The sequence below is a fragment of the Porites lutea genome, chromosome 10 (assembly GCF_958299795.1).
Source record: "Porites lutea chromosome 10, jaPorLute2.1, whole genome shotgun sequence".
NCBI classification, from domain to species: domain Eukaryota; kingdom Metazoa; phylum Cnidaria; class Anthozoa; order Scleractinia; family Poritidae; genus Porites; species Porites lutea.
Window position 1 is genome coordinate 23,562,592 of NC_133210.1, and position 61,727 is coordinate 23,624,318.

General features: G+C 39.6%; 3 protein-coding genes and 1 pseudogene across 3 annotated transcripts in view; 2 read left to right on the top strand and 2 right to left on the bottom strand.

Annotated features, from left to right (window-relative positions):
- The window catches only part of LOC140949670 (uncharacterized), a 17,237-nt gene extending 4,494 nt beyond the window's left edge, over nt 1-12,743 (bottom strand). Inside the window, exons 1-4 of the mRNA XM_073398815.1 lie at nt 12,647-12,743; nt 11,243-11,685; nt 10,882-11,050; nt 5,416-5,589 (exon numbers count right to left, since the gene is read on the bottom strand). Coding sequence (XP_073254916.1) covers nt 5,416-5,589; nt 10,882-11,050; nt 11,243-11,685; nt 12,647-12,743 — 883 coding nt within the window. The remainder of the gene's footprint in view (nt 1-5,415; nt 5,590-10,881; nt 11,051-11,242; nt 11,686-12,646) is intronic.
- LOC140949824 (uncharacterized) lies at nt 2,646-3,402 on the top strand (annotated as a pseudogene).
- Nucleotides 12,744-22,647: 9,904 nt separating the features above from the next.
- Nucleotides 22,648-24,070, bottom strand: LOC140950426 (uncharacterized). Its single transcript, XM_073399650.1, has one exon. It carries the CDS (start codon nt 24,017-24,019, stop codon nt 22,760-22,762), a length of 1,260 nt encoding a protein of 419 aa, XP_073255751.1. The 5' UTR covers nt 24,020-24,070; the 3' UTR covers nt 22,648-22,759.
- A 102-nt stretch (nt 24,071-24,172) lies between these two features.
- LOC140949826 (multidrug resistance-associated protein 1-like) lies at nt 24,173-56,845 on the top strand. The gene is made up of 28 exons (XM_073398962.1): nt 24,173-24,318; nt 24,972-25,125; nt 25,920-25,981; nt 26,477-26,611; nt 29,054-29,296; nt 31,572-31,770; nt 32,641-32,895; nt 33,814-33,879; nt 34,025-34,162; nt 35,089-35,229; nt 36,020-36,098; nt 36,725-36,797; nt 40,794-40,920; nt 41,249-41,425; nt 41,770-41,937; nt 42,817-42,900; nt 43,550-43,643; nt 44,533-44,672; nt 45,324-45,586; nt 47,454-47,703; nt 48,187-48,386; nt 50,156-50,282; nt 51,418-51,519; nt 52,151-52,297; nt 53,426-53,584; nt 54,446-54,612; nt 55,230-55,424; nt 55,786-56,845. The coding sequence occupies exons 2-28, from the start codon at nt 24,979-24,981 to the stop codon at nt 55,892-55,894; spliced, it is 4,047 nt and encodes a 1,348-aa protein (XP_073255063.1). The 5' UTR covers nt 24,173-24,318; nt 24,972-24,978; the 3' UTR covers nt 55,895-56,845.
- The last annotated feature ends 4,882 nt before the right edge of the window (nt 56,846-61,727 follow it).

The following is a 61,727-nucleotide window of genomic DNA, read 5'->3' on the forward strand; positions in this document are numbered from 1 at the left end:
TAGATTTTCTTTCTTAATGAAATGTTGGTCGTTTAAATCAAAGAGAGTCATCCAATCCCGAGACGAGGTCAAGGGTTCAGTGCATAAACCAATCTTCAAGAATTTTCCCTGAACGCTGTCATTATCAGCTGAGGTACTAATATCATCTGAAAAACGAATTTAGTTTTGTATCGCCATTTCTGACCGTCAGACAAAAAGAAGCAAAACTCTTTGTAAAGAGCGTTGATTAAAAGAGAAATTCTTACTATTTGCTACCGTACGCGTAATATATTTCTTGTTTTGTTGATAAATATCATCGGATTCAATGTTCGTAGATTTGTTTTAAGCTTCAGCAGCAGTTACAAATGATTTAATAACGGTAAACTTGTACAATTTTTAACTCGGAAAACACTGAAAACGTTTGGCAAGATTGCAATTGCGTGATTAGGGAGAGCGCAGCAAAACACACAATCATACCTATGGGTCACTCATTGGGAGCATAAATCCAGTCATTAAAAAAAAATTAAGAAAAAAACTAAACACCTACGACATAAAACTGCTAACACCTCGTCAAAATGGGTGGCCAGGGTTTCAAAATCCGGGAACATATTCACTTGTCCTTTGTTGCCTGCCATCTTTTCCATTTTTTGTCTGACATCTTGATCCTTCCACTTTTTCCCAAATATTCCAACGACAGTGATGCTTACACCTTTCTCCTGGGTAACAAAGAAAACCGTCAAGGTGTAGAATCTGATTACAAGTTTTTGGGAAGAGGAAACGGAAGAGGACAGGGAAAATTAAAAAGATTAGACAACAGCGGTTACGCCACTGCCTCAAATCAAAGTGTCAGGGGAATCTACATTGCAAAATCTTACGCTTTATGAAACTGGATCGAAAATTAGGTTTTCTGTATAGACGCTTTTTGGTGTGCGACTATTTTCCACCAAGAAGCCAGCCCAGGAAAGACGAGAGGCTGACCATATTGGTATCAAATGTACCGCCGTGTTACAAAACAAGTTGGCCGAACGTTGGGACTGCACGTATATATGGGATTCAGAAGGGAAAAGGAGCCGGCACTGGCGATATAATTTCCTTGTTTACCCTTGCAGACGTAACTGAGGGGTGATTGCAGAGATTTTTACAGCTGCATAGCTGGTTTCAGAAAAGCTACTTAAGAAGGAAAAGAAAAGCTCTTAGACTCCACAAGCACCTTTTCTTGCTTGAAGCAGAATAATGGCGAAAACATTTTGCAAAACAGCGAATCTCTCATAGCTAGGACACACAAAGGTAACGGTTGGGAAGATTTCTTGTAGTTTAGGCATTCGAATTTTTGAGTTGTCAAAGAGCCCTTTTTGACACAGACTCCTTTTGTTAATTTTTTTCTTTGTAAATAGGTCCTACTAAAAATTTTTCGAGGCTTTCACTTGCTTAATCCGAAATAATCTCACAAACATTTTCAAAACCGAGACTGGATTCATCGAAAGGCGCGGAAATCAAACTCCTCTCAACACTGGAACACCTATAGAAAACTGAGAAACAAGGTCAACTGCTTAGTTAAATCTGCCAAGACGAAGTATTACTGTGACTTGTTTCAGGATGCCAAAGGGAATGCGAAATAGGTTTGGAATGCGGTCAATGAAGTTTGTTCTCGCAACTCTACTTCAGGAAGTGTTCAGTGCATTATTTCTGATGGAATTCAGCACACTACACCTACATCTATTGCTTCAGCAATGAACAGATTTTTGGGTCTATTGGTAAGCGATTGGCTGATAAAATAACAACTACTTGGCCGAGCTGTATTTTGCCGAAGTCGCAGTTACAGTTGGCTGAATTAGAGGAATCGTTTGTGCTTCAGCAGCTCCTCGCTCTGAAGACAAACAAGGCGATCGGCTTGGACAAAATTAGTGCAAGATTGCTCAAAAACTCTGCTCATACGATTGCACTATCTGTTACTAAGTTACTGAATCTATCAATTAAAACTTGTAAATTTCCTGTATTGTGGAAATGTTCTAAAATTAGAGCCCTGTTTAAGTCAGGGGACCGGACAAATGCATCAAACTACCAACCTATCTCTATTCTGCCTACACTCAGCAAGATTCTCGAGAAAGCTGTACGTACACAGTTATACCAGTTCCTGGTTGCCAATAAACTCCTCTCAGGAAAACAGTTTGGATTCCGGAAGGCTGTCCACCATATCTGCTCTGACATCCTTTACCGACAAAGTCCATCTCAATATGGAACAGAGACTATGTGGAGCCGTGTTTTTGGACCTAACAAAATCTTTTGACACGGTGAATCATCAGATCTTATTGTCTAAGCTATCAGCGTATGGTTTGTCTGGAAATTCGCTTTAATGGTTTCGTTCATATTTCACTGACCGAAAACAGCGTACATCTTGTGGGAATGAGACGTCTAACGAGTAGCCAGTAACTCACGGGGTGCCTCAGGGTAGCATATTAGGCCCCTTGTTGTTTGTCATTTATGTCAATGATCTGCCAAGCATTCTGGAATGCTGCTGTGCGTCCCTCTATGCAGACGACACCGTGATTTACTGTTACGGCTCATCTTCCCAGGAGCTCAGTGAGAAGCTAAATCGCGACTTGTTGGCCGTAGCGAAATAGCGAAACGATCACAAGCTAACTTTGAATCTCGAGAAAACCAAATGTATGCTTGTAGGTAATTATAGGAAACTGGAAAGCAAAATGGCTCTAACAGTATCAGTCTTCGACCACAATGTAAATAATGTCAACAGCTTCAAATACCTTGGAATTTTTATATCATCTGATTTTACATGGACAAATCATGTTGAATACATTGCTGGCAAAATTAATCAAAGGCTTGGTCTCCTTAATCCCATTAAGCATTTATTACCATTTAGTGCGCGTCTTCTTTTTTACAATAGTCTTGTCATGCCTTTATTTGATTATGCAGACCTTGTTTGGGGAGACAAGCATAATGTATCCTTAATGACCAGTTTGCAAGTCTTGCTGAATAAGGCTGCTAAAATAATTTTAGACAGACCTCTCTATTCATCTGCTACGCATGCGCTTGCCACTCTTAAGTGGGTTCCATTAGGAAACGGCGTTTTCCGAGAAGAAGTATTTATGTGTATAAGTGTTTAAATGGACTCGTTGAGCATGACGTGAACTTCATAAGACAGCAAGAACAACATGATTATAATACCAGAACTAAGCTGAATCTCAGACTTCCAAGTGTCAAGAGGAATTGGGGCAAACAACGGACTGTATTTCATGCCATCAAGGATTTTAACTCGCTTAGCCAGGCAATCAGACAATCCGTGAATCTGAATATTTTTAAACGTAATCTTTTTAAATTTGTAATTTAAATGAATTGCATGCCATCAAGGATTTTGACTCCCTTAGCCAGGCAATCAGTCAATCCGTGATTCTGAATATTTTTAAACGTAATCTTTTTAAATTTGTAATTTAAATCAATTTCAGTTAATATCTTGTACATTTTACTAGTTTTTACATATTTTAGATTTTTAATGTCGTTGCGAATTGTGTGTATTTTGTATTTTTTTTAATTTTATGAGATCCTTTTTAAAAACCATATTTTATATGAAAAAGTCATCTCAATAAAGGTTATTATTATTAAACCGCGTGCAATATTGAACAAAACAAAGAAACAAGTTTCCCGTGACGTCATCCGTGTATCTGTACTCCTATAGATACTGGACAAGGACCAATCACAGCGCGCATAGCATTCACATCATTGTATAATTGCTTTTCGCACAATATTCTGAGGTTTCTCGCTCCACTGTACATCTCTCTTCTCTAAAACCCACCTGACAGTCACCCAACACAGACTCCACAAGTGACAGCAATCGCTTTTGAAGTATCTGCTAAAATATCTCTACATGTTCCGAACAATGAACTTGAGAAACAACGAGCCTTTACTAAAAGAGTGGGCTTTCGACAATGAAAATTAAAATGATCTGTTTCAGCCCCAAAGTGCCAATTCAGCCCCGCAGGCCAAAGTCTGAGGGAAGAAATACGAGCTCCCCTAAAAACGCCTGCATCGGAGGCTACTCCTGGAGCCATTTGAGCACAATGAAAGCCAAAATTAAAAAGCCCAATGAAAAGGATATTCCATTCAATTTCAGTTCTTGGGTCCAAATCAGCCCGGCTAGGTAATTAAACTGTATTGGCCCTGATTAAAGGCAGCCAAATCAGACTAAAAAAATAGTATTGTATTTTACTCACCGAAAAAGTCCCATTTTTAGGGCTAAAACAGATCTCTCTGATTTGCAGTGTAAAACTAATGACTAACAATAAAAAGGAAAACCAAGCTAACGCTACTTACTTCCAGTGTTCTGGTGCTCTTTGAAAAGCTTTTAAAGGGTAACTTTTTTTTGTCCTCTCTTGTTATAAATTGTAGGCCATCAGTAAAGACCAGAAGAACATTTACTGCATCTGGCCTGTCTCCACCATCGCTGGTGAACAGCTTTGTCGCTGCCTTGTGTAAAGCAATATCTGAACGAGTTCCCCACTGTTTCGGACCCGGAACTGAATTGACTTCTTTCTCTATCAGGTTTTTAAGAGCCTGTTGATCGTAGTATGGTTGCGTATCAAAGTCGCTTTGGATTTTTGCGTAACGATTGAACGTAATAAAACCATAATGGTTTCCTTCAGCAGAGACTGGATATTTGTCAATTAACTGGTTAATCAGGTTATTAAGGGTCCTTCTTTGTGTTGGCGTCATGCTTAAGGAAGTGTCAGCCAGGATAGCGATATCCATTTTCCTCGTAGGACAGTAATCTATGGTAAAAAGATAAATGAATAAATAAATAAATAAATAAATAAATAAATAAGTACAATGCAATACAATACAATAATAAATTTATTTAATAAAGACCTGGAGGTTTAAAAGCCCAAAATATTTCCAAGACGGGAAGGCAAATACCCTGCGAGCAGAAGCTAGATTTTAGAACGCCAGCTTACACGGAAAAAATTTAATAGCCTCTGCTTGTATAGCCCGCGAACAGCAGACGCATTTCCGGTCGTCGCTCCTCTCCCTCCGAAAAGGAGGGAGAGAAGCGACGACCGGAAATGCGTCTGCCGTTCGCAGGCTACTGCTTGTAGGGTAGAAGGTGAAATGTCCATTATCAAAGCCTTATTTTCTCTGTACATTAGCCAGTATACATCACAATCTCAGGACGAGTGGCTCGTCTTAGGCTAAGTTTTGTTCCTGCAAAGTTGGGAGAGCCTCTGACCACAACATTTTTAGAAGAATCTTGAAAGATTAATGGTGTAATTACCTAAACTGAATCCTTGGAAATTTACCTCTGTATAGTACAGGCTATCGGGGAGAAAATGCTAGTTAATGCAAAAGATTGTCCACACCAGCTACTATATACAATGATCTCAAAAGTGCGAATAGCGTAGCAATAATCAGCACGATCAAAGAACTTACGACATTCTTGTTCATTGCATGGAACTAGCTTCATAGCCGTTCCCAGGTCATCGCAGTTCTTTCCACCGTTAGATGGCGGGGGATTGGTACAGGTTCTTTGAAATGTCTTATAACCTGGCCCACATGCTTTACTGCATGCAGAAATGGTCCATTCGGTGTAGCCACCGTCCACAGCTGAAAAAGACATAAACGCTGGTTAGCTAGATTTTTGTTATTATGAAAGTTTGGTTCGTTTTGTCTTGCGTTTGAACAGTGCAACAAAAAATCGCTCTCAGCTGATTACTTTAGTATCACTTATAGATCCTTTGCTAAAGTGTTTACCCTTTTGATCATATTATGTAATGTTTATGAAATCCACAATTTATCCACCTTAAATAACACTAACCAGTCCAATGTCAGTTTGCAGACTAAGCTATGAATGAACACAGACAAGAGGAAACCCACAGTCAACTTGCCAGCTTGAGATTTTGTAACTCTTGCATTCTCATGTAGATAAATATTTACAGTTAAAATATACCTGAAGTTTTAAAAAGGGGATTAAAGCAGCTATCTTACAACCACTTTTGTAAACAAACAAACTTTACCTTCTCAATACCCAATAAAGTATTTTGATTTCGCTGCCCACTATTAATAATCTTTTCTATTATCTACCATTTTGCTATTGTTTTAATATACCAAATTGTGTGTAAGACTTATTTATTTTTTCACTTTTATTTTTATTATTTTTTTTTTTACCGGTGTTTATCTGAATGAAAGGGTTTTTTTTTTCGAACAATTTAACAAGATGTGAAAGGTTTGAACCCAGGAGTCATTTCAAAAGTAGGTTGGGTTTGATCGTCCGGGTGAACGTAGTCCTGAACAGTATTGTTGTTGTTGACAGTGACTGACGTTTCGACAGCCTGTGCGGTAATCATCTTCAGAGTCAAAGTGAGTTGTATCACGTTACGTGATGGTATTGTACTCTGGTTATCTATCTGATTGGTCAATTACGTCGCGATGTTATTGGTCGTCTGTCAGTTACGCCGTGATGTTATTGGCTTTGAAGACTCGTAAAGTAATTGGTGCGTTTCGATCCGTCTATTGTCAATAATAATAATATAATAATTAAAAATTTATAACGCGCCTTTTCCAGGCAAATATGATCAAAAGCGCGTGACAACACGTAAATGTTAAAAGAAAATAAAAACTAAAATGAGCAAAACAATTAAGGCTAAGAATAAACAACGCTAAAAATTAAATAAAGATAAAAAAAACACTAAATATATTACATAGTAGGTAAAAAAAATTACATATCAAAAGCTAGTCTAAAAAGATGCGTTTTTAGTAAAGATTTAAAACGTTCAAAATTGTCCTAAAGACGGATGTGAAGGGGCAGATTGTTCCATAAATTAGGGGCAGCAGATGAAAAAGCACGATCCCCTAAAGTCTTTTTCAGTTTTAAACTAGGATACTTTAAGATAAGACCGCTAGCTGAACGGAGATTATAGCGCGGCTGTTCTTTGATAGCAATCAAATCGATCAAGTAACCAGGTGCATGACCGTAGATAGCTTTAAAAGTAAAATGAAGTATTTTAAAATCAATACGAAATTTGACAGGAAGCCAATGTAACGCACATAGTACTGGTGTTATGTGACTGTAGCGAGGGACATTAGATATAAGTCGAGCAGCTGCATTCTGCAAGCGTTGCAGTTTAAGTAGATGAGCAGAGGGTAAACCAAATAGAAGGTTGTTGCAGTAATCTATACGACCAATGATAAAAGCATGGACCAAAGTTCGTGCAGACTCCTGGGACAGATATTTTCGGATACGCCGAAAATTGTACAAATGGAAGAACCCAGATTTACAAGTTTTTTGGATCTGTTCCTGGAGATTCAAGTTAGAATCGAACCATGTCCCTAAATTTCTTGCCACAGTGACAGAAACAACGTCAATGCTTCTACAGTAAGGCAATCAATATTTACTTTGGAAAGTTGTTGTTTTGTACCAATCAACATGAACTCAGTTTTGTCATCATTAAGTTTGAGCTTATCCGTAAGCATCCACGTACGAATGTCCGATATACAGCGTTCCATGGCAATGACCGCATCAGTCTGATTAGTAGCCGTGTCAGGACTACATGACAGGTAAAGCTGAGTGTCATCAGCATAGGCATGTGCTTCAGGTAGATGGCATTTGATGACTTCAAACATTTTGCTGGAATAAATGGTAAACAACAATGGTCCCAGACACGATCCTTGTGAAACGCCATAAGGAAGCTTAAAACTGTCAGATGTAAAGCCATTTAGCGAGACTCGTTGCGACCTGTTGTTAAGATAAGACGTAAACCAATTAAGGGCGGTGCCATTAATGCCAATACTTGACTTAAGACGAGCAAGCAGGATATTGTGGTCAACAGTGTCAAACGCTGCGCTCAAATCTAGGAGAACTAGAAGAGTTACATGCTTGCAATTCATATGAGAATGTCATTTTGTACTTTCAGTAGCACTGTTTCTGTGCTGTGACCCTTTCGGTAAGCAGATTGTGAGGTTGGATAAAGGGCGAATCTACTCATATGACTGTGAATTTGGTCGAAGACAGCGCGCTCTGTCAATTTTGATATAAAGTCCAAGTTACTGACAGGGCGAAGGTTATTCAACTGCGTCGGGTCTGAGCCAGGTTTCTTAAGGATCGGAGTAACAAGAGCTTCTTTCCATTCCTCAGAGAAATGACCGCATGATAGCGAAAGATTTATAATTCGTGAAATAACAGGCAACAGCACGTCAAGGCAGCCAACAACCAGAGAAAATTGCATCGGGTCCAACGGGCAGGACTTCTTAGCCCCGGGGAGGGTACTGCCATATATGGGCTATATAGGTATGTGCCGCTGTGAAGGGTATGGTTTTCAAGCAGTTTACTCTAAGATAGGGTATATAAATCAGAGCGTTTGGCTCTAGAATAGGGTATCATTTTTCAGGAAACTGATCAGTTGGTTAAAGATTTTATCTAGACTAGGTACACAGCTACTCTAGGATAGGGGGATTTGGGGAGTTTACTCTAGTATAGGGTAGCAAAATTCAGCTGAACTAGCTCTGGTAAAGGTTAAGGGTTCCAGGCTCCCAGCGGCACATCCCCACCCAGAAATTCCTAAAGTGCCCCCCCCGAGCGCAGAGACGTCGTTTTCCGAGAGTGGTTGAAAGGAATGAAAAGCATGCGCATCATCTACTTCCTGATCAGGAGGTATAGCGCATTGCGCGCTTGGATCGATGTCTACGGCATCAATATCAGAACGAATTGTATCTATCTTTCGAACGAAAAAACCGCCGATGTCATTGGCTAGTTTTGATTTGTCCTGATAATTAGGAAACGAAAACTCCTTTTTCTTAGCAAGGAGTTGTTTGGTAGCTCTGAATAATCCTTTATGGTCTGTGCTATTCTCATCAATAAAGTTAGTGTAAAATGCCTGCCTGGCCTGGTTCATGAGGTACGTCACGCGGTTTCTGTAAGACTTGAAAATATTCAAGTCAGACACAGATCTCGTTCTTCTCCAGGTTCTCTCAGCCTTACGTCTCAAGCGTTTAGAGGCCTTTATCTCGTCGTTGTACCAAGGCACTGCAGGTCTTACTTTCACAGTCTTAGTCTTAAGTGGGGCGTGACAATCAATGACTTTGGAAAGTGTAGTGTTGTATCTGCGTACTGTAGAATCCAGGTCACGTGGATCTTCTGAGTGAAGATGCGCTTGCAGATCCGGTGGATTACTGCATAACAAGGAGTCAGATAAGTCCCGCTTAAGAGATTCAAGATCGACGGATTTCAGCTTTCTGTAGACGACGTTCTTAGTAGTCATGCAAGGTCTGTCGGGCTGAAGTGTACAATAAACAGATGCGTGGTCAGAGATAAAGCGATCAACTACAGGGACCTTATTTAAGATGTCATTGCTAGAACGGGTGATAACGAGATCAAGTGTGACCCTGAATTTGCGTAGGCTCAGTGATGTGTTGCTGGAGGCCAACAGACTGTAAAAGATCTAGTAGTTTGACTTAGTCAGGATCATGGGGGACGTCGACGTGGATATTAAAGTCACCAGCAATCACAAGATGCTCTTTGGAGAGAAGTATAGATTCTAGGTAGGCAGAGAACTCCGTGAAGAAATCATTAGTTGAGACTCTGTGATCAGCTGAATAAGGTGGACGATAAAGAAGGACAAGCCGAAGATTGAGCGAAGGTGATGGAATTGTCCATTCGGAGTATTCAAAGGATTCTTTCCCGCCAGCATCAATCCTTCTGACAGATAGCGAATCACGGTATATCAAGGCCACTCCGCCACCGCGACGACCAGTACGTGGGCGATCAGAAATTTTGTATCCGACCGGGCACAATTCAGCTCGCACAGCAGCGTCGTCAGTAGTCAGCCAAGCCTCAGTGATCGCAACAAGGTCAGCCTTGCAGTCGCATATATAATCAAAAAGGTCAGCGGTCTTATTTTTCACAGAACGAGCATTTAGCAAGCACAGCGACAAGTGTTTGTCTGCAACAATCGGTGCCAAGGCAGATGAACGTCGAACACTAATTAAATTGCTAATATTCCGTTACGAAGATGACAGTTGAGTTTGATGGTTATGACTTCTGCGAGTTGAAACAATCACCGGGATTCCTTTGGGTCCAGGATTCAATTTAAATACCAAATCACCAATTAGCAATGGATGGAACGATGCCGATGTGTTGGAATAATATGCACAAGGACACCTGTAACGCCTGATCCTAGGCCGTCTTAAGAATATAGGATAATTAGCCGGTATATACACCAAACAAGCATTGCTATGATGAGAAGGTGCGATGGTGTTGTTCCAACACCAACAAGACAATGGGTAATCTACAGCAATTCCGTAAGCATTGTTCACAGGCTGGGCCAAGCAACGTAGATTTGTAGATTTGTCACAGTTAAACAGTCGTCTATCAGTTAGTCATATTGTCAGTTCTCCAGAGGATCTCTCGTAGTTAGTTTTGCTTGATCTCGTCAATAAGTCATTTGTACGGTGCTGGTAACTGTTGGCTACGATTCAGTGGATTCAACATTTCGCTTATTCAGATTACTGGAATGGATTGTTCGATCATTCAATTCATTAAAGCTTTGGACTCAATAAAATGCTACTACGGACTTCTAACTTACTGCCTGACGGCTTCCCGATCTGCCCTGAGTTGATTTTTCAGAGTCAAAATTGCCAAGTAGAGGGGGATGTTGGATTTGTTCTTGGCCCAAAAATTTAAAACCAAGTCAGTAAGTATATCCCCTTTTGATAAGTTCCTTCTCCATCGAATGGTGCCACGCGCCCTAGAAAAAAGCTATTAGTAGTGAAGTAATCAGCAGGAGAAATACTGCTCGACTGAGGATTTTAGTTGTAATTATCTTATAAATAATGCAAGTGATACAGAAAAAAAAGGATAATAATAACAATGATAATGATAATGATTATAATTAAAACACTTACGGCACAAAGTCGCTAACACTTCATCATAACTTTCCGTAAGGGTTTCAAAATCAGGGTACATAAGCACTTGTCCTTTGTTGCCAGCCATTTCTTTCATCTTAAGACGATATTCATGTTTCTTCCAATTTTCGCCCAGTATCCCAACGACAGTGATGCTTACTCCTTTGTCCTGGTATGAAGAAAACGCAGGGGATTAATTTTTTATTATAGCTAAAGAAAAAATTGCAAAGGAATGCAAAGGGTAATTATATTATGTATTTTAAAAACCTACGATTGTGGCATAATTTTTTATCCATGATATCAATAGATCATGCATGCCTAACTGTTAAAAGCTGAAAAATTAAGCTAACATTATACTTACTTCCAATGTTTTGGTGCTTTCTGAAAAGCTTTCTTCGGGTTGTCTATCGTTATCGAACTTAACTTGTAGTCCGTCAGTAAAGACGAGAAGAACATTTTTTCCATCTGGTCTGTCTCCACCATCGCTAGTGAACAGCTCTGTTGCTGCCTTGTGTAGAGCAATATCTGAGCGCGTTCCCCATTTATCCGGAAATAACTTGACTTTCGCGCTGATAAGGTTTTTAAGAGCGTCTTCGTTGTAGTACTCCTGCATGTTAAAAACGTTTTGGATTGTTGCGAAACGATTGAACGTCATAAAACTATAGTGGTTTCCTTCAGCAGAGACTGGATATTTGTCAATCAACTTGCCAACCAGGTTATTTAGGGTCTCTCGCTGCTTCCTCGTCATACTTCTCGAAGTGTCAGCTATTATAGCGATATCCAGTTTCTCAGGACAGTCTGAACCTACGCCGAGGAAAAAGAATGATCAATGAATTAATTATTTAACAAGAAGACGCCCGAAGGCGTTTACGCGGGATGTGTGGGTGTAAGAAAAAATTACGGGTATGTTGGATGGCAATGGAAAGTGGAGTAGTGTATGCAACAAATGTGTGCAGGAGAGACGGAGATGTTCTGTTAAGGACTAATGCACTAGAAGATGAGTTACACACAAGGGTTCCTTTGCTACTCAAAACAAAACTTACGTCAACATTACCACCATATATGTTAGGAGTATGGGGTAGTTCACTAAAATTTGCATTCCTTTACTAATGTCCTCAAAAAATGCACTTCCACATTTAACAATAGCATGTAATGTATCATACTTCCAATAACTACAGGGCTGCAAAGAAGTGCTCTAAGGAAAATTTCAGGAGCCGCTTGGGCTCCCCAAGCATTTTTAGCTGGGCTGTCAGAGCAAAAGTGACAATTTGTTTTGAAAAACTAACTAATGAACCATCCTAATTTGAAGAAAAAAATTCAATGTTATTATGAAAAGCTGTTACTATCGAAAACTGTGCAGCTTGTCACGTTCGTAGTCAAGGATTATGTTACATGTGAATTCACGTGAAACGACCTTTGAACATCAACGCGTGCCCGCTGCCCGATTTAACAACATTTTCCTGAAGCTTTTTGGTAGACATGCTACTTCTCTTACTTCTTGTTACTTGCAAGTCGACCTCAAGAGTTTCTTAGCGAGCGGAGCGTTCTTTTTAGGCCGCGAAGCCACCGGGAGAGCTATGATTTGGCAAGTAATAAATTCTAGACATTCTTAGCTTTTTGACTGTAATTCAACAAAAACCAACACCAGAAAGTCGCCTGGCTGGGCCACCTAGACAATATTTTCAGTCGCCCGAGGCCAAGTCTTGCGCCTTTAGATCTAGAGCACAGCCTTGAGTCTCCGTCCTCCGCTACGCTGTAATCTTACTTTTCCCTTCTTTGCTAACGCAGTATCTTTTTTCTGCTTGTGCAATCCAACCTGACTTGCACGTGATTCCAAGTTGTAGCCGATAAAAATCACACATTTTTTTTCGGGACGGGCTCGGGATACGGGAAAGTTAAAAAAACAAAGCAATTTTTGACTCCCAAGACGACGAAAGGAATGCGCTCCCGAATTTAAGACGCTGGCTGATTACGTCAACCAGCGTAATAAAGTTGCGTCTTTAGCTGCGAAGTTCTTCTTTGTATTTAATTAAAATTAACCAAATATAGCTATGCGAAGGAATGCATACCGTGCTACGCATACCAGACCTGCAGATTTTAATGGTAAGAACTCAGGGGGTCAAGTACATTTTTCATCCATTTTTGCACCCTTACTCTTTATTCCGCATAATTTAAACTCTTCTGGTTTTGGACATGTGGACCCAATGCAGCTCTACGTTCTTTACATTAATTTTGTGTTCTGAACATAATTAATAATGGTAATTTTTTAAGTTGTCGTTCGTTTTAACTCTTGGCAGAGTTTTACAAATTGGGTTTTACATACCTTGTACTTTATGGGTATCTAGGAGAGAAAAACCAGAGATATGTCAAACTGTTAGTAAAAAAAATACTGTAACAGTTATAGATATAAGGACCTACAAGTAATTTCCATTGATGAAAGACTTCCAGTCTGGCAATTCGAAAGTTGACGTTATTTTACCACTGACTATTACATTATTAAGTTTATTTCTCTTTTTACTCCCAGTAAAGTTTAAGGAAGAACGGATGCCCCACTTACGAAATTGAACAAAATCCTAGAGCATACTAACAGGGGCGTAGCCAGGATTTTTTCTCGATATAAGCACAATTTTTCCAAATCCACCGTTGCCTGTCAGTTACTACTCCCATCGTTCCCACATCAACGGATCTGTTTTTTCTTAAGAATAGATCTGGTAAAATGATGCATGTTAAATTCAGACAGTAATTGTTCCAAGAACCCAGAAAGGCCTATATTTAGTCGAATTTAGCCTCGTTCGAGAGAAAATGTATTACTGATCTGATTCAGTTGATTGGTTCGAAGCGTTCTGAGTTCAGTCCCCTTAACAGACGATCTTAACTTAATTAAGAGAAGAAGGTATCATCAGGTACTTACGGAACGACAGGGTGAGAATAAAAGCAGCCAAAACAAACAATGTTTCCATTCCGCCTGCAACTGTAAGAAGAAAGAATTTCAAATTAAGTTATATTTGAAAAATGTTTGTGTAGGAAACAACCCACTTTTGCTAAAACGCATTTTTTGCGACTTTCATTTTTTAAAGACACCAAAACCATAACACACTACTAGCTTAAAGCCTCAGCCAAAAGTGTTAATGCTACACAAGAGAACATTCTCTCGTGTGCTACATCGTTCAACATTGTTGACTCTACCATGCTGCACTAGTTTGGCCATCAGGTTCTTCTATGTTTCATGATGTTGAACGAATTTTGATCTCTATTAAAATAGTCTTCAATATAACCCGACATTTCTTATATTCTAAAGTGTGAACAACAATCACGATATATGGCCACCTTTTAAAGGCTTTAAGTATCGTTGGACCCGCGCTTGCGCAGTAATGATTATTTTCCTGTGTAGTGTTTGCTTTGCGGTTTGACGCTTTAGTTCAGGTTATAAAAAAATCTAAATCCTTTGATATTTGTCAACGAAAATATTTTTAACATGCGGCTTCTGAAAGACGAAATGACGTCAAATGATAGCAATTTAAAGTGGATTGAACCTAGGACACAAGGAAGACAATAGACCAGTTCAGATAGTGGACAAAGGCGGTAAATTGAGCGCTCTTTTGTCTAGCCTGTGAACAGGCCTTTAGTCGAGTGGCGTGACGTATGCTCAATATAGGCCATAAGGAAGCTATTGGTAGAAACTTAGGAACTGGCTAACTTTTATGGTTGTCATTTTTCTTTTACAGCAGGTAAGAGTTTCTAGGTCTCTCACATGCTGGGTCTATCATATAACTCATTGTTATTCTAAAATGCTCAACAGGGAGTCTAATTACATCATTGCAAGAGAGAAACAATAGTCCTCTGGGAGGGCATGAGCTTACTGGCAATGAATAGTTTGTACGAAAAAATGGTCAATGATGGGTACCTATGGTCGAAGCATAAACGTTTAACACCATGTGCTACGAGGACAATTATTTTTCAAAGAAAATTTAAATTATTTAATAGTTTGTATCACTCAGTGTACCTTGTTTTTTCAACACTTTTGTTTTCTATTGCCAATATGTTCAGCCGTGCGTTATCTGTGGAAAACAATGTAACGAAACATCGCGACAAGTGATAACCGGCGGACCGAATGTCCAACAAAAACCACGTGCTTGCAAAAAAAAATTGTTATTCAAGGCAGTCACGTTGGTTGGACGGCTAACTGACTGTGTAAACTTTCAACTAAAATGTCACAAATTTGCATCCGAATTAAGGTAATACGGTAATTTCGCTTCCAAAATAGAGCGTTTTCACATGACGTTACGGCGGCCATCTTGGTGTTCCAAACCAGTCCTGTGGGAGTTGAACTCTTTTCTTATGTAAACGCTTTCTTTTGTTCCCATAAATTTGCATAGATGCTGGTAGCCTGCGCAGCTGGCGGTATTGTGTGATTGAAGTTGTGGCGGCGGAACTCTCACTCGACTGGTACAGCGGCTCCGCCGCCAAATCTCCCTCGCCTAGTTAACAATACCGCCAGCTACGCAGGCTAAGATGCTGGCCACGTGAGTGAAAAAGCTCTATTGCGTGCTCAATCTTGGACAGAAATTACAATAGTCCCAGAACTGGCCGATCCTCACAAACGCAAACTAAAATAACGGAGCATATTATGATATACCTAAGAACGATCACTATCAAATTCTTCCTTGTCATAAAACAAAGAATAGGAGATAGCAGGTATCGAACACAGTCCCTACGGCTCCGAAGGTTACGCTTTACCGGACGTGCGGGAACAATAGGACAGGGCGCGTCATTTCATTCATCGCCGAAAATAAACCGCATGCTCATCACGAGACTCATTTGCATACAATGAAAGTCGTCACGATTCTTAATCCCAGTTTCCACGAACTCCGCTAGGAACGCCTGGGACCATGTCCGACCATTTCGGGAAGACACACGGAAAAAAGAAACATCTGCATTTTTAGAGTCTCGCTCTGCTAAAGCAAGCTCGACTAAAAATAAACCAAGGCTTAGGCCCGGTTCAAACGCCGAATTTCATATGTGCCGAACTTAACACGAGAGTTAAATGCATGTGAAGTGCGACGTTTGAATCAATTAAATTCGACTGTTTAAATTAAATGCAACGTTTGCCGTATCTGCGACTGAAACAGTCGAAGATTCGACTTAGGTTCGACTTTTGATTCAAACGTCGCATTTCACATTTGCCGAACTTAATGAATGAATTTTAGTAAATTATCAGAAAATTATCATTATATTACTGGGAATATTGACAGCGAAGAGAGTTAAATTCGACAGAGTTCAGTGAGTTAAATTCGACGTTTGAATCAAATGCCGTATTTAACTATTTTAGTAGACTAAAATAGCAATTAAATTCGGCACATGTGAAATTCGACGTTTGAACTGGGCCTAAATTAAGATTGATTGACATGCCTCGCCTTTCTCAAAGCTTAGAAACCCCAGTTTCGCTAAGTCGGTTTTAAGGATGGTTTTCAAGTCACTTTAAAATTTCTCGAACCGTTTCAACTTTCCGACCTGTAAAGTTGCTTGAGATTTTAGTTAGGCCTTCACACTTATTTTTTGGTTAAGTAAAACTTAGCAGCTCTTAAGTCTTGCTTAACAGCCTAGTGCAAAGACAACCAAAGGCTCGAGCGTGCAAAAATGCTTGTTCCGAAATCACGATTTTAGTCACTCTGCTGGGCCATAAAGGCCCGTTTTCTCCATTATCATGCCGCTTTCATGGTGCATTCATGCTTGAATAGTACGCCACAATGGCTTATTGAATAGCGTTAATGTCCGACATTTCTCCCGACGATCTGTTAAGCGATCCTTTAAAATTGAAATTGCAGCTTTCTGCTCGTTCCTTCCGACCACAAAAATGGTAGTCTTTACACTAGAGCCTAATGATAAGCTAAGAAATATTTCAAGGCAACTAAATTTTAAATTCTTCAAGTAAAATAAAGCTTCACACGCAACCTATCTTTTTTACTTCAGGTTTACTTAAGCTTATTTTCCCACGTAACATTGATTGATTGATTGATTGACATGCTTCGCCTTTCTCAAAGCTTAGAAACCGCAAGTTCGCTAAGTCGGTTTTAAGGATGGTTTTCAAGTCACTTGAAAATTTCTTGAATCGTTTCAACTTTCCGACTTTAATGAGATGCAAAGTAAAGTTGCTTGAGATTTCACTTAGGCCTTCACACGTATTTTTTGGTTAGGTAAAACTTAGCAGCTCTTAAGTCCGAGTTACTTAACAGCCTAGTGTAAAGACGACCAATGTTTCCAAATAGTTTTTTAAGGGTCAATGGAGTCACCGAGGACTTCGCCCTCAGTTAATGGTAGCCCCCTGGCTTCGATTAAGACCAATGACCTTCAAAGCATCCGATCAAGGACATCAAGGGAAGATAATGCCCTTTATCCTCTTTTGATCTTCCTTTGTTACTGCATCTTTCTATTGTTTTAGAACGAGGGAGCCGTTATTATAGCAACTGAGGCAGAACGAGAGATCGGCCACTCTAATCGGCGTATCGATGCACCTTTCATGACATTAATAAACTGACAAACGTGTCTTTGCTCCTTGCTAATCTTAAAATTCTGTTTAAAAAGGTCTTGGAGCTCAAGCATTTATATTGCATGATATCCTGTTCCTTTCTTTCTGCTATTTCATTAATTGACAACAATGCTGTTCAAGACAACAAAAAAGTGCATTAAAAAAATCATTTAATAATCCTTTTCTCCTATTGCTTAATAAAAGAAGTTTTAGCTTTCATGTTACAACACGATAAAACATGAATTAACGTCGACTAGGAAACTCTTCTGTCTGTTACTAGAGGATACGATCATTAGAGAGTTGTTGATTGACTTTCGGGCTAATGAGTGGAATTCTCTTGATCCATCAAAAAGGATAGCTTAATTATATGAATAATAATTGTTACCTTGTCTCATGTACTATGTTTTGTAGCGCAAATGCCTTATCTTTAGTTTTATCATCCAGCTACAGTTAAGTAGTATCCTATGTCTTACTTTTTAGTAACGTCTATATTAGTAATTTACGTAGAACAACCCTCTGTAATCGCTAGTTTTCATCCAATGAAGATGGCTTACGTAAGTAGTTTGAAAATCGTTCATTCATGCATTATTGCATTCGTCCCTTTTGTATTTTATCAACAGTATGAAGTTACGGCATTAATACACGATTTGGAGACTGGCAAAGGAGGACTAAGAAATAAGAAAAAGTACCTTGAACGTTAAAAAGAGATCAGATCAATTACTAGAAACTATTTGTTTGTAGCTTGTTATTAATACTTAATTCCATTTTGAGCCATGGGTGTTTTCTTGGCCTTTTTGATGTATTTAATTAGATATGGCAACCGACATTTAAATCTGACAACAAATCTGAACAAATGACAATTCGAGGCAGTAAATTTGATGGTTAATTGCTAAAACTTACCCGTTAGATACGGAAGAAGCTAGTGTATTTAGTATGCGTGCGATGGTGATCACAATAATGATGATGGGCGCCGGGGTTTGTATGAAGTCCAGCAACTTGAAATGTAGTGGAGATTGCTAAAGCAGATATATAGTGGGTGCGGTATTTTATGTACCAATAAGAATTAAGCGAGTCCTTATTGATTGGTCCTTTTTTTCTTTGTTTCCCCGCCCGGTTTTAATGACATGCATTTGATCCAGCGCTGATGGGGAAAGGGACTTCATTTCCATAAGCCGGCTACTGCGTGAAATCCGTGTCTTCAACAGCTCTAATAGCTGCAACACCTCGCCCAGACTTTTCTCCCAGATATATATATATATATCTGTTAAAAACGATCCTCTTTATGGAAATTAAAATTGCGGCTTTTGGCTCGTAATTTCCTACCGATATGGAAGAAGCTAGCTGGCTTATTTAGTATGGTTGCGATGATCACCATGATGACAGACTGGCCAATAACGTTCCTTCAGCGCGCACGGTCTGTATCACCGCTCCACAACAACAATTTGCTTTCTTTCCTCTTTGATAGTGGAGACTGCTGAAGCAGATATATAGTGGGTGCAGTATTTTATATACCCATGAGAATTAAGCGATGCTCTATTGATGCTCTATTGGTCCTTTTTTATCTTTTGTTTTTCTACAGTGGGGAAAGGGAAGGGGAGGGAAGAGGAGGGGAGGGGCTCCTAGGCATTGGATCCTATTTCATTAGTTAATTTTGGCAAAAAGGTATGTTGAGCCTATGTTTTTTACCTCTTTTATTCCCAAATGTTTACCATTTCGGTCTTATGTGGGTCAATATTTGGTCTTCTGGCGATTTTTTTATCACTTTTGCTCTTTAAAGACAGCGGTTCGGGCCCAGATGTCTGATTTTTTGAGCAAATGTTTCAGGAAATGTTCCCCCATCCCACCCACAGGAACGTTCATTTTCCGTTCGTTTACCGTCATAATTTTAAAATTTGGTATTCAAGATTTTACTGATCCAGGTCTACTGAAGATCCGGCGGACCCTCACTGGTTTGTCGCTGTCAGTTTTTAAAAATCAGGGGGCTTTTGCAATGACAACGACGAAGGCATCGAAAACGTTACTTAAAACTTGAATTCGCGCTGTTTTTTTTAAGAAAACCCATTGCTGCTATTAATTACCTTTTCAATTTGTAAAATGTTGGCGAATTTTTATCCGAATTGCCTCTCCACGTCGTTTATTAAACGTCTCATTTGAAAGTTACACGTTGCCATTGTGGTTGTGCAGTGGACGTCGAGGAAAAGTAGACCTTGAAGAGCAGTGTGATGTGTGTGCTCGCCTGAGCCATTCAAAAGCTGGTTTGCGCCAGCCTCTACCGAATAAAGCTCCATCCACGAAACGCAGGTTTTGGAAAAGGGTTCCCCGAGTGGCGTTTTTCTTTTACAAACGCCGGCTTGTCGCTCTAATGTGGACGGACAATGCAGCAGTTCATTCGAATACGATGAGGTCATGCATCAAACTACTAGAAAGTGCGTAACCTCTGTAAGTGATGCTATCGTATTTCATCGCTTAAATTTAGGTCCTGTCACACGTATCCGGAAAATTTTGAAAATGGAGTTTTTTTTCGTTTTCAAAAAAAGGCAAAAACGCTGAATCGTTTTCGCCAGTCCACATCAAAACGCTAAAACGCCGGAAGTACGATAGTAAGATAGCATCCCCTACAGAACATGCGTAATACTAGTAGTATATGATCGCTAAAATCGTATTCCATCCGTTTTCGTCCGTCTAATCGTAAACGAGAAGTCGGCGTTTTCACTGAAAATGTCCACTCCGAGGATAGCTTCCAAAAAAATCCGTTTCTCCTCGCTCTTCGCCGCTGGGGACGTTTCACGAGGAGGAACGACGTTTCTCCGCGCGAAACGTCCCCAGTGGCGAAGAGCAAGGAGAAACGGATGTTTTCGCAGAAGGTCCGTTTTTTTAATAAAACGCGTTTTTGGTGCCTGAACGCCCTAAACATCGTTTATGTGGCGGAACAGGAGGTTAGACTGAAAAAAAAAATAGCTGGATAAAAAAAAATAGCAGCAAAAATAGCTGGATAAAAGGCGACGGGCCCTTGCAGTTCAGTCAATTCATGAACGGCTGGTGTCAAGTTATAGGGGCGAAAAAGAATTGGAAAGATCTATTAGCGGAAGCAAATAAAAGACGATACCTTTTGGATATTTATGGCACAGATTCTGTATCCGTGGGGGCCGGAATAACGAACATAGTACAGAACGTTCTAGTGCCAGTTCTTCTGTATATCGTAATTCAACTTCCGCTTATTAGCTTCCCCCCTCCCCCCAGTTATAGGCTCATATATCTGTAAACAAAAATATACATCATGTTATAAGGCTCCCTAGATATAAGCTCTTCTCTACCTTGTATTGAAATGAATTTGATTTTTTTTACGACGTTTTGAAGCTCAAAAGAGCGAGTAAATTCAAAAAGTATTTTGATCAGCACTGCTATGTTGCTTGTTTTGAAACGCCTTAATTCTTAGGGTGGTTTTAAGCACTCCCCGGTTTAAATTAAAAAGTCCTCCTAAAACCTTTTACGAAGTTGTAACTGTTGTATAAGCCCAGGGCTTATAAGCAGAAGTTTACGGTACGTCGAGTCGAGTCGAGTATTAACAGCCACAAGAGGTTGAGGTATTGCATCGCATGTCGAGTGTATAAGGTGCGAAACGGGGTACATAAAGCTGACCATATGGCAAACTTACACCTGACCGGTTCAAATTTTTAGTCATAGCACTTTTAGTAATAGCATTCTTAAACAGACTCGCTGGCTTTCTAGACACAAAGATACCTCTGAGGATCTACAAACAAACAATCCTTCCAGTGATCAATTATGGATGCATCGTATGGCATAAATGTAATAAGTCCCTATATATCAGATAAACCAAACGACTTCAAAACCAAGCCATGAGGGTTATTCTGAGGGCCAACAGAACCACCTGCACACAATATATGAGGAACACTGTAGGGCTGTTAACACTGTACAGTAGGAGACGACTCTTCTGATTTGTTTTTATTTTTAAGATTGTAAACAACCAAAACTGCCCTAAACAACTGGAGGGCTACACTCCAAAACTGAAAATAATCTGGGGAACCAAGGCACTTGCGACGTACCAAAATCTAAGACTTCTTCAGGAAGAAAGACTTTCCACATTGCTGGTGCAAGTGACTGGAACTCACTCCCTACAGAACTTAGAAAAACAACTAGTATAGGCTCTTTTTAATTTAAATTTAATCTTTTTTAAACAACTGAGAAACAGTGACATTAGTAATCATAAATGTACAGTTTAACTAGGTAGCTTTTTTAGTGTTTTTAATAGTTTTTAGTGGTTCTGAATATCTTTAATTGATTTTTAGTAGTTCTTAAATCAACGGTTTTTAGTAGTCTTATCTTAGCAGTTTTTAGCGTCTTTGAAATGTAACTTAGAATAATATTATTATAAATTTTATTTACTGGACATCTTGTTAAGACCAGCACTGTATCATATTGATAGATATGTCCACCATAAATAAAGCTTTTTTATTATTAGATCTAAGGTTTGACTTTTGCTAAAGTTTAAACATGTACAACAGATGTAAATTTTTACACCTGACTGAAGGAGTTACGTTAGACAGTGACACCATAGCCATGTAAGGTAACTGCCTTAAATAAATGACTTGGGTGACAAAACTTTAAGTAAGATGTTCTTCAGTTGACTTGACCATAAACAGTTGCTATGGACAACAGCCTTGAGCACATTTTTGCACAATTAAGGATAACCAACAGTTTGGACTTGATTACCAAGCTTAACAGAGCCCTTTAATAAATGCCTAGCATGGATACCATTTGTTTTGACACAAAGTCGTTTTGATACAAGTTGTTTTGATACAAGTTTTTTCAGTCGAGGTGTAAGTGGTTTCACATACTTGGCTTAAAGAATGAAGAGTAATCACCCCCTTATTTTTGTTCATGTGCAAACCATACTTGAATTGACTAAAATTTTTGTGCAATTTCACTGCTTGAGTTCATGTGAAAATGGCATGTATTAAAACAACTTTGTATCAAAATGACCCGTTTCTGTCTTTCCCCTAGTGCTACAGTTTCAAGAGACAGCGAAGTAAGAAGTGGTCAATTTTCTCTAATGTATAAGAAAATGGCTTTAATCACAGGAAACCAAGTGTAATTTCTCAATACTCTATTTCCTATATGATCATGGTAGCTGTTAATGAAATTTTAATACTGCTATAATGTATATCCCCGAACAAACTTTAAAAGAAAAGAAAAATCAGGGATGAACTTGCTGTTAATTGGAATTTTGAGATGGAAAACTGTAAAATAGCTAAGCTGGTTTGCTGTTTGCACTGTCACATAAAAATGTTTACACCATTCCAGCCTCTTTTCAAGGCATGTGAAGACACAAGCCTAGTAAGCTTTGAACAAGGACTGGTGTAACACCTTCTCCTTCCATGCTCTACGAGGCCGGTACAGAACATCAAATATGGAGTTGATCTTATCAGGGTATAACAATCGCTCAACGATCTTTTTAATCTCTGCTAGGCGAAATTTGCTGTCTTTTAACAGATCATACATCTCTTGCAAATATTCTTTGGTGACCGTCTCTGTGTAGTCTCTCCTTTTCACCATGACCACCTCCAATTTACGGAATAGTTTAGCACTGAGTTTTTGGGTTCTTGAAAATGCCAAGACCATCATAACTAAATCGTTTGTACTGAAAGGTTTCAGTTCACCACGCTGAAATAGCTCTTCTTCTACCATTTTAAGTACTTTGTTACTCAGTGATTCTACACTTGAATAAGCAAATGCTAATGAAGCCAGCATCCATGGCTGAAACTGGCTAAGATCACGTGTTAAAATCTCATTACCCAGTGCTCCGTAGAATTGGCGGGTGTCTGGAACACCATACTCAGCAAAAGACCAAACTATTGAGCACAATTCTGCAGAAGTAAAGTTAGAAAGATCTCTTGAGAAAATCTCACTGTCCAAGGCATGGAAGATTTCATCTACATGTGGATGGTATTTTGCAAATGCCCAACACATTTGTGATAGTTCTTTGGTGGAAAAATCTCCCAGACTCCAAAACAAGAGTCCTTTTTCAAGTTGCTTATATATCACAGGATCTGTCACACACAATTTCGCCATATAAAGGACAATTTTGTACAGCTGATGTGCATCATAAGAATCAAGGTTTGCTCTGATATCTTGAACCAGCATTTGAAAAAATCTCTGCTGCATCTCTTGTACCAGGAACACATCTCTCATTTGAGTCTCTTTAGAGAAATATTTGGCGATACATTCGAGAATAGCGAATTTTTGAACTGGTGTCAACTCACTCTTTGATTTGATCTGGACCCAATAAAAAATAAGAAGCTTCTTTATCGAGGGTAGCCAATGTATTCTTTTCAATACTTTTTCTTCAGCTGTCATGTGAGGTTGAGGATTCGTAAGTCCTTCCAAACGTTTTTTACGCAAAGCCTTCAGCAGTTCTGCCGATCTTTCTCTGGATTTCTCTAGTTTCTGGGCCCGTTTGACAATTTCTCGTCCGAACAATATTTCAGACGCGTGAAAGTACGCCATCGGATTTTTGAGTGGCTTCTTCTCTCTCAACGTGATCGGGTGATGAAGCTCTGTGATCAGCGAGCTTACTGCTCGTGTTGTTACCATTTTACTCCAACGTGGTTCTGTGGATTTGAATTTTCTAATGTACTGAAAATTAAACAGAAGTCCCTTTCCCGATAAGCTACTCAATGCGAGGGCCGCCATTGTTAAACTGGGTTCCAGTCTTTCATGCGCCCAAGTGTTGGATCAGTCGAAGATCAGGGGACAGGAGACTTGTGACTTGTCTTATTCCAATCCTCCTAATCACTCACTTTCTCACGAGATTTGCACGATGGGGCGACGTATAAAATCATTTGCTGCCGGACCTTTTGAAATCTCACCACAGCAGCGTTCACTTTCCTCAGGTTTGATGTTAGGGTAGTATTTTAAGTCTAATTAGCCAGCACCCGTACCTCGATCAGGGGTGACACTAAAACCTGCGATCAGGCGTTTTCCCCCTCGTCTCCCAAACAAAAAGGAAGAAGCACCGTCTGATCGTAAGTTAGGGCGATAACCTTAACTTATTTTAAAACTGATTTAATTGCGAATAGTATACTTCACTTTTGCTTTTAACTTTTCTTAAAATATTACTCTATCTACATCTACTTCAAATTTTGAAAAGCTTATATGCATGACAATGATGACTTGATATTTAAACAAAATCCTTTACATGAGTAGTGATTGTGTTTGAGTATTCTTCTCAAGTTCAGGGTAAATTTGAAATTCTTTGAAGCCTGGAGATTAATAATAATAATTATTATTTCATTCAAAATATTTTGCCAGTACTGATTGGCTCCTATCCGCAGGCTGATTCTTAATAGTCATCAGTTACTTACCATATTTGAAAGATGTAAACTGCTACTAAGGATGTTCTGCTTTATACGATCAGAAGCAAAATGGCTGCTGTCACTACTGATTATTAATGGGCAGCTTAAGTAACAGTGCTATACAGTCTAATAATCATTAATTCCATTTTCCATACAAAGAAAAGATATATATCTTCTATCTTATTAATTAGTGCAATCATGGAATTTCGTGGTGCAGAAAAGACGTATCAGTTTTTGGCGAGCAGCTCAAGCCATTTTGCCTCCTACGAGACAGCACGATCACAATTTTCCACTGATGATTTTTGGGCTTCAGTTAGAAGTGTTAAGCAGGACCAAGGGAAACGGGTAAGAATACTGACTGCAGTGTGTAACCATGGGAACTTTGCAGTTGATAATGTAATAATAAGAAAATCTTTATTGGAGATGACAACATCATGCAAAGTGTTTTACTTTAGGGCTAAATCACAAAATGAAAAGTAAATAAAAATTAATGAGAGAAAAACATAATTTAAGTGCCTAGCAAAGAATAAGAATAGAATGAAAATGGAAAAATGGATAAAAGGAAACAATAATTTTTTGCTTTTAATAATTTATTATTATCACATTAACAAGCTAAAAATCATTAACATAATTACGATTCATAATAATATTCAAGTGGTCCATCAGATTGTATAACTGATGCCATGCTGCCACACAAGAATCTCACTGAAGCAATTTTCATTTCCCTTCAGATCGTTTTCTATATAATGTTACCCTCAATAACTCGAACTCCCGATAACTCGAACTGTTTTCTATTTCCCTTGAAGGTTCGAGTTATCGGGATTCGACTGTTGCTAGAACCTTTCAAGCAGAGCCTCCCCGTATAGACCCTCGTAGGGAGTACCCCCTCCCCCCCCCCGGGCTGTGTGTGACTGCTTTAAAAATACAGGTGATAACACAAAGACAAATTTTAATTGTAATCAACTGTACCCCTGTTGTTTTTCAGTATTCATTTTTGGAAAAGGTCTGAAGTTGTACCAAGCCAAAAATACACCTGAGGGGAGACCAGAAAGCTGTTATGCTTATTTTAGCTGTAAAAATTTTTATTATTGTTATCAGTAACTGATTCAATAAATTTGTCTCTGTTTTTATTGCTATAGGAGCAAAATCCTCAGGAAAAAGCCAACTTCTTTTCTTTAGTTACTTTCTGGTGGTTAAACTGGTGAGAAAATATTCGAAGTTTCTTGTTACCAACATGTCATTTGTAAATTAAGAATATGACATTATACATCTTCATTTTGTAGCATCTACATTGTACATATTTCTCAATCTAGCTGCTTATCCTGCTGGACATTTTTTATCGTTGAATGTACATCAGACACATTCTTGGTTTATTGCTACAGCTGTTTAGTAGTCTTCCAACTTCTAATTTTAGCTGTCAAAAAAGTCAGTCATGCATCCTTTCAGCACTTTTCTAGATACTAAAAATTAATAAATAATATTACGTTAATGTTTGCCCTTTTACATTACTAACCCTATGAGCTCATGCAATTTTGATACTTGTTTGACAAGCACTCATGACATGTAAATAAATTTCAAATGGAACTCTGTCATATAAGTACCTCTGACTGAGTAAATCTTATATGTAATGTAATCCAAAAAGTACCTATTTTAATAATATAAACTTTTTTTTTGCATCAATAAATGTGCTTCACAGGATAATTAACACTGGTTATAAAAGACCCTTGGAAGATAAAGATTTGTGGGCATTAAGAAGAGAGGACCAAGCCTCTTATATTGTACCAAGACTGAAGAAGAAATGGCTTGAACAACAAAGGAAATGCAGGAGATTGTAAGAAAATTATTAACTGTAATCACTGTTTAGTCTCATTATTCAGCATAGCATGTTCTTCTCATATTATGATTAAGCTCCAAGCAATAATTGCTGTCCTCCCTAACATGAACACAGAAGGGTGGAGCAAGAGTGGATAGAATTGTTTATGTTTGTAGCTATAGGCATGGTATCTATATTTGATGAACATAAAGAGGAGGAACAAAAGAGGATTTCTCAGTATTAAGTTGCAATTTTTCTTAGGACTGGTCAGGGACATGAAATAAGGTGTATAATACTTTGCCCTTGTTTTCATGATTGCTGCAGAGTAAGCGGAGCAATCAAGCAGCAGACATAAACAGAATACACCATTTGAAAAATGGTGATAGATTCATGATAACCGTCACAAATATAGAAACCATTCATGCCCAGTTAAATCCCTTGTTTAATCTACAGTAGCAACGGTACAGTGCAGTTGCTGTACTGAGTTTGTGTACTATTGTTTCTATATTCGTGGTAATGAATCTAGAGTTTTTACTGGGCAGGAATTGTTTCTGTATTCATGACAGTTATCATGAATTCATTACCTGGAATAGTTGGTTCCTAGGAAAACCCTGGAGCTATCCGATCAGCGAATTACCTTCTCAAATTCTGAGCTCTCACAGCTTACTCCTCCCTCTTTCTTTGCACTTATGGGATGTGGAACTAATCATCTGGAGTAAACCTACAGTAAATGAGCGCAGCAATTTTGGAGATTTTGGCTACTGATACTAGTATAATTATGGCTCAGTGAATTCCAAGTGTGCTCTTCCCCCCGCGCATTTTTCGGGCTGGCCTTTTTCAATATTTCACTTACAAATATGTCTATTTAGATAGCTGTGATGATATTTCGATAAAGAATATTTTTAATACATATGCTTTAAAAAGATACGTGTGGTTTTTGCTCAATCACCCCCCTACCCCTCAGTACGTTTTGCATTTGCATCATCACAACCTCGTTCTAGGGGTTTTCTGTTTTGCCTCAACAAGAGAAAGAACTGCACCATCTTTAGAAGAAATTGCTTCCTGCCATCGTGATCAGTTCGCACGTGGAGGAAAAAGAATCACTGCATTGTTTAAAGAGTTCGAAGGAAAAGACACGTTTTTTGAGCGAATGGTTGAGGCAGAAAGGCCTAAAATAGTCTGAGATATATTTGCAAGCTAATGTAAACTTCATACTTTGTGTGATGAATGCGACGATTTTCATTCATAAATAGGGAGCTTAAGCAACGACGACGCGGAAGGCAACGAGAACGGCAAAAAGCAATAGGTTTAGATTGGCAAAACAACAACTTTGCACGTGTATCACGCTTTTTTTGTTCATTTCTTTGCCGTCGTTGCCCGACTACAACGTGAAAGTGCCTGAATTCACGTTTTGTCGAGGACGGGAACACAAGACAACAACTTTCTTTTTTTTCCCTGAACTTTGATAGAGTTGTTTAGAATTCAACTCCAAAAACATTTGCCAACATTTGACGAAGTAAACGAGATGGAATAAGCGCGATAAAGTTTGAAGCGGTGCGAATTCACTTTTTAAGTGACGTTTTTGTAGCCGTCGCCGTCGTTGTTGCTTAAGCTCCGTAATATGCTGGAACGGTTCCATTGTGATGAGAAATAATTGTTAAGCTCGTCGATTGTTTGATTATCATTCGCTATTTTAATACCTTCGAAAATAAGAAAGGTATTATTAATATTCTAGTTTATAGTTCTGTCATTGATGTTAATCAGATAGATGTGAACTTTTTTGCAATAATTATAACCAGTGGTTTGCGAGGGGTGCCTCACGCGTTATTATTACAGATTTCCTATAAATGTGGCATTTGCAGTTCATATACCATGTTTACTGGAAAATGCAATTTTTGGTGTTGCCACGGGGTGGGGCATTTGCACACTGTTAAGGAAAAAGGGCATTAAATTTTGGCGATTCAAGCATTCTCATCGTCATTTCATTTTTTGAAATGACCCTGAACTTGCTTAAATTTCTTTATAAATTGGATCACAACCGAAGATACTAAATTGAACTGAACCACTAAACCAGTTTGTGTATTTATAGATACATACATCTTTGTTGTTTAACAGTTAATGAATGAGGCTGAGTATCTTATGAAGAATTATGGAGATCGAGGGGGTGTTATCCGTCGAGGCCGAGGCGGATAACACCCTCCCAGATCTCCAGAACTCTTCATATGATACGTATGCCGAATTTAATGATTGTTTTATTATTCATTCAAAATAATTCCTAGTTTAAAACTATAGCCAAAACATGCTTACCTCCATCGATGTTATGTTCATCTTCGATAGTGCACGTTGAGGGTTGTTCAGCTCCCCAAATATTCTCCAAACAGCAGATGCCACTCGGCCGCCCTGCCGCCTATTAAATGTTAAATGTTTTGACTAACCCATATTATACTTATTGGTTTGAAGGAAAGCAAAGGAAACTGAAGAAAAAGAAGGCAATAATGAAGATAATGATTGCAAAGAAACAGACAGATTGTTAGCGGATGAAGGAGACAGGCAAAAGAAGAAGAGGGGAAAGAAGACAAAAGAAAGAAATCCCTCTCTCGCAAAGACTCTTTGGAGTGGATTATTTGGAGTTGACTTTGCAAAAGCTGTTATGTTCCAGCTCTTAAATGATCTGCTGGTTTTTATTCAACCTCAGCTGCTAAGGTACGGTGTAATTACAGTCAGTTACAGTCAATTTAAAGCGGTGATCCACATTAAGTTGTGCCCGTTCAGTGACAAAATAATTGGCAGAAATCTGTGGCCAGTTTTGATTTGGCAATTTACGTAAGCAGCCTAAGCTAATGGGAATCCGCCACAACGAGTTGAGCAGCCCATAACCAAATTACGTGCACTATAGAGCATAAAGTGGAAACAAGGGTACATTCAAACGCATTTTTTCCCGGTAGGTTGGTGAATAACAATAGAGCGGTTTTCACTTGACTGTCGTAAAACCAAAACCAAAGTAAATACACTAGCCAACCAAAGGGCGTAGTAAAACCAAAGCCAAAACCAAAACCAATTACTTTCGACAGTCAAGTGAAAACCGCTCTAGAATAAAGTCAAACTATGTGTGATATCACAAGCTTGGTGGAAAACAGCAAGTCTATTTGTCTTGTGTGGGCTTACTAATTACTAACTTACCAAATCTATGCTTCGTTCCGCCTTCACTGGGGAATCACTTGTCTGGCGTAGGGTTCATCGTTCTTCCGCATTATAATAATAATAATAATAATAATAATAATAATAATAATAATAATAATAATAATAATAATAATAATAATAATGAAAAAAGCACTTTATTTGAGTGTCAATGTATTTAGCACTTGAGTACTAATTGGGGACACTATTTTTGCGTCTCCTACTGGAGACGGGGCCGCCATTTTACATGGTCATCCTAGTGACGCGAAGGTCTAGCCATTTGCAGTGGAAAGGCAGTTCCTTCATTTCTCAGTCATTTTAAGACGCTGAGTGTAGCCTGTGAACAGGCTCTCTGTTTGGGGAAAAATAGCGAGGAAAGGGAAGGGAAATGGGGGGGGGGGGGGGGTGGGGGAGAGAGAGCCTGTAGACAAACATTTGAGGCCGCTATTCCGCTCTCTTGTAATTATCCTGCCGATCATCTGTAAGTAAGATCGCTATCGGTCAATCAATTTCGCGCGTGAGTAACTCCTGGGAAAATTAACAGGAAATGAGCCGTGTTTTGCTCCGTCTGAAAACAGAGTGAAATGGAGCACGAACCTTATTGTCGATTTTGCAAAAAGTCGTTGATCTCCGGTAAGAGAATTAATAAGCCGTTCGTCTTGCTAGTTCGGTTTGTAATTTAAACAAGCCGCTGAAATGAGCGAACTTGGAATGCGGAAGGTACAGATACTATCATGACTTCTCCAGAACGTGAATCTTCGAAGACAAGTACAAAGAGATCAGCAGCGCTTCGATCGCCAACAGGAATTACACCTTCAGGTATTTATAGCAATAAAAGGGGGTGGTAAGCCGACACGACTTTTACTTTATGCCAAAGAGCTGCTTGTTCCCATAAGTTTTTTCCTCTGCAGGGTTGGTTTTTCTCTGGAAGGTTCTGCATTTTCACAGAGCAAATGTGATTTTAGCCGCTTGTTTCACACTAAGAGGTCATGGCACACATCGATTTACTGTGGTTTTTGTTTCTGGTCGATTGGATTTGCCCTCTGATGCAAGAGCATTTTCTTTGACCTCGTTTGAAGCGTAAACCTTTTTATTGCGGCTGAATAAGGGTCTTACTTTTCTCCAAAGTGCCTTCTCGATCTGAATAAGTAAGCGATTTTCTTTAGTCCGTGAATGTAATGTTTTTCTGCAATGTTGTATTGTGACGCTGGGCTCAGCTCTTGAGTTTTCTTTGTAGACTGTTCAAAAATTATCATGGATAGTTATTTACAGATCCAAAATTTTAAGATTGAAGTGCAGCTTAAACCGAAGCTACATCAGCTATGGAGAATTGCATTGTGCTTCGGTAACTATAAACTCCAGCTTAGTGTTTTTTTAAAGACAGTTTGAGTCTTTTGACCGGGGCGCGTAGTTCCTCCCCGTGTTAATAGTCTTTGGACTGTTTTGTTACTGCCACTCTGTGATCAAATCGCGTGCTACGTGCCGAACGAAAAGCCGATGTCAATCAGACCAGTCAACAGTCAGTGTTCTCGCCAATAGGAGCTTGCATCAGAATCTGATGCACAGCGGGTACCGTGGCACGACGGTCCCAAATGTTTGTCTACAGGCCTTTTCGCTTTTCCCTCTCCCCATACGCTGAGTGTTGGTCTGTTCCCGGGAATCGAACCCACGACCTCCCGGCTCTGCAGTCAAGCGCTCTACCGACTGAGCTAATCCTGCCGCAGATTAAATTTATAATATAATTTGAATGAATAATATATTAAACTGAAGGTTACAACATTTACTACTCACTACCCTATAGGTTGTTGGTTGAATACACTGATCGTGAACACAAAAGTGATTTGTTTGGGGAATGGAAAGAATGGAAAGGTTATCTCTATGCCGGAGCAATGCTGGTGACCGCATGTATTCAGTCTCTTGCTTTTGGGCAGTTTGTTTATCTCATGAACACAATCGGTATGAGAATCAACACAGCTTTAATTGGCTTAGTTTATGAAAAGGTAATCAAGATGCTTATAAATTTTAATGTTGATACCTTAGTTTCTAAGCCTGGGTATTAATATCACTATTGCTATCATTATCATCATCATTGTCATTATTATGACGATCAAAAGTAGACAGTATTTCTTCTCCAAGGGCCGAGTTCATACCATGAACCTAGGGCACTAGAGGGTTGCTTTGTCTAAGTCCTAATTAAAAACCATCTTCGTTGTCGCTTGATGCATAGGACTTTCCGTAGAATATGTGCTGTTCCCACAATGTTGCCTTTTAAATATCCTGGAGGTTAATCATGTTTCCTGGAATTTGACTGATGAACTTCTCAGAACCGTTGCCCGTTGCTAGTGATAACATTGACTTAAAAACTAATCCGGAGCCAGAGATAAGACTCGAACTAGACGCTAAGCGTTCTTGCGTGATCTTCGAGTCTTACATAAGCCTTATTTATGTACGAATGGCTTTGTTCAATTCGACGTATCTTATGTTTTCTGGTATAAATAGCCGTAGTATATATCTCCTCAATCTATAGGATCCGTTGAAGCAGGATTTTTAATTTACTTTTAAAGTCCATAACTTCATAAAGGCCCCGGTGAATATAATACACTTGATGTCAGTCCCCAAGGGAAATAGTTACTTTCTTTTTCCTGAGAGTCCTGATGTTTCCCGAGACTGTTATGCTCCTAGATTTCCACTTTAACAGCGACAAAGAATAAAGAGCGAATCAAAAAATCTGGACTCGATTCTTATAAGAACACAAATTAACTCAAAATCGCTGGACGAATGATTTACAAATTACTTGAGAAAGTATGCCAAATATTTGTTAAACGGAAGAACAGTGACCATGTTATTACCTTATAATTTTAATATTTAAGGCTTTGATGGTGAAGTTCAAGTCCCATGGAGAATCAACTGCTGGAGAACTTGTAAACCTGATGTCAGTGGATGCACAGCGTGTGATGCGAGTGATGACATTCATCAACAACTTCTGGTCAAGCCCACTTCGGATCGGTGTTGCTTTGTATTTGCTTTATAACACTCTTGGAATCTCTGTTCTGGCAGGGATAGGGGTTGTGCTGCTTGCCCTGCCGCTCTTTGGAGTTTTTTCAAGTAGAATGTTTGCTCTCCAGGTAACTTTGCATTCATTTTTTTGTTATTATTGCTACCGGGCTATGCGGTACGTGGCTACGCCGCGTCTGCGCGGATACACAGCTACGCAACTACACTGCTACGCGGCTACGCGGCTACATGGCTACGCCACTCCACAGCTACACGGTGACGCAGCCACTTAGCTTCTCGGTTATGTGGCCATATGGCTCTTAGCCGCGTAGTTACGAAGCCACTATTTTAGAGGTAAAGCCTTTGAGTGGCCAGGGCGCTGTCTTCAAACAAATGTGTGCAAATGTGTTTGCAGTCTGGCTGGTGCTAGACTGCGAATAAAGTCGCCTCTTATTGCTCTCCGTCTCTGGGACATTTCAAGAAACGTCCATCGATGGCTAGCGGTGAGAGGCGGTTACATAGATCTTTCCTCGGTTCGTTTTTTTCAATTTTTGACGTAAACAGGTTAGGAGGAATCCTTCGATATCGGTAAAATGAGCGCCTGTAAATAAATAAAATTGAAAGGTTTCAAGCGTCGAGGAGAGACAGCTGTATTCGCAGGCTAATGACCCATTGGTTTGTCAATATTTCTTGTCTAGAATGGGATCAGGCTCCCTAGTGGGGTGAATCGGCGAGCGAAGCGAGCCGAGTGGTGGACTGAGGAGGGGGGAAAGGCGGCGAGACTACCGCCCAGACTGTCGCTTTGCTCACTTCGCTCGCCTTTGTCCTTTGGCCTTTTTCCCCCCTGCGGAGCCTGAGTTGGTCCCAGGCTATCTCTCGTTAATTTCAATCAGAATAACTGAAATTCCTGGTGAGAGTTTCTCTTATTGAAACCTGCGTTCTTAATAGTTATGGCTAAAAAGAGACAAGGAGTTATTTTTGCCGTCTTAGACTATGGCCATGAACGCCAACTGATGTTCCACTTTTTAAAAACATGTTTTCACTGGCAGGGTGAGCAAATGACTAAAAAAGATGAAAGACTAAAATTAATAAATGAAGTTTTGAAGGGAATGAAGGTAAGGCCTCTTACTTACTTTTGTTTTTGGTTATTGGTTTCTCTGTCGTTTGCGTACGTGTTGACTCAGCTGTCATTTCCATTGTGACAAAAGAATCAGCGATGCAGATCGGATTTCTTATAAATTGTTCTTGGTCGAATCATAGGTCCTCAAGCTATACGCATGGGAACAATCCTTCATGAGAGAAATCAAGCAAACACGCAACAAAGAGCTCAGGATTTTAAGAAATATGGGTTTCTGGTTTTCGGGGCTTCTATTTCTATTTAACACTGCTCCAACTTTGGTAAGCGACAAAGTAAACTGAAATATACCATTTTACAGGTGTATACTGATTATCCTGACCTTGAATAGAAGCGAGGCTGGCGGTGACCTTGTTTTGATAGAAACCTCACTTTGTTTCAAATGTAAATTGTAATCTTATGCATAAAATGAACTCTGAAATTTTTATTAAAAAAAAGTCACCGCAAGCCTCGCTTCCACTCAAAGGCTATTCGGCTCTCGTATGTTTTTATAACTTTGAAGAATTATACAGGTCGAACAGGATGTTATCCAGCGTGCATCTCAGTGTACGACGAATGATAACTAAAACCGCCTTTACTTTACAGAAATAACATTAAATACAAGTGCAAACTACTACATATTAACCTCTGAATGGATTATGCTAACAACTACTTACCTACTTACCTACAATTGGCAATTACTAAATCGGGCTTTCGCGTGATATGACGAATTATGCAGATGGAGGAGGGCGTTTTCCACGCGAGAAGGTTAACGCCCTCCTCAGCCTGCGTGGCTGTTAACTCTTTCGCCATTTCCTTGATTTCTGCACACATGTCAAAACAGTCAAGCTGACGCGCCGCTGTCTAGAGTGACGTCAATCACTGACGGTCCCAGAGACTGCTGTCAATGATGGTATATTCCACGCATCGTGCAAATTTGGTCAGCGCCAGCTGGTTATAAGGAATAAGTTGGAATAAGTCTATCAGAATCAAACGAAGAAATAATTTAATGAATAATAATTTCCTGTAGTACATTAATGGATCAATGTATATCGTGTATCCCCTCTTGTAAGCCTGACTTTGTATTGGGATCTACTTAATTTTAAATTGGGAACGTGTCATATCGACAGCTCACATATTCAGCGTACGATGGTTATGCCATTCATAGTATATTTATGGAGTAAACGTTTCTTTTTCTCTGTTGTTTTAGATTTTCATCGTCACGTTTATTGTCTATGTATTTACTGGACAACAACTAATAGCCAGCAAAGCATTTTATGCTTTGTCACTTATCAATGTAATGAGTGTTCCTCTGCTGGCTTTTCCAGATATTATCTCGGCTTTAATTATGGTAGGTAGCCTCCAAGTAAATATATTCTCTCCTTTGTTGATTGAAATTTTGGTGGCTTTTTTCCGGTAAGGGAGGTTGTTTCACATTTGTCACAAGTTACCTGTCACTTGTACAAAATGTTTCCTAGAACCGTATTATATCCTTGCCAGGCTCCTGTTTCTTTCTCTTCGGTTTCTTGGTCCGGCATACTATCCTAAAACGTGCAACTTGTTTTGCAGCATTTCTAGCTCTGCAAAGCGAGTTGATTAGCTATGTTGCGCGCGTTTCATCACCCGCGAATCTAACCTGTCTTGCAGCAAATCAGGCTGTTGTACTTGCGAAAATTTGTCGTAGATAATTATTAGTAGATGTACTCTTGCAACAAAATCTCTACATTTTGCGCGATTTATAGGCCTAAGGGAAAACTTCTCTTACAGCAACCTCAAGGTAACTCTTGTGTAGGGTTGGGTTCCGCTTAATTTTATCCATCAAAAGTCAGCATTCACTGCACGCAACTTGCTACAACATGATTTGTTGCAAGACAGATTTGAACGTGGGTGGTAAAACGCGCAACATCACTTTTCAACTCCTTTGGCAGCAACGTCGCAAAACAAGTTGCACGTCTTTGTTGCTCGTTTTACCGTAGCTTTAGCGTTTTTATGTATTGTGATTTGTTGTTAGTGTTTTTTTTTTTTGTTTGTTTGTAGCTTTTAAGCTTTTTAAGCGTAACATTCTTAAATGCTTCAGTAGTTTTGTGCGATATTTACTTATTATTATATTTCTCAATTTTCAACTGTTTGTTTTTTGACAGGCTAAAGTTTCTCTTAAAAGGCTTCAGGATTTTCTGAATAGTGAGGAACTGGACCCTAGCAGTGTTCAAAAAATAAAATGTAAGGCTTATGTTAAGCGTCAATTCCTGAATTAATGTTAAACGTAAATGTTTAAGACGGAATTCATCAGGAAATTGAGTTATTTTAATTTTCAGTGGACAAAAGCCTTGTACCAGAATAATTTAAACAATATCGCATTCTTTTTTTTACATTTTTCAAGGGCTATAGAGATAATTAGTTATCTGTAATAATACCAAAGACTATTTCTCATGGGAGAAAATATATGCCAAATTTCGTGTGTAAGATGTGAAATAAGATAAGAAATTTACATTGGTGTTACTACAGATAACTAATTACATCTATAGCCCTTGAAAAATGTAAAAAAAGAATGCAATATTGTTTAAATTATTCTGGTACAAGGTTTTTGTCCAATAAAAATTAAAATTACTCAATTTCCTGATGGATTCCTTCTTAAATGGTTAGAACAGGAATAAACAAATAAATAAATAAATAGATTAACAGGTAGATAAATAAATGATACATTTTGCTTCAGCAACTTGATGACTTTTCTAACTGTCTGTGATAAGAGTTAGAAAGACCTAAACATAACGCAAACAAACTGGAAACTGTTTATTCCCCCCTGTCTTTTGCATTAACTATAAATTGTGTTTTAATTTTTTATACAGTTTCCCCTTCTGCAGTTGCCATAGAAAATGCTTCATTCGCTTGGAGCGTGAAAGATGCGCCTGTGTTACGCCAGTAAGTTTTTACATTCAGTGTTATCATTTTTGGTTCCCACTTCTGCTTTTTACTTCGGCGGAGCGCGAAGTACAGGATTCGCGTCGCTCAGTTGACTTTTTTTGGCAAGATTGGGCACGCAAAGTCTGGAGGTTTTCGGTTTTATTCGGGTATTTGACGAAGTGAAAGCCGAATTATTTTAGTTCTAGATATCTCGAGATCACTTCGATTTCTTTGATTTATTCTTTAACTTTTTCGAGGAAGAAAGAATTATTATTCTGGCTTACACGGGGCTTGAACCGACTCACCTGCGCGACCCTTCAGATCAAAGGAGATTCTAAGTTGAGGGATTAGCCGATTGCGCCACTGAGACCCAAGGTAATTTGCAGTGAATTATGCACCAGTATCGGGACAAGATTGGGAGCGCAAGTTCGTGACTTTTCGGCTTGTTTCGGCTATTTCACGGAATGAGACAAGAACTACTTCGAGATATCTTGAGATTACTTTGAGTTTAGTCTCTAATTTACTCGAGGAATAAATGGAGGATATTATATGGCCGCGCAGAGACACGAAATTTCTCCTCGAGTGTTGAAAATATTTCACGAGTAAGCTTATGATGAATTTAAAGTTACAAAATGCTGCAGGAAGACGTTTTGTCTTTGTTGAATGTGACGTAGTAAAATTGCGTGACCTCTACGTTTTTGGATTGTTATGAATATTTATTTAGGGCATGTTTGCAGTTGAGCATAAGTCAGCAGATTTGCATCATTCAGTTACTGAAATCATAAAATATGTTGAAAGGCTACTACTATTAGCCTGTTTAGGATTTTCTATAACCTTATGTGAAACGTTATAGTCAAGTTCCATGCGAGTTGTTTTGACGAACCAAGTTTTTTTCCAAGAGCTGGAGTGCTGTGTTTAGTCAAGTGTGACGAAGGTCGATTTTAAAGTTCTCTGTTTACAAGTTGGCGGAGGCCGTAAGATTTCTGAAGTTCAAGTGAGAGTTTGTTATAATTGGCGGAGGCTGTTTAGTTTTACGTAAGTTCAAGTCAAGTTTGTGTTGGCGGATGCTGTGTTTTAAAGCCCTGCATGTTAATCCGACATCCTGGCCAGCGTGCTGATAGTCAGTCAATAATTATCCTCAAAACACTCGAACTCGTAACATTGAGTTTTAGCCAATTCCATGCTCAACGTAATTGACTCCTTACCCATGCCTTACACATCTTTACAACAGCAACAACAACAACAAATTTTATTGAAAATGGGATAAATATATATAACTAATTACATTACTTTCCCAAACTTTCCCAACCGCAAATAGCTTATGAACTAATCGAGGCGGGGGGAGCGGAAGACATATTATAAGTACAAGGTTTATCTATAGATGGACTGAATAACAGTGAAGACACTACTTTACAATAAATACAATAAACTAACATAAAACAAGGCAAGTACCCAACGATTACGAAGACAGGCTAACCTATGTACTAGGGAGCTTAAGTAAAGACGTTTTGAGCGACACACATCAACCGGAAGTGAGGCCTTCTCACCATATATATATATCTTGACGCTAACAAATTTGTATTGCTAAGTTTCTCTTCTCTTTTAAGGAGGATTTACCCGAGAGTTTCAACCAAACTACTCCCCAATGATTCAAAAAGTTCACTACCTGTTGACGTCCGTCGCTCAAAAACGCTGCTGCTTAAGCTCCCTTATAACTTAGTAAGACGGTAGACTTCGACCCCGGGGGGAGGGTACTCTCCTATAAAAGGGACAGGGGTGCTCGTTGGAAAATTTCGACGACACCCCTAAAAGGTACCAGAATCTTGTTTTATGGGCTTGTCTAAAATTCATTTCCACCCTTAAGAGGTGCCAATTCAACAACAACAAATTTTATAACTGACACTGCGAATTTTAATAGTAGAAAACATAACTTTTGAACACTTTCTTCCCAAGAACTTTTTGAAAGTATTGTCATAAATCGTACCGAGACAACTCTGGCAGCAGTCATTTTCGGTTTTAGCACCCTAAGCGGTACCAATCCCCAAATTTAAACCCCTAAAAGGTACGACGAGCACCCCCGTCACTTTTATAGGGGAGTACCCCCCGGGACTTCGACATAATCACAGAGATGCCAACCCCTGGAGATCTAAAATCTGGAGACTCTTTTCTTCACTAACCCCCCCCCCCCCCCCTTCCCCCGCCCTCGACAAATTAACCCAGCCCCCGATGGGAATCACTAAGGGAATTAAATGAAGTCTTACATGAAGTACATACTATCCAAAATCGCAATCATCTTTTTCATACCAGAAATAGTCTTTGTTAGTGACTAAATACGTGCCCCAGAAACCGCACTGCGAATTAGTTCACGTTTTGAACTAAAATGGGCTAAATTTCAAACCTAGGCACAGAAAAGCTCAAAAGATGATTTTATCCGGGAGATATGGTGACCTGTTCGGGAGACTCACGGATAATCCGGGAGAGTTGGCATGTATAACAATCATCTCCTGACCGCAGTACATGAGTAATCAGTACATGAGACTGTTATGCTCTTTTTGAAGCCTGATGAAAAAAATATATATATTGGGAATTCTTCTTTTCACTGTTTGTTTTGTTTGACTTGTTAGTCACCGCCAGTAACCTCATATTTGACTTGGGTCTAAGCGTTTAGACCCAAGTCAAATTTAGAGGGATTTGTACTGAGTCATCAGAGCATAACTGGGCTTGAATATCTCAGAGACAATTAAATTTTGCCCCGAAATGCTAGTTTTGGCTAGTAGGCCTCTTGGATATTGCTCTTTTCAGAATATCCTAACAAATCCCATTATTTCACAAACTGACACCTTACCATATGTGATACTATTCCTCCGCAACTGGAATTAATTCCGCAACCACGACGCCGAAGTGTACGCTCCTTAGCGTCTTATTTTCTGTTTTCAGTTCTGTGTCTTTCAGCTTATTATTCTCTTTTTTTACTCTTCTCTTGTTCTTTCTGATCTACTTTGGTCACATTGCCTGATTCACGTTATTTCCTCTTTTTTGCTGCGTGGGGTGGTTATGATGATAGTGATGATGATGATGGTGATGATGATGAGGATTATGTTGATACTACTACTACCACTACCATTAACCACTAGCCGCCACCACTACCACTAGCCACTACCCAGTACCACTTTCCACCACCCACTACCACAATAGGGAGCTTAAGCAACAACGACGGCGACGGCTACAACAACGTCACTTAAAAAGTAAATTCACGCTGCCTCAAACTTTATCGTGCTTATTCCATCTCGTTTAATTCAACAAATGTTGGCAAATTGTTTGGAGTTGAATTCTAAAGGACTGTATCAAAGTTCAGCAAAAGAAAAAGAAAGTTGTTGTCTGAGGTTTCCGTCCTTGACAAAACCTGAAATTAGGCACTTTCACGTTGTAGTCATGCAATGACGGCAACGAAATGTACAAAAAAGCGTGATGCACGTGCGAAGTTTTTGTTTTGCTACTATAAACCTTTTGCCGTTCTAGTTGCCGTCGCCGTCGTCGTTGCTTAAGCTCCCTAATACTACTGGAAACGTGGTGGTTATGGTGGAGAGAAACAATAAAATTGTGGTGGTGGTGGTGGTGGTCGAGAAGGAGGAGGAGGAGAAATGAAAATGTTGTGTTGATGGGGCTGGTGGTGAATGTGGTGATGATGAAACTAGGAAGAAGACAATGAAAATCCAGGGGGAGGGATAGGTTTAATGGGGAAGTACTAGCAGACAGGGGTAAATAGTTTAGTTGTGAAAATTGCCCTCGTGAGTATGCACGAATTGCGTGCCGAGGTTAGTGAACCCGAAGCGGGACCATAAAACCGGCTGTCACAAAAGTCTTCGAAACCGCTGATGTCATTCGCTCTTTTTTCTAATCCAGGTCAACAAGATTCAATAAGAGAGAAAAGGAGGGTCTAAAATAGAGCAAATACGATATACCTAGATCATCTTAGTTTTATTCTATCATTTTAATGTCGGTCTTGTGTTTTAGGATTTCGCTCAGGATTCCAAGTGGCTCCCTTATTGCAATAGTTGGTCAGGTTGGCTCCGGGAAATCAACGCTTCTTTCTGCAATCCTTGGAGAAACGGAGAAATTGCAAGGACGAGTTTCTGTACAGGTGAGAATTTTTCGCTCTTTTCTTTTGATTAGCCAGGCAATTCGATTTCCGAGCAAATGTTCAGGCATGTGAACTATCATGATAGCTATCGTACCGATTATTTGCGATAAATATCGCAACTATCGCAACCACCGTTGTTAACCTGTTTCGATTGAATCGTTGTGATCGCTCAAGAGGTCCTTTTCGATGTCTTAGCGCAGCGATCGTATCAATGCAATGTTTTGACTTGCTAAACAGATTGAAAAGCCGAAGGAAAGACTTTTTTCCATTTTTATTCCGTCCAGTGTTGGCATCTGTGTGACATCTGTTTGTCTGATTGAGTTTACAGGGATCTGTGGCTTATGTCTCTCAACAAGCGTGGATTCAGCACAACACCGTGCGAGAAAACATCTTATTTGGAAAAGCATACGATTCCACTCGCTATGAACAAGTGATTGACTCCTGCGCTTTAAGACCAGATCTGGACATTCTTCAAGCGGGTGACTCTACAGAAATTGGGGAAAGAGTATGTCTACAGATATTTCGACGTGATTGTCACTATACCCTTAGATTAAAAAGCAATTATTTTAACGGAAACTTGTGTTAAAGTGCTTGCAGAGATCTTGTGACTTTCCAGTCACTTTGCAAGACGAAGACGCTCATATTTGCCTACCATATCTCGAAGCAAATGTTGCTGCCGGTGCAAAAGGGCGAGAAATACACATGCAAGCAAGTCAAAATTATTGTCTTTTGTCGTGATCTTGATTGGTTAAGAAAGTGGCGGGAAAGTTTAGCCAATGGAAAAGCAAAGCAATGCGTGCCATTTACTGATAACCTCTCTGATTCCTTTTGAAAACATTTTTATTGTAGGGTATTAACCTGAGCGGTGGACAGAAGCAGCGCGTGAGTTTAGCCCGCGCTGTTTACTTTAATGCTGATATCTACTTGTTGGATGATCCTCTAAGTGCAGTAGATACACATGTTGGAAAACACATCTTTGATAAAGTTGTTGGTCCCAGAGGAATCCTAAAAAATAAGGTTAGTTTCTTTAGCTGTCCAGTCATTTCTATGCAGTTCAGCGGCTATATACAGCGCAAAGGTAACATAAGAAACCTTTAGATTCGAGAACGAGGTTTGTCTCAAAGTTTTTTTGCGTGTGCACAAAAAAATTCACTACGTTTAACCTGTAGTACAATGACGACGGCTATTGCGTTTTCCCGCCAAAATGACGCTGATTCACGCGCGCACTACTCAGTATTGAGAAAATAGCGTCCGCGAAGTCGTCCTTGTCTTAGAATCTAAAGGTCTGTACTGTCTTTCTCCGCCTGAGCCATTGTTTGTTATTTTGGAGAATAATAAGACACTTATGGAACACTCGCTGTACCATTGTCCTAGGGTACGCTCCTTTTGGGTGATCCGGATCAGGATCAGTGATCCGAGATCACTCGTATCATGTTAGATCAAATGAACCGATGAATCCTTTTCCAGAGTGGATTGATCAGTTCATTTGATATACCATGATCTCACTATACCTAATCCTGATCCTTTAGGTCGCTTTCTGTTTAGGAGCCAAATACAAGGGGTGGGGCGAGCTCGGTTTGCTGAGGTGACTTTTATCCAGGTATTCCATTAATTGAGCAAGCCCTGAGCCGTCGTGTTTACTGAGAGATCAGAAACAGAGCGCATGAGCTTTCCTGTTGCTGATTTGGTCCGTGGGGCTTGCCCGGCGAGCGTCATTACAAGGGAAATTTCCAGCCTCGTCTAACACTGATGAGTTTCTTTTATCTTTGTAGACTCGCTTGCTTGTAACTTATGCTATTATGTAACTAACACTGATTACTGTTTATCTTTGTAGACTCGCTTGCTTGTACCTCATGATATTATGTAATCAACACTGATTAGTGTTTATCTTTTTAGACTCGTTTGCTCGTGACTCATGGAGTTCACTTCTTACCTCAAGTGGATCAAATAATCGTCATTGAAGATGGAAGGATTTCAGAGGTTTGTTCGACGTTACATTACCTTTCCCGTTTGCCCGCAAAATGTTATGTCGAGAAAAAATCTGATAGTACTGTTGCCAAAAAAAAAAAAAAAAAAACAGATGAAGGCTCTTCTTTTCTCGCTTTCGTTCCAACGTTCTCAACGAACTCGCGCGGAAATGCGTGCTATTCAGGCCCCGTAACAGTACTGTAAAGTTAAGCATAAGCATTTTCTTCTTCTTTATTGATTTTTCTAAGGGTAGTTCTTGAAAAAATCGGATACTTTTATACCTTGCCCACAGGTATATGTTTAAATTTTAAGTTTAATGCATATACAAACGTATTCGTTAAAGGGTTTTGTCTACACCAAAAAGACCTAAACGATCGTAAAATATTGTTCTGCTTTAGTAAAAACAATTAAAGAGAGAAAGTTTGTCAATTTTATATGGTATTTGTTTAAAAGTCTTTTAGCTGCTAAAAACTGAGGTGGAGCCATTGCTGCAAATTTAAAATAACGTAGCCTACGTTGTAAGCGTTTCCACACAGGTTTGTTGAGAAAGTGGGGAACCAGAGTTCCCTTTCAAACTTTCTCAGGCGAACGACGCACGGAAACGCTTTCTACGCAGGCTAAAAACGGTATTTTAACTGTTGTTTTAAATTTATTTTTCTAGTGCGGGACTTACTCTGAGTTGTTAGCTAACTCGGGAGCATTTGCTGAATTTCTACATACTTACGCATCAGAAAACCATTCCCCAAACTCTTCAGGTAATTAAGTGATGAGTTACTGATCCTTTAGAGTGACATCGATTCTCACCATCTTGTTTTTCACGTTTCATGTATGGTCAGGTAGTTTCAGAGAAGTACCATTTAACCATACACAGATGAAAGGTATTTTTAAAACTGCATCATTGCCTGATGCAGTTCCAGAGTTATAATTGGGTTTTAAAAAGCGGACACGGTGTGCATGTGATTATGCTCACACGCTAGACAAACGTCTTTTGGCCTTTCTTGCCAAAGTTTAACGTGTACCGTCTTGGCAGCGCTTTTAGTCCCCTTGATTTTAAAGTCATTGCATTAAGCGCTTTCAACGTGAGCTTCCGCTAGATAACTCAATGTTTTGTTTGTGGTGGAAGTGGTCTAGGCTTCTTTAGCTAATTTACAGGTTTTATGTTTATTACTTGTTTGAAACAGTTTATAACATATAAGAGGACAAAGTTCCATTCTGGTAGGTGGTTATCATTGGGCTAGCTTGAATTCTAACGCATGGCCGAGAAGGTGAATTCGAGGCCACCTAGAAACAAATCCGCCTTGGAATGGGGCTTGAATTCCAAGGTGCCAAACAGTCGGCTTCGCTGCCTCCCTGACCTTGGAATCTATAGAAATCGTCTCGATACAACAGGTACTCGTCATGGCACGAGGGGCATTCGAGTTACTTTAAAAAGTCCTAGTAATTTAACCAGTCTAATAATTTCTTAAGAGGTCTGTTTCGCTAAAGTTCGTGCGTTTTGGAAATTACAAGAATAACCTGCTTACTGGTTCTTGAATATACGAGAGGCTTGCCGAAAAGAGACTTATTGTGTCCTTCAAACTCTTTTCATGATTTTCCAGTTTGTTTTGTGTATGCAATTAATTGAAGTTTCATATTTTTCGACAGGACAGCTCGAGAGGTCCATTAGCAGAGACGCCGCCAGGACTTCCACCTCTGCTAATGTTGATGCAGTTAAGGATTTACAAAAACCGGATGAAGAAGAAAAAGGAAAAATGATTGTCAAAGAGATATCGGAGACTGGGAGGGTAAGTTCACGTGAAAGACTACAAAATTTTACCTCATCAGTCAACCTTGTCCCCAGGTCTTTTCCCTAAAAAAAATGGAGGTGCGCTGTTACAATGATGTGGGCATCCTCGCGTTTTGGGCATACCCATTCCCAAAACCCTTCTCGGGCATCCCCTTCTCATATTACCTTAGCGATTTGGGTTAGGGTTACGAGGGATGTCCATATCATTAGGGTTTTGGGAATGGGGATGCACTTATCACTGTGACAGCGCCCCTCCCATTTTGTAAGAGAAAAGCCCTGGAGGCGAGGTTGCTTATCATTACGTATACCATTGGGTTGGGGTGTCAGTGTAACGTTGACTTGGGGTCGGGGTCGGGGGGGGGGGGAGGGGTTGGGTAGGGGTCGGGGTCGTCTGTTGTTTTCTTCTAACTAAAACATGAAACAGAAAATGTAACAAAAGAACAATGGACCCTGATCCGCAGACCTCAAATTTGTGTTTTACAGACACGCATTGGGATCACGGTCAGTATCTCGTGTACCAAGAAATGTCACAAAAAGAACATAAGTGAAATGTCATCTCATGAGCGTGAAACCTAAATTTACTCTTAGTAAACAGTTATTAGGAAAACCTCTATAGAACATCAAGATCTTTTTATTGTTGTTGTTTTAGGTGAAATTTTCCGTTTTGCTTTCTTATCTAAAGTCCATGGGTACCTGTATCACGGTGGCTACTATAATCTTTGCTTTGCTAATGGAAGCTTGCAAAGTTAGCACTAGGTTTTGGCTAGCTTACTGGATCATTGATACTAAAACGACAAATGATCCAAGAAATTTTTATGTCGGCGTCTATGGTGGAATCACACTTGGTCAAGTACTATTTTCCGTTCTGACGTTTACATTGATTGTTGTTGGAGCACAGCGTGCCTCACGAAGGTTGGTTTTGTTTTCTAGGCTTTAAGTATTATTAGAACCTGCATGCTGGTCGCAAAATGGGATCTCGCTGCATCGGTGTTTTGATATCCTCCAAAATGAAATTTGAGATATTTCTTGAAGTTGGATTTTGCCTGCCTTTAGGAGAAAAAGATGGCTAATAGGGAGCATACGCAACCACGATGGCGACTGCCAAGACAGGCCAATAATGATTGGGTTTTATGGGGCTGTTTACATCCAGGAAGGAAGATCCTAGAAGAAGGATCATCCTAGCCGCCGTATACCTGCAAACTCTCACGCATTATGCGTGACTTTCACGCTTGCGGGCTAAAGATATAGATCTCACGCCTGTTCACGCATCAAGGACAGTCTCTCACGCCTTACCCACAAATCCGGACGATCATGTGTTCTTTAACACATTATTAATGACGGAGATTAGCTTTATCACAACACGCTAAAATGTCGCCATTGAAATAGCTTGAAGTGTTCAAAGGTCGTCGGAACGTTCGGTAGTGTTTGGAAATTCTGGTCATCGCGAGACGAAAAACACGCGTTTGACTCAGCGCTGTATATTTTCTATATTCAATTGACATGGAAAAGGTTGTGCTTTACACTAGCGCTCGGCAAATCTTCCTCAGTTCCTAGAAATAGGATTCTTCCTAGCTGAGAGGAAGGAATACAATGTACGTGCGGATGAGTTGAAAGACGATCACGATCAACGATGAAATTTCTGCTTGTAAACTTAATAAAAAGTTGTTCTGCTTTCTAGGGTCTTTCTGGTGCTAGGATCTTCCTCCCTTCACGTAAAACGCCCCTATGAGAAAAAGAGAAGCGCTGCACGTGCATCACACTTTTTGTACAGTTCTTTGACGTCCACTGCATGACTTCTACGACGTGAGAGTTCCTCATTTATTTCACGTTTCATGGAGGACGTGAACACACGACGACGAACTTTCTTTTCTATTTTGAATTTGGTTACAGCCCTTGCCTAGCCTGAGACCAGGCTCCGCAGCGGGGGAAAAAGGCAAAAAAACACGGTCAAATAAGCAAAATATCGGCGAGCGAAGCTATCCGAGCGGGCTCACCCTCTCAGTTGAACCTCCATTAAGCGGCTACCCTCTATTAAGCGGCCAGTATTCAAAGTCCCGAAATAATTGTAGAAAAGAATGGTAACTTAAACCTCTATCAACTGCGGCCTCGGCCACCTTTTAGCCGTCCCAACGAGAGTTCTCCCATTGTTGTCACCTCTATTAAGCGGCCATCAAGCGCTTGATACACTTAGTTTGGCATTATTTCAAGAATACGATGAAGGAAAATACAGTCCAGGGTAGAAGATGATGACTGACTGTGGACCAGTAATGCTGCTCCCTTCGCGTGTTTGTTTCAAAATAAAGTGATGTTTCCGCTAAAGATTATACTAGTTTATGACAAACCTCTATTGACTGCCCAATCTCCATGAAGCGACCACTTGCCGGTACCCCGAGGGTGGCCGCTGAATGGAGGTTCAACTGTATAAGGGAGCGTTAATATGAGAAAAAAACTTCGACCCCTTTGCCCGAGCCATCAGTGTTCGCGCATGCTCTAATTGTCTCGCCTTGACCGAGTTGATCCAGCTGGGCGATCCAAAGTGTTTATATGGCAGAGAATAGTTGGCCCCCGCTAGGAGGGTGTCACTACCAACACCAAAGCGTGACCCGTTCACTTCCCTAGCGGAGACAATCAGAGCATGCGCGAGTGCTGTTGGCTCGGGCAAAGGGGTCGGCTCGGAGGTTGACCCTACCCGTGGTTGACCTGGTTTTTTTTCCATATAAAGGGGCCCTACGGCCTTCTTAAGTTAATTTCACTTATGTTTTGTTCTCCCTTTTCGCAGGTTACACAATAAACTTCTAGAAAACATCATGCGGGCTCCAATGAGTTTCTTTGATACAACACCTCTTGGGAGAATTGTGAACAGATTTTCCAACGACATGGACGTCATTGATGAGGGTTTATCTCAAATTTGGTCGCTGTTTTTGTCAGTTCTGTTGGACCTGTTTGGAATAATTGTAGCGATTGGTTATACTACTCCGCTGTTTTTGTTGGTATTACCGCTTCTTGGAGCGCTCTATTTTTACTTTCAGGTAAAATTCTTTCGGCGTCTTTTTATGAGAAGGAAACTGTGATGTCTCACTGTATCCGATACTAGAAGACTAAATTCATTTACTTTTTGTTCCATGAAAAAGTCTCTTTTTTCATACGCAGAGCCCTTGTTCCTTTGCAAGAGCATTGAAAACCATATGAATGGAAGGGCATGGAGCGATTACGAAAACGGAGTTTGTGATTGAGAGATGGACCTTTTAAACTCTAAGTTAGCCCGTTTAGAAGCTTGTGTAACTGCATTCAATCAGGGCCATGATAATAGCAATTACATCTATATACTAAAATTATACTATATACAAAATTCTACAGGTAAATAGTACCAACAAGTTCAACTATATACAATGCTCGTTTGTTCGCTCGGTGATTTCCGCGGTTCGCCCTACTGTTTCGGTCGTTTCGTTTCGGTTTTTAGTACATGCCCTATAAAAGTTATAGATTTGCCTCCGTTTTCTTATTTCTCGCAGAAAGTTTTTGTGGCTTCTTCAAGGCAACTAAAAAGAATTGAATCAGTCAGGCGTTCACCGATCTACAGTCACTTCTTAGAGACAATCAACGGTGCATCCACCATCCGGGCATTTTCACAACAGCAGCGGTTCATCCGGGATAATTATCACAGAACAGATGAAAATCAAGTTGCTTACTATTTATCTATAGCTTCCAACAGGTAAGGTAAACATAGGCACGTTTTACGTGCATGAGCTTTTTTGAATGCTTCACTGTAACAGTATCGGCAATCTACTGTTTTAATCCGAAATTAAGGCTATGTTTTGTGCGAAATTGCGTATTGCTGTACATTAATGAAAACGACAACCGCTGCGCATAGCTGATTCGTTCCTTTCTCCAACGATTTTAAAAAATCACCTCGGCTTCATTACAACATCTGCAATTAAATTATGCTTTATGCAACGTCAAGGTTGATAGCCTAACATTTATTAACTTCCGAGAAAATTATCAAACTGCCGAAATATACATCTACTCATATCATGTTGTTCCACTCAATAAAACAATATGTAATTGTTTTGTCAACTACCTTCTTCCAATTTAATTCCCTGACCGCTACCGTTTCGACTTAAGTTACGCATCTTTACTAATAAAATAAAGTACGTTTTCATAACTATAACAACCCTCAAGCAGCAAGCATGTATCGTATGTTCCTCACCTAATTCTTTTTTTTTTTCGGTACGAAAAAGGTCTGTTGAACTTTGTAAGCGAGAGAATAAAGCTTGTTTACGGGATTAACAATACTCGCCTTGACTTTCGGACTTCTAAAACAACAATTTATAGGCCGCAAACTTCCATATCTAAATTTCAATGATTGTTTCATTGGAAGAACTTTGAAAAATATATGATCTTTTATACTCTACGTTAAAGCAGGTGAAACAGAGCTCATAAACTATGAAATACGTGCGTTGTACCGTTCGCTATAGCCGAATTAGGTCAAATGTCTTGAAATGAAGCAGCACCCACACTAAGATATGGACCCGTCAACAGCTGTATCACTGTACTCAGCGTTTAATTGGATCATGAAGATATCTCAATGTTATGCTTCAAAACCCTTTTAGCCGTAATAAAAGACGTAAAATTGTGAAGAATCAAGATGGCGGTGTCTAAGTGCCCTTGTTTGACTTTAAGCAATGTCATTAACGCTTAGATGCCAAAATCTCATTGGCTCCTACGTATCAACTCGTAGTACAATCAACCTCACAAAGCCACAAAGATAAACACCACTGACATATGAGCTATTTTTTCAAAATAGCTCAACAATGTAAGGTCCTCTAAGGGCTTTCAGTTTCCTTTACCTCAAACAGTTTTGTTTACATTCAGCTAATTTGTGCGATTTTCCAACTATGACAAAATCTAGAGGGTACTCAACAAATTTTCATACGGGGAAGCTCCGGCCCGAGGTCCAACCCCTCACCCTTTTACATACCATTTTTCACGAAATAGCTACCCCTTTCATATTACCTTCTATCGACAAATGGTACCCCTTTCACAAACCTTGTTTAGAACTTTGCATCCCTTTTGACTGCTGTCTTTTAAATAGAAATCAATCACACAAATAGAACGTTTTCTCGACTTTATAAAACCATAAAATTCATTTGTTAGCCCTATGGGCCCTTTCACAGACCCAAATGACAGATTTCCCTACCCTTTCGTATACTTCCTACCCTTTCATATACCTGAAGCCTGAAAAAGGTACCCCTTTCGGGCGGAGTCTCAGGCCATTATAGGGAGTACCCCCCCCCCCCGGGACAAAATGCGCTTTGTTCAAGTAAGGAGCATTAAACAAAAAAAATCAAATTAGGGAGGGTGGGTTTGAGGGTAAAGTGGTGGTGAGAGGCATAACCTTTTAAGTTGGTTCTCAACATGTTTTTAAGTACCCGGGTTTGCAATTAAGGTCAGATCACTTAAAGCTTAAACGTTTCTCCACAGTTGGCTTCCTGTTCGTCTACATTTTATTGGGGGCTTCTTAACATTGTTTGCGGCATTGTTTGCTGTTGTTAGCAGAGATTCAATCTTCAGTGCATTAGTGGGCATGTCATTAACGTTTTCTTTAGAGGTAAGCAAAATATTTTTCGTTAACAAGAAAAAATTCTCGAAAATTGGGCATATTTTCTTCTGTTAAAAGTTTCAACAAATTATCGTCAGATTTATAGCTCATACCTTTCATCTGATTAATCATTTTTTAGTTTGTAAGTTACAGGACTTGAGAATGTATTTAATTCCTTTTGTGTGATTACTCCGATTCCAGAAAAAAACGGAAGTTTCATGGAAGTGAGGCTTAATAGCCCTCGCGGCAAATTTAAAAGAACCAACATGGCGCCTGATCAAGTTGATCTTACAGAGTTACTCCAGGGGACATTCCTGGTGCTGGAACAAATGAGAGCATTCTGAGCACTTGCCAACTCGGCAACGGCATCAGCAGATTTCCTGGTGTTCTTTCCACTGTTCTTTAGGTGTTCTAATGTTTCAGTCAGAACGAACTTGGGAAGGACGGTAAAATCATCACCAAATGCTGGATCAACGGTGGGAAAGTTCTTGAAGTGGTTTGCTGCATCACTCGCGTTTTCCCCATTTTCCCTCAGTTCTTCAATCTGTCTCTCTAACTTTGTTTTATATAGTGAAGATCCTCTCTGGGTCAGGGCCATATATTTTTAGATTTTCATTGCTTGCAGGTTCTAGACCCTGATAAAGCAAATTTTGTATGAAAACATGTGTCTAAACCACCATGTCAACTACTTGTAGTTGAAAATAAACAGCGTATAAAACAGCTGATCGATTGCGCGAAGCCGGGTGATGTGCACCTACCTTTCCAACAGTTCTTCTTATTACCATTTTGATTTATGCAGAGGCATTTTAACCAAAGCTTTGGTTGAGCAATGGTCAAATTTTCTATCTCTTTTTCAACAAAGCCAGCGCCAGGAATGTCGACCTCTGGAGTAAGATCGACTTGATCGTCCGCCGTGTTGGTTCTTTTAAATTTGCCGCGAGGGCTATTAAGCCTCACTTCCATACAACTTCCGTTTTTTTCTGCAATCGGAGTATTGCAATACTAGGAATTCAGCTCGTAATACGTTTTTTGTGTAAGCTCCCCAGTTGTAATATTCAGGCTGTTCAGCAGGAAATAATAATGCTTTTAAGTTCGTGGAAAATTCCAACGTTATAAAAAGGATAAATTTTACTTCTTTTTTTAGACAACAGAGGTTCTCAACATGTTGGTTCTTATGACAAGCTTATTGGAAACCGAGCTTGTTTCTGTTGAAAGAGTAAAAGAGTATTCGGTAATAGATACAGAGGTAAACCGAAAATTATTTCATTACATTTTTATGCTAAATGTATGCTTATCTTATTCCTTCCTTCTATAGCTAATTTTTTGGGTTTTGACTTTTGTCCCTACTTCAAATAAGTCAGACTGAACTATCTCATTAAATGGTTTAAACAGCATAAAGTGAACTAAATAACCCCCTTATGTTTTAAAAATCTCTAACAAACTATTTTGAATACACGGTGTCACTAATTATCTTACTTGCACAATAATTGCCTTTCATAGTTATTATTGGACGTTAGTGGTTAATTAACAGCTCTCGGTTTGCGGGCTTTAGAGGCGTCCGAATTGTAACAATTTGTTCTTTCGTTCTATAGATGCCGTCTGAGGTTAATAAGAATACCACTTAGTTTCCAAACTTGAGTTAACTTATTGATCATTTTTTTTCTAATTTTGGTGTCGTTGAACCAAAAGCTAAGATGATTACCTTGACCAATCTAAAAATTTGCGGAAAAGCAAGGTGGTCAATCAGAACCTTGCAGCAAATGCTTTGTGACCAAGTCATGATTTTTTTCCGTTCTCATTGGCTCATTGTCTTAGCAATGCAAAGTAATTAAAAACTGCTTGATAAAAAACAAAGTATTTGATTTTCTTTCAAATAGGCTGAGTGGATTAAACCAGATAATCGACCCCCAGATGACTGGCCTAACACTGGTGGTGTTGTTATAGAAGAGTTTGACTTGAGATATAGGGAAGGGTTGCCTCTTGTACTTAAACAGATCAATTGTGATATTAAACCCGGAGAAAAGGTATTACAACTATTAAATGTCTACATTCAACTTCCTTGGTGTTTTCCTGTTAGGAGGCTAGTCAACACTACTGATTTTTACATGAAGTTTTTTTCTTGTGTGTAAAGCCCTTTATTTCAATTTTGAGCAAGTTAGCTGTCTGCTTCACTGCGTGGCATCATCATCATCATCGTCATCATCATCATCACCATCACCTTTATAAACATCATGTTCATTTTCATTATCAACATCATTATTGTTATAATAGTCTGATATCATGGGTGACCATTTACTGCAGAATTGTGGCGCGAAATATGATCGTAAAGTTTATAATATTACGTGTGATATTATCAAACTGCCGTTGGTAAAGATTCCTATATCTCAGTGCCAAGATGGTGTATAAGTTAAAAGATATTACGGAGTGATGAAGATATTACGGCATTGAAAGACGTTACAGAAAAGGGAAAGAGCATAAATTATAATCAACAAGAAGATCCTAACGGGCTAAATCCAGAAATTGTAAACGTAAGCTAATATGTCTGCTTTCCCACCCTTTTGACAAAAAGTAATTAGTTTCATTCTATTTACTACTTTTATTCGTCACTATCAGATTATCCATACCTTCTATTACCATAGACATATCCGACTTAAGAAGTGTAACTGGATCCCAAACTTGGGTGTGTCCCACGCGATTGTCATTCAGATTTTGTTTTTAACTCGTGTATCGAGTTACTTTTACTGGTCTAAAGCAAATAGTTTGTTATACCGAGGACTTCGATAAAGAGAGATTTGTTATATCAAGGTTCGAAAATGGATTTAGACGCTAAACGTTACATTTTATTGTTGAAAATGAAAAATAGATGTTCTGATGAACACTCGATTGTAAATTATGGAAATCCTGTTTCGTGAAGTTATGTTCTTGCGATGGCGGAGGAATTGTATCGTGGTTTCGTAAGGTGTTATTATATTGATTGGTACTTATTTATTCGCTTTGTTTGGCCTTTTATTGGAGTGTGTGGAACCTAACTAAGTGACCTAGCATGAAACATGTCGAGTGATCGAACTTAGTTCAGTTTATTCTATTATTCTTTATCTTTTTGTCATTATAAGTCCTTGCAACAAAGTGATAAGTTCTTTTTCTTTTTACAGATCGGTGTTGTTGGCCGCACTGGAGCTGGAAAATCGTCCCTGACTTTAGCTTTCTTTCGTATTCTGGAGAGAGCTGGAGGAAGAATTTTAATTGATGGAATTGATATCGCTACTGTTGGACTGCAGGATCTACGCTCTAGACTCACTATCATTCCGCAGGTAATATCATAGGCACGTACAACATGCACATAGATGTAGTTAGAGTCAGATAGCATTCTGAGGAAAGCTTCAAAAAGAATTCTAAGTAACTAAATAGAGGCTTTGTTCAAGTGGACTTCCGTAAGCTCGATTATTCCTGATCATCCTAAGCATTTATAAGGAGTTCATCTTGTACTGGGGTAAAATATTCCCGGATAAAAGTGGTCTTAACCTGGTTTGATTTACAGTTTCCTTTATTTCTTAACCATAACTATTTATCGGAAACAAGGGAAATTCTGCTTTAGCATGAGAAGGGGTTTGACCCGAACATGCACACATTGTTATCACATGCGTCGGAAAACTGTTTCAACATCAATGGCTTAAATACTTATAAGACAGGTAAGTGATAAAGAACATTGCATTCATACACAGCCACGTCTGCGTTGCAGGCTTTAATTCCCTCTAATGGGAAACCCTGCTGGGACGCAGATCTCACAAACTAATCCACGTTGTTTTGTTGACTGATAGCTTTAACATGCTATCTGCTATCAAAGTATTGAAGTGTAAGCACAACAGCTTTCCGTATCCGGTAATTATCGGCCCTGCCTCGACTCGACGAAACAAAGGGTTTTTGCGCCGTCGAATCGATGCGTTAGAAATTTTAATGGTCACACATTTTATGAGGTATAGATGTCGACATCCTCACAACGTATACCTATTCCTTCATTTATTCCTACATTAATGTATTTAATGACATCATACAGCCTTTACACGTACATAAGTTTAACTACCTGTTCACTGAGGGCAAGAATAACGGGCGATAGTGACCCTTCACTGAAGATTGATCAAGTTCTGTTTAATAGGATATTTTTGTTTATACAGGAGCCAGTGTTGTTTTGCGGAAGTATCCGTTTTAACTTGGACCCGTTTAATAAACACAGTGATGATGAACTCTGGACGGTCATGGAAGTTAGTCATTTAAAGAGCTTTGTGTCGGGACTAAATGACGGACTACAGCACAAGATAACAGAAGGAGGAGAGAATCTAAGGTGAAACGCGTGTGCATTTTGACTAACTCCCTATTTGGTAATATACTAGCTGAATAGTATCTAGTGTCAATTTTGTTTTGCCGCAAATTGTGCCCGCTACTGGGCTTATTAAAAGTTCGGCAACTCATCAGGACTTTGAGCGATTAAAAACCTCGTTGAGACTCTCGGGAGTTTTCATTTCCATCAGTAAAGAATTCTTTTCTTAAGAAGTAGTTGTAACCAATTTTTCGGACGAGTAATTTGGCCGGCGAGTGACGTGCAGGTTGAGGTATTCTATCTAAAAAAAGAAAAGCTGAAATCTCTGGACAACGCATGAATAAAGTAGACGTCGTGCATCCCGTCTCAAATTCAGTGTTGAATTGCTATCGCTAAATATACTGGTGATGTGGAGGTTTCACGATTTATCGGTGTCAGTCGTCCGTCTTTACCGAGACGAAATCTGGTCCAAAATTTTCTTCCCCTAGGCAATTTATCAGCTTGGAACAACAAACAAGAGAGTGATGAAAAGCCAGCCTGAGCCCAACCCAAGCTATTTCCCCATTGGGAGCTCTGGGGAAAAGATCTATTGCAACCATTCATAATATCAGACCATTAAGACAGTCTCCACTTTTTCACAGTGTTGGTCAGCGGCAGTTGTTGTGTTTAGCACGTGCGCTGTTGCGTGACAGTAAGGTCCTTGTTCTTGATGAAGCCACAGCCGCGGTGGATCTGGAAACTGATGATCTCATTCAACAGACGATTCGGCGCGAGTTCGCTGACCGCACAGTGTTCACCATTGCACACAGGCTCAATACTATTATGGATTATGATAGGTAAGACCAAACGGTTGGGATTAACAGAGGTGTACAAGTGACCAAGATACTCGGATACTACGCTTTTGATTTGTCATATCTAATAATGAATGATTGAACAAAAATGATTGTATTAAACTTATCTTCACTTTGCTTTTATTGTACCCTGTATGATGGTCCGAGATATGCGTTATTTCTGAAAGTTCGAAAATCATCTATCATTCCGGAACGTTGCTTTGAGGTTTATGGAAAGAGCTTTCATGACACCTTTTAAGCATAAAAACGTCCTCTGAGACCTTTTGGAGAGGCGATTTCAGGTCAATCAGAGTCAGTATACCAGAAATGGTGTTAATCATCTTACATATTGTATTTGCGTTTGTAGGATCTTGGTTCTCGATAACGGGGCCATCTTCGAATTCGATACACCTGAGAAGTTGCTGAAACAAGAAAGCTTGTTTATGAAAATGGCAAAAGCTGCAAATTTAGCATGAGTCATACGTAATGGAATCCCTGCTCAAATAAAAGAATACATACAGGACAAGGGCAAAAAACTGGAAAGCTGCCCTGGTTTTGATGTGGCAGCCCACTATACAGAGCTATAACTACATCCGCACCGGAAGTAAAGTCTTTGGAGGATACTGCGACTGCGCGGGCAGTAGGTGTCACCTCCACCAGGAGAGGAGCGAAGGGCGGACGTTTCATATCACTTCCATTTAAATACCACTCTGCTGGCAGGACCTTTATGTTACTTTCCCGATTTTGGCATTCTCGAGACAGACTGCGCGTGAATTGAATAAGATCTTTGTTGAGCATGTATTAGGACACAGTTTTGAACCCAGGGTTAACAGCCGTGCGCGTGGTACAGTGGGATCATCAATAAACGACGCACTCGAAAACCAGTTTGACGAATGGAGAGCAAGATTTCTAGTCCAGAAATTCAGGCTGTGGCGACTTCAAAGGCTTGACTAGATTCGGGCAGAGCCTTTTTTTCTCGTTCTCACCCAAAGAGGCAAAGGAGGCTCCGCTCGCAGGGTGCTTAAAAACATACTTATTCATGTTATGAAAGGAACAATATTAATAATAATCAATAATATTTCGAGCAAGTCCCCGATACAGTCCTGTATGACTGGTGTAGTTCTAATTCTGATTTTTCTAATTTTTTTTTCTAGTTTTAATTTTTAAATGTCTGTGAGTTAATGCAGTGGCAATGGCTCGCGTTTTAATCGGGTTACTTTCCCCGAACTAAAATTACAGGACAAGGTTTCATGAAACGTTATGAAATAAACAAACTTGAAGCAGCTGAAACCTAGGAACGGCAGATGAAACGTTCCTCGAAATTTTCCTCAGAAACACAACGCAAATTCAAAACGTTTGCGTTCGCTTTATACCATTTTTTAAATAGAGTGAACCGATTCCTTGAAGAAATTGAAAAGGGTAAACTTGTTCGCTCATGATGACATGATCGCAGTTCAAAAGACGACATGGCTGGTGCGAAAAGTTCTTATCCAGCAATTTCGTTTGAGCGTAATGTTTTTTACCTATTAAAAGACTAGCAAAACCGGTATGCGTGAAAGGATAGGAATTTTAGGTTTATCTTTAAATTTTCTCCTACGTGACGAATTGACAGTGTAGTGTTAAAACAAAGATGTTCAGTAACAAAATTTGCACCTAACGAAAAAACATCGTCACTTTGGTACGTACTTGCTGCATAAACTCAGACCTAGAGAAGAAGAAACCAGGCCCAAAATCAGCAACGAAACAAGAAACTTCTCCTCCATCTTGATGTTCGAATCCTCACTGTGTTAAAATTGGGAACCGCTAAATCCTAATTAGATATTCAAAACGTCCTAGGAGACCAGCTAAGACATGCCAAGAAAACAATACACTGGCTGACAAAAACTTTCACAAATAACAAAATACGTCACTTGCCAAAAGTCGAGCCACTCAGCCAATCAACCGGGCCACATTTCGGCAACAACTTCCTTAAAAGCTATAACCTGCGTAGCAAGCGTTTCCAATATTAACCTGAGATCAGGCTCTATTTTCGTTTCGCTTTGAAAATTACATTCCGGCGGGCAAGGCGAAACGAAAATAGAACCTGATACAAACCTTCTACGAAGCGTCTTCCGCGCACTTTTTTGATTGATTGACATTTGCCGAAATTTTTCATACGTGGGAAAAATGGAGACTCACTGACTTGAAAAATAGCTTTTATCTTTTACTGCTGACTCGTCCCCAGTCGTCTCTCTTGAGAAAGGAGAGAAGCGCGAGGGGTGATGGGAAGGAGAAAGGGGAAGGGAGAAACGACGTCTCTCCCCTTTCCTCCTTCCCATCACCCCTCGCGCTTCTCTCCTTTCTCAAGAGAGACGACTGGGGACGAGTCAGCTTTTACTGCGCTTTTCTCAAACATGCGAATTCTGAAGTTCAAAAGCCAACTGACGATTGCGTTTTTCGCTGCCGTCAATCATCTTAATGGACCTCTTAGGAAAAAAAACTTTATTTTAACGGGTTCAAAAGGTCATGGATTGTGATTTCTGATTGGTGGATTTCGATCCGTTTTGTGAGTTTCTGTGTTTCAAGGTTCGTTGCTTGTGTGATCGTAATTATGATTGACGGCAGCGCAAAACGCAATTGTGAAGGCGGCTTTTGAACTTTAGAGTTCGCATGTTGCGAAAAGCGCAGTAATTTTTTCAACTACAAATAAAACGGTCAGCACAACCACATTTAACTTCTTGCGAGATTAAAGGAGATCTCGAAGGTTATTTCTGTTGGTGTAGAAGGTAAAAGTTTTCGAAAAGACGGCGACACGATGTTCTAGTTTTAGTATTTTGGGTAGGCGCGCTGGAATTTAAAATACTTAAATATCTATTTGTCTGTTGCCTTAATATTTTCCTCGACAATTTTCCCCGATTTTCAGTACATAAATCTTTTAAAATCTTGAATAAATATATCGCGAACTGTTTCAAAGGATATATAAATTATCTCAGAACAAACCAAACGAGTTCTCAAGTCATAACTGATTTAGTCCCGTGCCTACACTTGCAATTTGCGAAGTTACTAGAGAAACAAACGTCTAAAAAAATTATATTGTTTTGTAAATCCAGGTAAATATTACCTGCCACTTTGGAAAAAGAAACGACACTTTCAAAAAATGCATGATCAACTGACCTATAAACAAAGCGAAAAACAATATTAGGGACCGGTCATTACTTATCACCTGGGGGGGGTCGGAGGATTTTGGGGGGGATCACTTGATTTTTAGGAGAACAGAGGGGGGGATCAGTCGTAACTGACAGCCCAAAAGGGGGGGATCACTGAAAATTTTGGAAGGATTCAGAGGGGGGACCACTCAAATCTGCTTGAACAATGCCAGTTTGAAAGCATACAACATAAATGTGCCCATTCTGCTGGGAGATGATAGCATTTGCAATCTCAATTTGTTCTAACACAACTTTATTTAAAAAACGGAAGTCTGTCACACTGGCGAATGTGTGCATTTCAATTTATATCGAGAAAGCTTTGTTTTAACGCTTTTATATTTTTCCTTTTATAACGTGCTCTGACTTAGCTAATATTCATCTTTAAACATGACAGGTGAATTCTAAATTGTGAACTATATAAACTTCTGATAACTGAAACATTGTAAAAAGCGTGTTTGTTTAAACATAAACCATTTATCGCCTCTCCAGGAAATTCGATTCAACTGCTTCATCTGCCTCATCTTGAGCCTCATCATCCCATTCAACAACTTCATTTGCCTCTTGAGCCTTTGTCATCCGATTCAACAGCAACATTTAGTCCCCTTCGGCAGGTTGACCCTGGACTTTATGCCCTTAAAATGGCCGCTACTTGCTCTAGATTTTTTGCTAGGGTCGTGCTAAAAATACCCTTTTCTAGAAGCCATAGCAAAGGGTCTAGATGCAAACGCCTTGTTAGTTTCTTAGCAAAGTCAGCATTGATGCTATCTACAGGAGTAACTCTATCATTCTCTTCGATTGAACCGAAAATTTGCCCCGCGACCTCGATTGAGGTCAAGTTTCCTAAGAGATGACGTGCCCTCTGCTTGAGTTGCTTGTCCTTGGTTTTTCGGACCTTCCTCTTATTTTCCTTCTTTCTTCTTGACATTGTTGATTTTCTCGCGCACAAAGGAAACTTCTTTGACAGGTTAATATGCGCTGTTGTCAACTTGTTGGATGCGGACTGAAGTTCCTCATGCAGTGTAGTGATTCGCCTATGTGCTTCTTCTAAATAGGCCAACTCATCGCCTGCAAATGACTTTAGAGTGTGGTCCTCTGAAAATTGTCGCTAAATATGACCTGCTGATAGGGACTTGGCGGACTGCTATTTGGCACTCTAAAAAAAGTAACTTCGCAGTTTCAAGCACTGATTGCAGTTTCAAGCACTTTGCAGTTTTAAGCAAGATTGCTTGTATGTCAACTCAATTTAGATGTCTGGATCCAGACTAGAAAAAGACACGGATCAAGAGACACTTTTAAAAAAAGACTGTGCGATAACGGCTTTATTATGCTGTAAGTACATCATAGTTAGAAATACTACCTGTATATGAACGTTTAAAACACTAAATATACACGTCGAAAGGTGAATATGGGTACAAAGACATGGGGGGGGGGATCACGAAAGTTATATATAGTTATGAGGGGGGATCACTTCAATAAAATAACATTTAAAGGGGGGATCGGCTAAATTTCATCGTGTTTAGCCCAAAATCCTCCGACCCCTCCCCAGGCGATAAATAATGACCGGTCCCTTACAAACACACTTTGTAGTTCTCCTGAGTTGTGTTGTTGTTTTACTGCAGGTCTAAAAACTTGGCTCGCTAAATTTATTAATCGAACTTAACAAACAGCAAACAGCCAACGAGCGAGGACACCAGTTTTCCTGGTTTATTTTTTACAAAAAGCGAAGGCAAACTACAAGTCTGTTACCTTAACACTAGCCACCAGCTTTTATAATACGCTGTGGTTATATGGCCTGTAACCGGTCAAGGTTTTCAAAACACTAAATGACCGGCAGTCTTATATTCTCAGCAAATTTCACAAAATCGAAAAATCCCAGCTAATCTAAATTATCATATGTTGATTAAGAAAAGTCAAGCGATCCTGAAATGCTTTACAGATCTCAAGTATAGCGTTTGGTTTACGCTGGGCTCAGAAGACGAAACCATGTTTTGTGACACTTAGAACTTTTTTCAGCTAGACTGCCGGTGGGTGTCTAGAAAACACAGACCTCGAAAACACACGGTAAGTACGTGATGTAAGCATCATATAGTGGTTTGACGTTAGTTACTAGAAGCAATGTATATATACAGTCCAGCATAGAAGTACATAATCATACACAGCCCTACTTAGCCATACATAGCCCTACATAGCCATACATAGTCGTACATAGGCCTACATAACCCTACATAGCCATACATAGCCATACACAGCCCTACAGAGCCATTCATAACCCTACATAGCCAAACATATTCATACATAGGCCTACATAACTCTACATAGCCATACACAGCCCTAAATAGCCATATATAGTCGTACATAGGCCTACATAACCCTACATGGCCATGTTTACATAGCCATACATAACCCTACATAGTCATACATAGCCATGCATGGCCATACATAGCCCTACATAGCCTTACATGGTCATGCATAACCATACATAGCCCTAAATAGCCATACATAGCTCTACTAGCCCTACACAGCCCTACATAACCAAACATAGCCGTACATAGCCATACATAGCCCTACATAGCCATAGGCAGCCCTACGTAGGGCTGTGTATGGCTATGTAGGGCTATGTAGGGCTATGCAGTATAGTCAGTATTTGCTATCTACACAAGCCTCATAATTTCAGTTTTTTATCATGAAAAGGTGGGTAGTACTTAACCCCGTCCAACGCCAGTGCCTGGTCACACTGCTGAGTCTGGGCACTACTGCGTCATGCATGATTTCGAGAAAACGAGGCTTGACTTCCTTACAGATCGTCTATTGAAAAGAAGCTTACAAATTTCACTGGGCCGGAATATTTCTGTTTGAATCATTTCCAGATTGTAGTACTGAAATGGCTTCAGAGCGGATAATTATTGCTGGTCTTTTAGTGTTCATTTTTTGCCAGGCATTTTCTTCACCTGCAGGTAGGTTTGTTCAGTTTTTAACATGGTCTCGAATGGCTTTAAACGTGAAATGAGAAAAATTAGGTTGGCTACTTTGTGCGAGAAATCACATTGTAACTTTACTCAGAAACGTGTTCGTTTTATTAGAATCACTTGAGGAAATACGCCGCATACGCATACGTATTGAAGAA

What these genes read in the sequence shown, in the direction of transcription:
- LOC140950426 (XM_073399650.1), bottom strand. Translation starts at nt 24,019, where the DNA reads ATGGTAACAACACGAGCAGTAAGCTCGCTGATCACAGAGCTTCATCAC.
- LOC140949826 (XM_073398962.1), top strand. Translation starts at nt 24,979, where the DNA reads ATGGAATTTCGTGGTGCAGAAAAGACGTATCAGTTTTTGGCGAGCAGC. An exon ending in GTAGAATGTTTGCTCTCCAG is followed by an intron (nt 32,896 to 33,813) that starts GTAACTTTGCAT and finishes TTTCACTGGCAG; the next exon opens with GGTGAGCAAATGACTAAAAA. An exon ending in ATTCGGTAATAGATACAGAG is followed by an intron (nt 51,520 to 52,150) that starts GTAAACCGAAAA and finishes TCTTTCAAATAG; the next exon opens with GCTGAGTGGATTAAACCAGA.